This window comes from Gavia stellata, chromosome 11 (genome assembly GCF_030936135.1).
Source record: "Gavia stellata isolate bGavSte3 chromosome 11, bGavSte3.hap2, whole genome shotgun sequence".
Lineage (NCBI taxonomy): Eukaryota > Metazoa > Chordata > Aves > Gaviiformes > Gaviidae > Gavia > Gavia stellata.
Genome location: NC_082604.1, coordinates 7,554,969 through 7,627,057, shown reverse-complemented (window position 1 = coordinate 7,627,057; position 72,089 = coordinate 7,554,969). Strand labels below are relative to the sequence as shown.

At 38.0% G+C, this 72,089-nt stretch overlaps 2 protein-coding genes across 4 annotated transcripts; both read left to right on the top strand.

Annotated features, from left to right (window-relative positions):
* The first annotated feature begins 24,145 nt into the window (after positions 1–24,145).
* On the top strand, positions 24,146–53,042 carry NMNAT3 (nicotinamide nucleotide adenylyltransferase 3). Of its 3 annotated transcripts, none has more exons than XM_059822378.1 (6): positions 24,146–24,186; positions 34,049–34,158; positions 36,585–36,721; positions 43,705–43,888; positions 47,576–47,685; positions 52,174–53,042. In XM_059822378.1, the coding sequence occupies exons 3-6, from the start codon at positions 36,613–36,615 to the stop codon at positions 52,581–52,583; spliced, it is 813 nt and encodes a 270-aa protein (XP_059678361.1). In that variant the 5' UTR covers positions 24,146–24,186; positions 34,049–34,158; positions 36,585–36,612; the 3' UTR covers positions 52,584–53,042. The 3 variants fall into 3 exon arrangements, with proteins under 3 accessions (XP_059678361.1, XP_059678362.1, XP_059678360.1); XM_059822379.1 differs by having other exon boundaries at positions 24,157–24,186; positions 34,052–34,158; XM_059822377.1 differs by lacking the exon at positions 24,146–24,186 and adding an exon at positions 31,701–31,785.
* A 1,008-nt stretch (positions 53,043–54,050) lies between these two features.
* RBP1 (retinol binding protein 1) lies at positions 54,051–69,157 on the top strand. Its single transcript, XM_009813497.2, has 4 exons — positions 54,051–54,236; positions 54,860–55,038; positions 65,273–65,374; positions 68,933–69,157. The coding sequence occupies exons 1-4, from the start codon at positions 54,164–54,166 to the stop codon at positions 68,984–68,986; spliced, it is 408 nt and encodes a 135-aa protein (XP_009811799.1). The 5' UTR covers positions 54,051–54,163; the 3' UTR covers positions 68,987–69,157.
* The last annotated feature ends 2,932 nt before the right edge of the window (positions 69,158–72,089 follow it).

The following is a 72,089-nucleotide window of genomic DNA, read 5'->3' as shown; positions in this document are numbered from 1 at the left end:
TACCACCTGTGCATACTGCTTTTAAGAAGTTGTTCTTATGGAGATGTGTAAGAGCATAATGTTCTCGCTGAACTTCAGTGTACCAGAAAGTTCAGTATTGTAAAGGTAGAAGCTTTGTTCACTTGAAGAATTGTCTAAAGATGTGAAGAACAGTGAGGGTGGTGAATCTCACCACAGACGGGATCTGTGCAGCATGCCATCATCAATGTGAAGGGTCTCATCCAATATTGCATACACCAGGGTTTCTAGTATCAGAAGGGACGTACAATTGCAATCATCTTTTCTACTTGTTCACACAGTGAATCAGTTAACCAACCATGAATGACCATGCCTTTCTTACTGAGATGCCAAAAGAACCAGGACCACCCTTAGTACAAAACAGTATATTAGGCTTCCCGTACTTTGAAAACAGTAGTGCTACAGTAGCATAAATCTGGAGTAACAGTATCCTGAATAGACTTTTGCACTTTTACAAAAATCATCCTACAATTTCTATTCACCCTCACAACGATTTGCCTGCAGACATTCTCGAAACTATAGAATGACCATGGAAATATTTGTAAGATCACTCAAATAGGCTTTGTTATGATTTATTTTTATACCATCACACATATTGTGGTTAAGTTTTATTATCCAAATTGTTTTCTAATAAACAACAGGGACCCGCTTAATCTGAGTTTTTGAATACCATTAAATTTTTTTCTTCAGTAATTTTTTTTGCCTTTCTTCCAAGATATTTAACTGATACTACACATAGCTAGACATAACAGTTTTCTCAACAATGGAAATAAAACTTTGCTGTAGGAAGTGCTCTGTGTTAAAGTGACTTAAAAGGAACAACCACCACCCCTTCCTCTGCTTAACTTGAAATGCAATCACTTTCTGTAGGCACTATAATATCCAGAGCTACATGGGAAAGTCTAACCACTATAAAACATATAATGAGTAGTTTCTATCCAGGAAAAATTCTACAAGCTCAGGCCAGAGCTTCTTTATGAACTACAGATTGTTAAGAACAAGTCACCAAGAATAAAACAGATTTTGTCATAGCCTGCATGAGCTCAAGACCTCAACAGGTTATTGGCATTCAAAAGAACACTACCCTAACTTTTTCAAGAGAACCTAACTCAGCAAAAAACACAGTAGCACTATTTAACTTGGGGTTGGAACAGTATAATAATGGCAGACTTCAAGCTATTTCAACTCCTGCCATTGTCAGCTTGAAGCATTAATCATACAGACAGATAAGTGAGGAGGAAGAGATATTTTTGAAAGATGGGAAGACTAGAATTACTTCTGGATTTCAGCCTATTCATTATTAATTGGCCTTTGACACACTTAAAAGGTAAAATTGAACCAATGACAAATTCAAAGCCAATGTGTATTGATAATGGTAGTATCCTGGCCCAAAACCATTTGAGAAAAGATTGGAAGACAAAGTGGACGCAAGAGAATGAATTAATCCCCATGGTGACATGCTTAATTCATCTGTATTCCCACATGTGTATGGGTAATCAGAGATATCATAGACAAAGATACTGTAATAAGGCCACGCTCACTTTTATCTGTATTTTCTTTTAATTTTTCGTCATTTATATTTTTAAAAGCATGCATCAGAATTGCCCTAACAAAACAAAAAATAACATGCTTTCTGCAAAGTTATTCAGGATGCCTTGCCTCAGTTACTTACATGATGATTATGCATATACGACGACAACTAACATTGTGCTCAGAAGATAAGCCCTTGACAGCATTAAGAAATGTTTTTTCCCCCCTTTGTCCTTATATAGATGTTGTGAAATATTGTACAAAACCAGGAAGAACATAGATCTCCTTCTCTTCCCTAATGCTTGTCAAGGGTAGAAAGCAACACACGTACAACGCCAATTGTAGAAGACAAAAAATACTTTCATTTCAAAGGAAACCTTAACTTTCAATTATGGTACATCAAGACAATACAAGAGAATATTCTTTAGGAACAGAATTTACTCACTCTCAGACATCGAAATACTTAGGCCAGAGGTGGTGATGTATGCCATAATGAAATAAAGGGAAGAAAAAAGACATCTGTTATGACAAGGAAAGGCACGTATTTCCCCGATTCTTGAGCCTCAAAGCAGTGCAATGGGGTCCACAAAGGCCAAAGAAACCTCTGCTGAGCAGCCAGTGTGCATGAACTAGAGAAGTTCGCACAGGATCTGTTGACCATAGTACAGCCACAACTGCCTAAAGCCCCTGTCATAGGCATATAGAAGGAGGGAGGGTTATGAATTACTATTCCAGTCCCACGTAAAAACATGTTCTTTTTTATTTTCTTCCAAGTCCATTCAGGCACAAATATCTCCTTTGTCTCCTTGGATGCATCTTCCAATACCACATCAGCCTCAGTACCGTCTAGTTTCCCCCCATCTATCCAAATGTAATCTCTGCCTAGAAATTTCAAGAGTGACATGATTTGTGTTTGCTGTATAGTATGACTCAAGTCAAAGATGGGCATAGGGAACAGTCATTGAGACATAGCCAACAGCATGTCATAAATTTGCTTTGAGTATCTGAACTTTTGAGTACTTTGGATCTACAAAATAAGGTGGTAAAATCCTCTCTCAGTAATCTAATGACATTATTTTATATCCTTGCACAGATATGCAAGACAGACCACTAAAACTGCAACAATATTCCTTTCTTTGTACCTGGTATATCCTTGTTCCTGTATTTCTACCTGAATTTACTCCAAAAAGAGGGAAGGTAGGAACTATAGACTGACACAGCAGTATCTTATTGCTGCCACAGTCAGATGGGTAGCAATTAAAACCTCTAAGACACAGAGAGCACTAAGGTGGGCTCTGCCCTCCCCTTATCATATGCCAGCCTACACAGCGAGCCAAAGGGCTGATAAGGTATGGGACAATGTCACAGGTCTGACTACGCTTCCTCCTGCTGACCCTGCAAAACACTGAAGTTCCGCGTCTTACAAGATGAATTCTTAACTGTTAGCTTTACTTGGATTGGATTGACTACAGATTGATTCTTTTCTCAGACTCTCCAACATTTCCTTGGCATGGGCTTTTTACCAGTTACACCTTCACAGCAATAGGACTCATAGGCTAGTTGCTCGAGGAGCCTACAGGCACTCCCATTCCCGAGGCTTACACCTACCAGTGCACACTTGATAGGCATTCTTTACATTCACATTTTTGAGACACAAAAGAGTGGAAACGGACTTTTCTTTTTTTAAGTCTAGAGCTGATCCCTTCTTCATTAAAGGCACACACATGCATGAAAGAAAACTACAACTATACGCATTTTTTAACTTCGGTTTCCTCAATACTCTTGAGAATTCTTTGGGTTTAGATCTGAAGGCCAGATATGCTTGTGCTCTAGATGTAGAAACTGAGCAACTGCACCTGCCTTATGTGACTGGAAAAGTCTCAGTCATCTAGGTAGAGGCAAATACAGGAGCTACAGACTGATTATCACTTCTTCCACTCAAGTCTTATTTTCTAGAAATCTTTACTCCTACTGCTCCATATACAGATTCTTCCAAAAAATCAGTGTCCCTGTATTTTCTCCATCTCTCTTCTCCAACAATTTTTTCCACTTTATTTGAATTCGGAGTGAAAGAAACCAAAATCCTACAGCTTCTTTTCCTTCGAGACTCCCTCCACTGAAGGCATAGTTTCATGTTGCGAGCCAATTGCCTAAAATAGCTGTCCATTTCCATCCCGACATCCTTCCGTGCACATATTGCCATCTGCAGCTTCCCATTTCCTCCCTTGCACTGGTCTCACAAATGGGCAGTCAGGGTTCAGTGAATCACATCATTTCATTGATCTGATGGAAATCACTTCATTTTTTTTTTTTCCCCTACATTTTTTTTACTTGGGAGCAACTAAGTGATCAACCTCACCAAGTGATCACACAACCACTAGACCTGAAGGGGAACAGAGCTACACCCTTTCAGTAGCTGTTTTAAGTGTAATATGAAACTGTACATGGTGACCTTCACATCTTCTCATTTTCAATTCCCTGTATTAACACCCAATGGTTTTTTGTTCTGCCTCCAAAGAAATTACATTCCTTAAAATAGCAGTTGTCTGAAAGGAAGCTAAAAAAATAGATCTATCCAGTTTGCAGTTATTCTATTGTTCTTTTCATACAAAAATTTACCTGGATGCTGACAGATTTAACAACCAACCTAATCTTACACAAACATTTCTGTGACACTCTTCTGTCCCCTTAACACACGTAGTATGAGACAACACAAAATACAGCTACACAACACAAAGACAGCTATAAGGCACAAGGATACTAGTTCTTTATAAATAAACATTCACATAAAATGTAAATATATTATTTCCTCGAGGAATTGATGTTAAATATGCTGCATCATTTCAAGGATTTAACAGCACTTTTATTTCCACCATCACTTCCACTCATTTTTCATGTGCCTAAATAACAAGGCTTAAATTATAATGATAATCTATTCAGGCTGTTGATATTCTAACAAAAAGCTTCCCCTATGGCTGCACCTGAACCCAACAAAAGCTATACATCTCATAGGCTCAAAGGCAAGAAATTTTAAAGCAAGGCTTTTAGAGACTTCATTTGTGGTGCAGGTTCTGGTCACTTTTTAATTTATTTTATTTCTCTGAAAGTTATAACATAAGTGTACTAGCAATTTGAGAGTGTACATTATGAGCGTAAGACCTTTCATGCTGCTGTTTCATAGAAAACCCACAACTTCTACTAAAAAAGCTTTTAAATGTTTTACCAGTGTATATAGTATTTTCCATACTGGTTCAGATAAGTTGTGCTACTACCAACTTGGCAAACGTACACAGCGGAATTTGAAATCTGAGAGCACTTCCAAATTAAAACTTAATTGGTTGCACTTCAGATTGGGGTGGTTGGGGAGGGGGAGAAGCTAGTATTCCTACCAAGAAGCATACTTATATTCATTAGTTGCAAGAAGGACTGCTCCACAAGCACCTGAAAAAAGCAAACCTTTCCAGTAAAATAATGAGGAGTTTTGAACAGTTATCTCCTCTCTAATGAGAACAATTTGACCTTTATGAACACACCAGCCACAGATCCTTTAGTCCTGTCTGACATATTTCCAGTTAGAAAATCATGCCATATATGTAGCCTGTAAAGCGGTGACTTGATCAAAGCAATGAAACATGATTGTGCCAGGGGAAGGCCTACAAATCCATGTAGAGAGTGCCCTTCTCTTGTTAAGCCTCTGCAGCATTAAAACAGATTGCCTTTTTATTAACCATTGTCTCAGGTCTCTATGGGAAGTCAACATCTGAAATCAGAAGATTATCCTTTCTGATCAGCTCACTAACATAAACTCATATAAAGCATCAAAAAGAAACATTTTGCTACCTGTTTCATGCCATAAATGTACTGAAAAAGACAGAAAATAGAATTTTTATCTCTGTAGTCCTCTGTATCATGGTGAGAGACAGGTTAACTTTGGTTCTACTTGCTGGGCTCCCTCTCCTGGTGTATACAAGGTAGTTTCAACACTTCAATAATGAGGAGGAGTTTGGTTGACCTGAACTTCAAGCTGTATTTCTGACATTCTTTCATTCACTTCCTGCCATGAAATCCAAATTCCCTTGTTCTTAAACTCCCTTATATCAAAAGGAGCTTAGATAAATCTAAGCAATTAGTGATGAAGTAAATTCTCTGCTTTTCTAATTAATATACAAAAGGTAGTGTTTGCAGAAGACTTTCTTGTAGACATTTTTATTGCCATGGATGTCTAACTGCAGTTCATTTGTGCTTATTTTTAGATTTCTTCAAATGGGAAACAAGTGGGGATTTTCTTGAGGTAAGGGGAAAGGCTGGCATGGTGAAAAGAATATGTACATTTTGGGGAGAATTCCAAGCCAGGCCAGGATAAGAAGTTGAAATACATACTGCTGGACAGTGGAGGAGTCCCCTTAGGATCCTTAGAGCCACGAAGATTTGGGGCATGACTCATCTTACTGTATCCCATACTCAGGGAATATAGATGACAACAGTAATCAAACAGTTATTTGAAGTCTCTTTTACTCACCCTTATTAAACGCAGCTATATGAAATTCAGTGATCTGTCCTGCCAGCTTTTCATGTTACCTTCCCCCACTTTCATATTTTTAAAAAACCACCAAAAAATCTAGAGTGCAAATGGATTAATTTTTAAGTATTATCCAGCAAAGATAGGTATTGTGAAATCACTGTTTTCCAGTTGACACAAACCACCTACTTATGGGCTATCACTATTTGGGTCCTGTTGGTGAATTACACTGTGACTAGCAACAGGGATCCAGTTCCCTGCCTTAAGGAGTGAAAATTTCATAGTCAACTCCACAGCAGTCCCTCAGATCTGGTGGGGACGAGGACCCTGACAGATGCCTTTAGCCTCTTTAGGCGGCACAATTTAAGCTCTGAAGTACTCCGCCATCCTACCCAGCCATAGGTTTATTATATGAGTAGCTGTTACAGCTCAGCATTGCAGTCTCTCTGGTAATATGTTCCTTATCTCATCATTATGCAAAAGCATTAAATAATTAATAACATCATATAAAAACAAGTTTTAATGTTATAATTAAAGAAAATCATACTAGTGAGGGAAACTCCAGCACACATAATGATTTAAAGGAAAGACAGAAAGTAATGTAGGATTTCATTATGTGGGTGAAACATAGAATGCAAAGATAATTCCTAACATAACCTAAAAGCAGATCTGAATCTGAGACAGCGATCATCCATCACAGCAAAATAAATATTCTTCCATTCCACCTGCCACACCTTGTACAGCTCATATTTCTGCTTGTAGCATACCCCTCTTCCTCTCGTGTTTAGCTAACCAAGCTAAGCAGAAGGCCTGAGGAAATACCCTATTCCTAGGTACCTGTTTCATTCAAAGTATTTTGACACAACATAGTGAAAAGCAGCAAAGGAATGCTTGATCTCACGTTAAGTGGAGCTCTGTTCTCTACCACCAGCTGTTCAGAGGGAAAAATTCTTTCTGGCATAGCACAGGTGGTACGTACAAAGTGCAAATTAAAGCTGGGGCTTCTACACAGCAAGGGTGGAAGACACAGTGGTTGTGCTGGCCTAGTGATCTGTGCCGCTGACCCGCATACACAAGAGTGATGAGATGGGATGGAAGGACAGGCAACAACAAGGCCACAGAGCAAGTGTGGGCTGCAGGGTGTGCTGCAGTGGCTACGGAGGCTGTAAACAGCACCCGGGCTCTAATTTGGAAGCGAGTTTCACTTCTGAACACATAACCTGTTTGAGTGAAATTTCTTTAACCTTTTAAAATTTAAATGCTGTAGTTTTTGATTAGCAGTATTGTAATATCTGTAAGAGATGTGTACATTAAACTACACAGCTTATTGTTAATATTTATTATTCCCCTAAAAAAGCAGAAGCTATACAGATAGCTCTGTAGAGTCAATACTAATGATAACCAACCAACAGCCAAACAAATAACAGCTTCTGGTTTCAGTTGTACCTGGACAACTTCACATAGGTGAGATTATGCCAGATTCGTTCTGACATAAGAGGCATGAAAGATCACATTTGCTGACATATTCCAATGGTCTGGGCCACTGCAGCAATGCAAATCAGCCACATCAAATAAAAAAACACAGTATTTTTAAGTTTGGTGGTATCTTAGGAGCTTTCTCTACTTTCAGGGCAGATTAAACTTGTCCTCTCACTTTACCACCCTTTTCCATAATGTTACCATTGTAATGCAATAAGATCAGCTCTGGCACTTACACTGAACTGCACCAGCATCATACACAAAATGACAAAACCCAGGATCACTATGCTTGTCTTGCCCACTTGGGCAACACTAGTTTTACCTAACTTGTAATATCACATACTTCCACATGCAAACACTAGAACTGGGTCAGGAAACAGCACATGAACGTCCCATGTGGGACTTAATTTTGGAGAACCAAAGCGCATCCATAATGGGCAAAGCCCCACAAAAGCTAACACAGCAAACCACAACGGGAAGGTTAGCTGTGTGCTCTTCCATTTTGTGTTGAACTGGAGGCTGAATGCCATATACAAGAATCACCTCCTTACAAAGTAAATGCACTTTTTCAGAGCTGCTTTTCTCATTAATTCAGTCTTCTCTCTGAAGCAGCTTATTATTGTTCTGTTCTCCAGTGCATGAAATCTAGCTTTACCCCACTTCATATTTTCTTTAGTTATGGGCTTTTTGTAACAATTGTATGGATTTCTTATTAGTGGTGCCAATGTTTCATTTAAAATATTGCTAAAGAAAATTCTATTCCAAATGTATCAAAATCAAACTATATAGTACTTTCCATGCTAATCCAGTAAGTGTATCTGAGGAGCAAATGATCACTCACTGGACCTTCTGTATAAATTGCACTACTGCCACGATTTCAATGCTAACAAGGATTTTACTGCATGTATAATTTTAAGCAAGTTAGACATATATTCCATTACAGACTCTACAAAGAGGCATTCATAATATTCTGATTTTTTTTGGTGGGTTTTCTTTCATTCTCACTTGCAGATACACGAAGCAAATTACATTTCTTAGACAACTCTGTCTGCTAGGCAGTATATAAAGTTGCAGAAGGGTACATGTGCAGAAAGAAGCTACCAATAAACTTCATCCTACAAGTGTTTTGTACCATTTCCTTCTAATTTTGATATCAATTGCTTTAAGTTTTCATAGTTTATCTACTTTTTCAGTATTAATTTTAGGTGTTTCACACTGCACAGCTTAGGAATGAATACGAATGATATCAACCAAGATTTCATTGCCTGTTATTACTGCTAAAAGGAATGACATGACTTAGTTACTCTTTATTGAGCTACATACTTGGCTTCTGTAACTTCTAGTCAAAAAACTATTTTAACCCTTCCTTTGGCAAGACAGGGACAGCCACTTTTTAAAATAGTTGCATTGTATTTTCCTAGATTCCTTCTTGCTTCTAAGCCCATACTGACATAGCCTCTTTTACAGATGGAATTAACAAAAATCATTCTTCACTACTAGTGCAAGAAATTCTAGTTATGTTGTTCAAAAATATTTATACTGTTTACTAAATAAGTATCTCTGAAGAAAGTGTGAAAAAAAGTATTTCTTACTGACACTGGTGGCACCAGAAGGTCATCTTCACACAGAGAAGTCTGTTATTTGATAGCCATAGAGGTTCAGCAGGGTAAGGATGGTTCATTGCCCAGAGCATTGGCCTGAGATCCAAATTTGGATTTCTATTATTTCACAAATTTCCTATTTTACCTTGCCCAAATTACACAAACCCAGGCCTTCAAAAGTTATCCAGCTGCTATAGATTACTTTGGGGTTATCTACCTGAACAGTTTTAAGAATCTGAGTCCGTTTTTTCCTCTCTAAAATGTAGACAATATATCCTTACCTGATACGGATGTTAAGCTAATAAAGGTTTTAAAGATCATCAGTTCCCCTGTAACAAGTGCCAATGATTGATTGAGGAGAAGTTACCTAGGTTTTTTGAAGCACGTCTTCTGAAGAATTCTTATTCTAACTTAAGGGCAAATTCTTTTGACAGTACCACTGTCATTAAGCTGACTGAATTGCAAGCTTTGGCAAAAAACCCCACCTTTCCTACTATTTGCTTTGATTCAAATTATTCATGTTTAAAGAAAGCCAAATTAGTAAGAAATGCAAATTCAGTTCCATAAAGCAATTTCAGAGATAATGAGCACCTGCATCCTCACTGCAGAAAACTTGACAAGAGGAGCCTTTTATTGCCTAGCTCACAATTCAGCATTACTATGTATGGGCTCAGGAAACTCTGGAGGAGAATAATTTAAACATTAATTATGTTTCCTTTAACCTAGCCCTCCTTTAATATACTTGTTTCTAGGAATATCATAGCCATAGATGGTTGAACTGTTCTTAGGTTAAGATGCTTTATTTCAGATTTGAAAAGATTTAAATCGGGTCATTCTCTAACTATTAATGCTGTATTTTTTTTTTCCTGGGTATTTTGTTGGAGTTTTTTTTAAGACTTCTCTTAAGGAAAGTCCATTATCTTTTAAGAATATCAGGCATACTTTTTTCCTTCAATCCTGTTCATCTTGCTGTACCATTGCTTGAAAATTGCAAAGAAATGGAGTTGTTCTAAATATGGCACTATTGAACTCACTGCATTTCAATGTCAACATACATTGAAGTTTTGAGGTTTCTTTTCCCTCCTCTTTGCTACTGTTTTACTCTGATTTTCTTTCCTTTCTGAAAGAGACCAGCCCTTTCTGTAGTTGTTTGACTGGCTGTATTGTATACATAAACAAAAAATGGAGGTTAAAGACACAAATGTTTTAACCTTTTTGCATAAGTAATTTTCTCCAAAGAGACTCTGCTCCTCTCACGCATAATTGCAATTTTATTTTTAACTAGTTCTTTATTCAATGCCATGCTTTACCTTGAAGGTTCATACCTTTTATCTTACAAAGGAATCTGTCATTGTTTCCACTGGGGGTTACAGTATTAGATTCCAAAAGACTAATAGTCCTGCAGCTGACACTGAAGTTGTGCTCTTAGGCAACTCTAAGGGCATCATACTCTGCTACCAACAAACACTATTACCAGGAGGAACGCAGAGAAACTGAAAACAGGAAGGAATGAAATCCCAAATTTCAGCAGTACATGGGGGGTGCAGACTTACCATAGTTGTAACAAAAATCAAAATCTATTTGTTATACTCATGAGTCTCAAACAAATGTTTACTGAAAAGTCTGGATAGGACAGAAGAAAGATGAAGAGCTGGTTTAGTACATTCTTGTCTTCTCTCTCTCTGTAACATTAGCAGCGTGAAGAAATGACACTACTGTAATGTTACATCACTCTGCGTTATGCAGTTACGCAATCTTTGACCATGCAGGCACCAGGATCCAGACAGGCAGACGTGGCCCTCATGTAAAAGGGTTAGTCATGTGGAACCAACAACAGGATTGAAGCTCTCCTAAGGCAAAGATACTGCAGCCTGGAAAATCTCAGAGGATGCTGGGACAAATGGAATTGCTGGTTTGGTTTTTTAGCTTGTTATTTTTATTACCGATGTCTAAGGGGGAGAAAGAAGCAAGCTACCTAATCTGCTCTGCACATCATGAATATTTTCAGCAGAATTGTTGTTTCCTTTTCCCTTCTCTCCTTTTCTAATCTAAGCAGCACTTCGGAAATATCTTATAAAAACAGGATGAATTTCCCTTCTCCTGCTGCTGAAACAGCTACTAGTTTACACAAGCCTTAGCTTATAATTTTGACAAACTAAGTATGCAAATCCTGATTTTTGTGTCTGTCTTGCTACATTAAAAAACCCACACGTCATTATGATTGCATGTTTGGAGGAGTTTTCTTATTATAAACATTTCATAGATTAGCATAAACAGTCATTAGAGGAAACAGTAAAATTGCTCAGTGGAGCAGGAGGAAAGTGAACCTGAAAAGAACAACACAGGCAATGCGGACAGGCAAAAACCTAAAGCTAAGTGAAAAAGACTTGGGCAAGTTGCAAGCAAAATGAGAATTGAGCTAAGGAGGAAGAATAGTAGTCCTTAGTCACTGGAGCCACGCCATTGGAATATTGCACTGTTTAAACAGGGGATACCGAGATATCTTTTCAGACTCTCTTGGTGTCCTGGAAACAAGGCTTTGTTCAGGGGCAGAACTCAAATAACCACCTTCACCAAGACCCAAATAGGTAATAAAAAATTACGCAGATTTCACATTAAGGTGGAAAGTAGTAACTGGTCACATCTTCCTCTGCCCTCTAAATAGGGCCAACATGAGAACACATTGTTCCCAAACATCTGAGCTACCTCAGGACTTCATGAATTTGTGAGTAGAACTGTATCCTTTCTTTCAGAAGACATGATAGAATATCTGTAAGAAAGCTTTTGGAACACATCCCCCTCTTCAATGGCTTTTAATATAAAAGACAATCATTGCCTGAAGTATGGCTAGGCAGATGTGGACTTACTGTGAGGTTTGTAACTCCAGCTACAAAACTATGAGCTAAAAATCTCATTGACATAAAGGAGCCCCTCCTTCATAACAAGATACTTTCATATTCCAGACAGTTCTCACCGTACTTTGATCACATCATTAATCATAAAGGCCCCATAGCTAACAAAATACCCTCTTCTTTGGGAAGAACAAAACAATACTGAAAGGTCAATAGAAGTAACAGCATGAATCATAATAGCAGGCAATTACATCTGCTGTGGTATCAACAAGGTACTCAAAAAATGGCATCAGAAGTTGCTTGATCAATGACTGGAGCAGGAGGATAAATGAGCTCATCAGCGAAAGCCTAGTTGACTGACAGCTATAGCAAATGCTTTGACTACAGGTGCTTGAAGTTCATTACTTTTAATGGCGGTTTCCCACTTGGAGGCCTCAGTTACAGAATCCCCAGTGGAGCAAATGGTTAGCAACAAAGGTATTTCTTCTCAGAGCTTTGTTAGAACATTGATGCGTCGGGGGTTAGGATTTAACGGCACATTATATGTTGGGGATTTGGACTGGTAATTTTAACTGCAGTCATTTGCTAAGTTTTTGTTGAAGTCTACTCCATTTGAGTTGACTTCAAGAAGTCAACACAAGATATCATGCTCTCTCAGATAGCTGTTTAAACAGTTAAGTGTGACTGCAGTATTTCATATCATGAAGAGAAACACGATACACCAGCTTTTACACATCATGGCATGTTCTGTGTGTGTTTTACCACAGTAAAAGCTCTCATCTGCATTATCCACTTGGAGACGCATTTAAACATCTTATGCAGAAATTGAGAAATGTTATCTCACCTCTTTTGCAAACTTTCCTTCTGGTTCTTACGTATCAAGTAACTCAGCTAAGAATTTTTTTTGCACATAACCATATAAATCATCCTTGTTTTAAGCGTCTTTCACAAAACAACAATCATGCAGTGAGCATCAGCATGTTTACAAGAACACCCATATGAATTACAGATTGCAGAATGAAGAATTAATTTTTGCATTCCAATTCCAGCAGAAATTTCTAGAAGAAAAGGTAATCTCAGAAAGCAAAGTATGGACAGTCTTCACTTCTGCCTCTGAATTCCTCTACTGTCATATAGATAAATTAACTTGCCTTTGTAATCTCATTAGCCAAGCAACTCTTGCAATATCTTACAAACAGTTTCTGCTTTTTTCTTTTTGTTGGATAAACCGATTTTATACATATAAAGACCTCCATCACACATTTCCTGTTTAATATACACAAAATCTCACATACTGTCCATGTCTTTTTGGAAAATAAACTAACAGCAACCGGTTGAATCTCACTAAGGAGAGATTTTGCAATTTTCATTGGAGCATGCAAATAAATATAATTACTTATGCTGCAAAAAACGTTAGTAAAAAGTGTTGTTGGGAGTCACAGATCAGGAATTTTTTTTTTATAACCATGAAAATATATACAGTAATATCTCAATTAACTATACCCATAATTACATTTAATGCAACTGAGAATAAAGTTCTACTATAACCCACTTGAAGTGACACAGCCAGCCTGACACACCTCTTTGTTGATTTAAATGGTGCCTTTAAACATACTGCAGTAAATCTGCAGCTTGCCTGCTGTTAATCGAAAATACACACTAGACCAGTGATCCAATGCATTAACCATGGTACATAATCACAGTAAAATAATAACCAGCCACAGCCTGAATAATGTTTATAGTTTGTTGACAATGCTTTTCCAGTCAATTGTCAAACACTTTTTTCCTGACTAAAATCTTCACTACAGATTTAGGGGAATGAGCAATATTTAAAACCTCATGCAGGTGACATTCATGAGATATTTTTCTCATCATTCAGCAGTAATTTACTCACTTTTTTTATTCCTTTTATTCAAGGAAATTGCTACAAGAACAGTTGCCAGGACAGTTACGTTGTAATATTTACCTTCATGCGTGGTTCTCAAAAACATTATTTCTCCACAAAATGGAACATTGAAAATTAGATAGATTATTTTCATTGCCCTCAAGAAATAATGTTGTTTACTGCTATTTTTCTAAGACTCTGAAATTAGCTCCCTGGGAGGGTAAATGAGGTAAAGTAAGCCCATTCATTGTACAGCAGAAGCAATAACTCATTTTAATCCCACGTTAATATAATTTTGCCTGGATTTTTTAGTAATAGACTGATTCTGTTCCATTCTGGTGCAAATTATGCACCCTGTGCACATTCTGAGCATGTCTTGATAACCACAGATTCCATTATGTGTTTAATAATTGACTATTCAATAGAGCATTGATGCATTTTTGTCTGGAACTAATTCACCTTTGTCTGCGTATCAGCATGAATGTACAGTGAATTACAGATACGGTCTTGAAATGTAAAGGCCATATGCTTTATTCGTCTCAGGTTTTCTAAACTACATATTCATGACAGGCACTACTTGTAAATTAATATCCTAACTTGTATATGCTAGTATATATAGAAAATGATTTATTAGAGCAATGTTTCATTGAAAAACACCTTGTACCTTTATCTGGAAAACAGCACCTTCTGTAACAGGCCTGACCTCGAAACGGAATTACTCATTGCTGTATTTGCAGAGATGTGTTTGACATGGCGTATTAACAAATAAAAGCAGTGTTTAGAGTATTTAAAACATCAAGTTAAGAAAAAGCCACAGAGACTATATTAATCATACATGTGAGTATCTCTGTAGCAGAAAAGCAAGCATAAGAAAGTCTATAGTGCTCCGTGCAGACCTGGTGCCCCATCATCGCCAACTCAGAGAAACAAAAAAAGGGTTTTGTAACAAAGTGCTTGTTCACAAATATAGGATAATCTGTCTCACCAAAAAATAAGCATCTCCATCACCTCGTTCTCGCTGAACAATCCTAACCACAGTCAATCAGCCTTGGTACTTTCGAGCACAAACTTACTGATTTAGGCCACACAACCCCACTGAATTCAGTCAGTATTAGGTGAGAATGAAAAAATAAGACTGGAGAAAACAATCTCTAAAATTTTCAACAAATGACATTTAATCTCAAGGAGAAAGGAGCAGTAGTTTTTCTCCATTGGGAAAAATTATCTTTTAGCTGTAGAGTAACAAAACTACTTTTTCATCTTTGGAACCTGTACGCGTCTAAAGGTGAAATTGGTCTATTATATGTCAGTCAAGCCAGCACCTTTAAGAGCAATAAATTCACATAAAAACTATTCATGTCACTTTGCCATAACTGCATTATTGGCCCAATGGTGCCTTTGAATTTTCTCTAACTATAACCAATACCTAATGCTTCAGAAGCAAACCAGCAATGCCCTGAAGTAAAGTATCAATTAGTTACTTTTATTCTGATTTGTAAGTTCAGAAATGTTAAATTTATTTCCCGGTTCTCGTAAGACACCCCCCGTTCCCCTGAACACAGTGATATCTTATGGATAATTAGGGACTATAGGCAGTCTTACTGATTTCACTCACTTACTCCAAATTTGCTTATCTTCACTTTCGGCTGATGCTGGTCACTGAGGTAGAGAACGATTAAGAAGTAATTAGTGAACCCTTCATAGTTTTGATTCCATCAGTCAAATCTGGTGAAAGCTTGCTTCTATCTAATAATTTTATCTGTTACGCTACCTTATAACACATACAGGCTGACATAAATCATGTTATAACATATACTAAACAAATTATAATATTCAATTTAGCATTTTAAAGATATTTCATTTACAGAATGTGCTATTACTTTATCATTATTATTAACAAGTATTTATTCTCAGAGAACTGCAGAGAATACTACCATTTCAAATATCTCTTGGCAAGCTTACCTTAATTGTTGCTGTCTTCCAAGCTATCCATCCCAATTCTTCGTTTTTAACTTCTTAACGTGTTCACTTCAAACCATAACAGACTTAATTCCCTTAGTTTGCAGTCATTTATTCTGCCTCAGAGGGTTTAAGGAACGCTTTAGACTACAAAGTACCCCTTATTTTGCAAGATGACAAAGGGTACTGCAATCATTTTTATCCACCAATATACAGCCATATCTTGAGAGGCATTTCATTAAAGTGGAGCACAGTTTTGCCAAAGCTACGACAGAAACCACTATGATGAACTCTCCGAAGCTCCTATGCAAGTGCACTGTTTCAGAAGTCCCCCTCAGAAGGGGATACTATCACAGCAATAACTCACACTTGCAAGTTCAAGTCATACCCAAACTGATACATTTGCTAAATTCTATTTTAAGGCTACCTACAGACACCCTGTTCAGTAGAACATACAACCTTTCCCCACTGCTATCAAACCAACAAAACAGAGCTGCTGCGTTCTGTTAAATAAGTGCTTTATCACCCACCTGTGGTTGCTGATGAGCAAGGTAATTCCTTCACATATATGGTAAGGATTTAAAGTCTTGTCAGCTGGAAGCTATTGGCTCACCTGTAGCTGTGGGCCCACTAGCAAACACCCCATTATCTTTTAAGTCTGGATCCCACATAGAGAAAAAAAACCACACTGAAAAGACCGACCCAGTATTTTTAGGAATCTACATTAATTGACTTCTAACACATTTACAATGTCTAAATTTCACTTCCCTGAGGACTGCTAGTTTGACCATGCACCTATTCAAGTGTTAAACAGCTTCATTCTTGATTGGATGCTTGTCTGTGATTGTGTCTCATCTGTTACTGGTGGAGCACTCAACAAGAAAAGCCAATTTAGCAATTTTCTGAAGCACACAATAACTTACAAGATGCAGACTTGACTCAGTCCAGTTAAAGTGTTGGGAATCTCCCCAACGATTTTTCTAGATGTTTAATGTGGTCCTGTTGTACTTAAGAATATTTCTACTCTTTCACAACTTTCTTTGTTGAGAATACCTTTGAGAAGTACCATTGATTCCCAGTGATTTATTTTACTCCATGTTTATTTAACAAGATATGCTCTTTACCTATTTATACGGCATTACGGCCCTGATATGTTGCACTTTCACACCTATACTTCCGGTTTTATTGGGACTGGGATTACAGACGCATGGACAACAAAGATACTGAACATTAAGATCTGAATTACATAGCCTGTTTTTCCTTGATTTTTTTTCAGGACAACTAATATTCATTTACAACACGGAAAGCTTTTTTTTATCTGTTTGTACATAACTCTGTTGTCGCTGCATTTAGCAAAATGTATCTACGGAAAATGATAAAAGGGAAAATGCTTTCAATTGGAGACTTTGGGAGATAATGAAGGTTCCGCATTAGCTCGAAAATTACTGACATTTCATTGCATGAGGGATGCTGTTTTCGAAGTGGATACTTCACCTTTTAAAGGGCTTATTACAAGGTTGGCTATACACTGCACCATTACACACAGATTTTGTCTTTCATCAACAACAATGGCAAGCAACAACACTGTTCCAAAGCTCTAGAGACATTTCAGCTGCTGATGGCTTCTAAGCAGTGAAAATAAACCAGCAGTTTCTCATTCCTGAGTTATTTTATGCTCTTCATAGCTGGCTGTCTTGGTTCTCTGTATGCTAAGTTGTCACATACCCCACCCAGGACTAAAATGAAAATGCACTCAGAAGTTTATGGGAAAGGAAGACCGCTATTAAAACATTCATATCTTTAATGAAAAATAGACCAAGCCTTACTTATCATAGTTTTCTGTCTCTTTTTTAATATGCATATATTGTCAATTGAATGTTAGCACATCATAGTCAGCTACTTTATTTTGCAATAATAACTAACAATGACAGTTACGCAAGATTTTATGGCTCTCCTGAAGGAAAAAATCTTGACACAGCAGTAATGAAAAGAAAAAAAACCCTTAGGTCTGCTTTTCACAGAGCTTCATATAAAATATTCTTCTGTGCAAGGGTTTATTTCACCAGTGATCTCTGCAGGAAGAACAGAGCTGCAGATAAAGTCAGGCACTGCCATCAGATTCTGAATTGCCTGTGTATGGACAAGCCAATTAGTGACTAGCAATAAGTCATCAGGTGCAATTGAAAGGAATATGCAATCTGGCTTTTCCTTTCTCAAGAGGCACTTATCTTCTCATCTACTGCAGCTATAACTTGAAGCTCCTCTGCAGTTGCCATCTGGCATGTAAGCGTGGATCTGGGCCTAAATGAGAAACAATAAAGATGGATGAAAGCATTGATGCTTTGCGTTGCACTGTACTGCTTTGTAAAAGATCCTTTATATTAAATTATACTGAAATCAAGATTTTGAGCATTATATTTATGCCTCAGCATATCATTTTAAAGTTTATATAAAACAGATTAAATAATCTTCTAGCCAAGTCATTAAAAACTAGACTGGTGAGGGCTGAGAGAGAGAAATCCCCTAGCTGACACAGAGAACTATGCTAAAAAATGGGTAAAATGTGATATTTGTATCACATTTAATTTTCACAATTTAAAGTACTATACTGCATATTTTTAAAAAGCCTATAAATATGAACAATTTATATTTTTTTTTTAATTAAAACTATGTTGTGCATCAATAGCCCTTGAGGAGGATGGCAATATTAGTACACAGGAAAGGCAGGCATCTGACTGACATTAAGGTGCTGCAGCTGACCACTGCTTGAGTAACACCTTCCACTACCTGGTGAAATTGTACGCCTTTCTAAGAGCGTGTGCACACCACGTGTGCACAGAGGGAATTCTCTTGTGGGAAGAGTGACACTGCAATGCCTACTTCAAAACACAGAAACCACACCACTGATCACTTTGTTTGTCCACAAAAATCCTGGTGTGCTAACCGTAAGACCGGTTATGAGCAGGCAAAAACTCCCTCAATTTCCTCCTGGCATCAGTAGGAGTGGAGAAGAAAAGGAGATCACATGGGGAAAAACCCCTCTAACTATAGTTTGCTCTCAGCAAATAGCAACAAACTTGAGCATTTCAGCAAACCTGTGTGGGTATGGCAGCAGGAATCGAAGCCTGGATTGCCTCCATTACTGAGAGTGGAGAAATGGTGAGACTTTACAGCAGTTCCTCTCAGATAAGCAATAATGAAATCCACAGACTATACCCATTTTTCTACATTACACAACTCCGTGTTATGGAGAAGCTATTCTAAAAATTACAGAGCTCCCCAAAAGATGACAGCCCTGTTTCAAATCAAACCTTCAAGGTTTTGAAATTAGTCTTTGTTCTGCATTGAAAGAACACAAAATCCTCTCGGTATCTTTGTAGAAAATGGAATTGTGTCAGATACCCAATTTTATGAAAATTCATAAGTTTTCCAGTATTAGACTTGTTTTCTTTTCTCTCTGCCCTATCTGTGCAAGAGATCAGCAAGTACCATGCAGTCAAAACTTTATCAAGAAATATGCCACCATGATACATTTCAATTTTGACCAGTGATATATTTTAACCAAATGTAATTTAATTTAAATTAGTCCAATCATTACAGGACTGTTCCCTGCACTTTAAACAGAATCTTAATGCCCAAAGCTTTGCTGTTCTTCTCACATGTACCAGTGTAAAGTTAGAAAGGTTCTGTTTGGGCTAAGGCAGCAAAGCAGTAAGTTACTGTCAGTTATCATTATAGAAGCGAATGATTCTTTTTGGTCCAATTTCATTCTTAGTAAACAGATGTAAAGTTTATACTGGGTTCTCATTACAACCTTTTTTACTACTGGAGTTTCTGCTCTAGAGACTCTGCTGATGTGGCCCTCCCCAGGTACTGCTCTGCTCACAGCAGTGCTCCTACCGCCTCTTTCTCTCCTGAGGCCACTGCCCCTCTCAGCACGGGGACATCTGTCCGGCCGCACCAACATGCAGAGATCCAGCAAGTGCCAATATTGGATCGCGTCGCTGAGAGGAGTTTTTCCTTTGCTGGTTTATCCATGTGCCACAGGGGGGACATTACAGCACCTTTGCTGTACAGAAACTTATTAAAGTACCAGTATTGTCTCAGTCCTTTCTGAATTAGAACAGAACCATACCAGTAAAATAGGAATGGTTTCCTTTTGATAACTGTATTCCCACTTACAGCTCAGCAGAACTATTAACTCTCAAGCTTCCACTGATGCAGAGGCTTTAGGCATAGGAAAGCTGACATTTGACAAAAATGATGCTGTGGTTTCCAGCACAATTATTAAAAGTACCTGCAGGTAAAATTCTGTAGATTACAGGGGAAGAATACAGTAGCATGCTAACATCCATCAACAGACATGCCAAAGAGTTTAAGAATGAAAAGCAAGGTGCCAAGTACTTTTATAAAATCCACTTGAAAGAAACGCCACCAAGTTTCTTTTATCAAAAAATTGATTTTTAAATGATCTTACAAAAATTCTCTCAGACTGCGTATATGTTGTTATTACTTCCAGATACAACCCTGTACAATTTTTCTAAGAGTCATTGAGTTACCAAACATAACCCTAATGCTGAAATTCTATCAACCACTAACACCACTATGCTGGAAAGACAATATGGAATGTTATCTGAAACATTATGCAAACAAAACAAGCTATTTTAATTTCACTAAAATTCAAAATATAAGCAAGTAAAATCAATGACCAAAAGGAAAAGACAAAACCAATGGAAGACAATGCCTACCAAGATTCAATTGAGATATATTGACAGAATTTTACAAACAGTGGAGGATTAAGGAGACAGAAACAAAACAATTAAAAATGTATGCATGACAGGCTCTCTACTAAAAGAGAGAAAGAAGGAAATGAACCAAACATTCCATTCTGTTCACCTGTGACAAAAAAAATGCTTTCATCATCATGGAGCCTAAAACAAGTGAGAAATTTTTATTTATCTGCCTTTCAGTGTCTGTATTTTATCTTCTAGATAAGTCTTCCTTGCAGCCAAGTTAAAAAGTTTTATGATTGGTATTTGAGCCCCTTTAAGTTGGGTGGTTTTATTCTTAGCTTTCAAATAAAGCTTTGTATTCTTCCCTGTCTACCCCTGCTCATTCATCTTCGGCAGCTTCAGAGGAATATAGCGCACTGGAGCCTGCTTTGCTTCGTTTCCGTACTGCATTTTAGCCTTTTGATTTCTACTGCTCAGCTCAGTAATAACGGATTTGCTAATGTTTGCCTTTAATTCTAGTAGCAATCAAGCAACCGAATGATTTTCGTTTACAGGAAGTTAACATTTTCTTGTCCACCCGTATTTGTAAGATTTGATTTAATCTTCAAACTAACCGTAACTGCAGTATTTAAGGAATTTAAAAATAAAAGCTTGTGTATTTACTTCATAGGTTAAGCTGAGTGAATGATCTCCTCGTTGTCCAAGCCAAGACTTCAAGCTAATGCTTTCCAATTCTGTTATGGAGGGTAAAGGTTAATGAACACTCATCTCATGTTTCTCTTCTCCATCTCCTCCCAACAGAATTTTTTTCAGACCTGAACTATGCATCAGTAAAGGCCAGATGCCAAGAACTAAAAGATTATGCTGACTTGCCGTGCTGCTGTTTTGGCAGATTTTACAATTACAAGGCCTAATTCTACAGCTGTGATGTGCGTAACTTCTGTAAGACCCTGGGAGCTTTGTGTCTCAAGAACTGCAGCGAATGCCAAATTTTCATACAGCTACCGATTCACAGCATCTGGAACAACTTTGGCTCGGAATTTCATACTCATAGTTTTACACCTTAACATGGGCATTCTAACTCATGTGTTACTTAATAGTCATAGAAGAGTAACAGAATAGTATTGTTGCTCCAAACTCCCACTGGAACTAGGCCAGAATTTAAACCCATAAAAATAAGACTACTGTGATAAAGAGCAGAAGCTGGTCCAGGAATTGCCATTATCTTTAGGTAACTGTCAGAACATTACATGATTTTGTAGTGGTAAGTTTGTCTTAATTTAATTGCCGGAAGGCAGGTTTTAATTAGTTCATCTTTCATAATCATCTTAGAACTTTCTGTGGTCATTTGTTCTTCCCTTGCAGTGTGACATCTCAGTTCTTCAGCTCTTGCACACTTTCTTGTCCAACACTCATCTTTTCCCATATCATCTCTTTCACATCACTGCACTGCAGGCACGATTCGCAATTTCATCCTCTTCAAAAGGGCTCAATGGCAAACACAGTTTAGGATCAGACCTACTGCTCCATTTGTTTACCATTAGCAAATCATTCTAGATACAACTCAGTTCAAAAAGCATTTTACTTATTGAACAGTTTCTCTAAAACTCTAATTTGAAATGGAAAGCTTATGTTTAAAGGCAACAAGCAAGAAATGCTCATTACTACAACTGTGATTCAGTTTACAACAAAAATGGTGAAGGACAGAACCTCAGCTAGCACAGAACAGTTCCCATTGAGATCAGTGGAGCCATATTAACTTGTGTTACTCAGATGCTCACCCTTAGTTTTCAAGCTTGATGCACAAGATTTCATCTTTGGATTGGTTTTCCTTTTTGTAAATGAAGCACAATGTTTCCTTTTATAGGGAATCTTATTTATTCCCGAAACACATAACAGTAATTCCAAATCTACAAAGAGGAGGTTTTAATTCTAGCTACTCCTTTTCAGAATAAGCTTTATATGTTTAGTAAGCCTGGTCTGCAAAAATAAATGATCCATTATGCACTGGGATGTCAGCTTCAAAAAGTTTTTTAAAATGGACTTCCCTCTCTCAAAGGGAGTTGGGGGAATTACTGTTTCTATAACGCTGTAGATCCCTTGATTAGAAAGATTATTTACACATACACATTAGTTAATTTCAAAACTGCCTATCTGGCTTTTCATCATTATATAATCCCATAGGATTTTAAAGCCTGAGCACCTATAGTCTAGGCTGCTTATATGTAAGAAATTGTTTGTGTAGTCTTTTTGTCCAACATTTTTCCTGTATTAAACAATGAAAAAAATCACTCCACCACTAACAATAGTATTTCCCTAACATCTTAAATTACAAGTTGTGTTCTAAAATAAAACTTCGTGGGAACAGGGTAGGACCAGAGAAGAGCAAGGAAATGTCATGGAGAAATACATAGCCACACACAGGCAAACAACAATTTCAGCACTGCCCACACTGCCACTTTCATCATCCTGAAGTATCAGCTCCAGGGATCATCTGCTCGTGTGAGAAATTTAGCCGTTAGGGAGAAAGACCCAAACCCACATTTATATATGCTTAAAAGCAGAAGACGCGATACTTTATATACTTACCTGGATCTTTTTTTTTTTATTTTTTAAATTGAAGCTTGTGCCTTGTCTTGGGAGTCTAATTTATGACTTCAGATGTTCTGAAGTTATGCCTAAGAACTATATACCCTGCTTGCAGACACGAGCCAAAGACCCAAATGCTGAAACCATCCCTCCGCCAGCCTTTGGCAAGACCAACCAAAGGTCTGAAGTACAGCTCATGGCCTCCATGCAGCAGTGAAGTTTTATTGTTTGCATGTGCATTTCACGCAGTTAAGCTTAAAAATGCAATCCACGATCTTATTGATATTTTGCCACAGATGTCAGACACGAGGAATAGTTGTGCTTCCCTTTAACATTAGAAAAAACAGGAGGGTATGGGTGGATTCTAAAACTAACTGGTGACATTGTGACACCTCAAGAAATTGGATTTTACATGCCTAAGAATTAAAGAGAATAAGCAAATGACCTCAAACTCTCTGGACTTCACTTTTTGCTAGAATCTACTTAACACACATTTTATGACATTTGTGTATTTTGCAAAATATTCAATAGCTGATGGAGAAGAAGATGACTCTATGAGGCTATTCATCAGAGGAAGCTGAGCTTCCTTATTCCAAGCCTCTGAGAAAGCCACAAGAACTCACAAACTCTTCTCGGTCACAAATCGACCTCGCCACTCCGAAAGCACAATCCCGGAGCCGCAGAGCCCAGCCTTAAATACAGAACTAACAGCAGGAAGCCGAAAGTTTGGAAGGTCACCTTCAGGCGAACCAAGGAGCTAAAACATCAACTTCCCCGCTCTCTAAGAAGAGGAGGACGCCTAACACTGCCTGCTGAAGGACAAACCGCGATGTCCCAGGCGCAGGGCTGGCAGGAGCAGGTGGCAGTGCGGAGCCAGCCCCGAGGGCGAGCGGCACTGCGCCGGGGAAGGGGGAGGCAGCGGCCGCAACCGCAGCGCTACCCCCGCTTGTCCCGCACGGCCGCAGCGGGCCCGGCGGAGGCTGACCCGGCCCGGCCCAGCCCCGGCGCCCCGCCAGCTGCGGTAAGGAAGGAAGGAGGGGCGGAGGCGGCGGCGGGAAGGCGCCGGGTTGCCCGAGCGGCGCTCCCCGCCCGCCCGCCGCAGGGCGCTTCCCTCGGTGTCCCGGCGCGGAGCTGGGGCGGCGCCGTGCCCCGCGGGGCCGGCTGTCCCAGCGGCGGGGCCGGCTGAGGCCCTCGGGCAGCCGCCGCGCCGCTTGCGCTCGGGCTTCCTCCCTCCGCAGGCGGCTGGGGCTGGCGGGGAGCCCGGAGCGCAGCGGGATGGCGGCGGCTCCCGGCCGGCGGCTCCGCGCAGCCTCCCCGCAGGGGCCTGAGCCTCGCGGAGCCCTGCAGGGCGAGGGCCGGGCCCGGGGCTTCGCGGGTGTGCCCGCCCGCCTGCCCGGAGGAGAGGGAAAGGGAGAACGCCGGCGTGGCGCAGGCCGAGCGCAGAGGCGGGCGCGCGGTGCGGGCACGGGCGTTCCCCGGGCGCGCACGGCGCGGCTCGCGGGCTTCCAGCGGCGGGAGCGGGGCGGCGGGGCGGGGAGGGCCTCGGGGGGGTCTGGCAGCAGCGCCAGCTGATCCCTGCAACGCGATGGAAAAGCGTGTGGGCCTCCAAATTCGGGGGCTGAAGTCTGTCATACTCTCCACGTCAAATACACGAGAAACATATATCCGGGACCATGTATATATATTTAAAATAGCAAATTAAAGCGCTTTTTTCCCCCAGAACACCTACTCAAGGGCCAGTGAGAGTTAAAGAAGACAAGAGGATATATGTTGTTTTTTTTTTTTAATCTATCTGGCTTTTACTGTGTAGCTTACCCATCGTTCTCCTCTTTAAGAGGTTGTTACCCCCTTGTGCAACAGCTGCTGTTTGGTTTTATAAATGATCCCTGATGTTTGTTTTCTTTAGGCTTTGTAGCAATACAATATGTGCTAGGAGTTCATTTTTCAGGCATTATTATTTGCTACTTCAGTCTAGTTACATTGTGTCATTCTAGCAGTAAATTAGCTTCATGCCTTTAACTTCAGAAATGCAAATTTTAGAATTTAGCGTAGCTATGATAAGCTAATTAGTGTTCAGATGATCTAAAAGACCTTACAGAAGCCCAGAGATGTCTGGGGGGGGCACTGAGGACACAACAGGTGACAGTCCTGTCAAAGGGGAATTTGAGCTATTTGAGGTTCTGCCTTTTAAAATAATTTAATGAGACAAATCGGATTTCGTTGCAGTGATGATTTCGAAGGTCTTAATTCATAAAATGTGTCAGTAGCTACGGCTGCACCCGGCGTAGCAGATGAAATCGGCTGGGGGAAGCTGGTCACCCCGGGCTGTCAGCCCTGTCCACAGCAGGGTGCTGTCGCCCTGAAGGAGGGCCGCCTCAATCGCGAAAGCCAACTTCACAACTCCTTTTTTTTCCCCCATATTGTTAGTTTAGTGCAATGCACCACTGAAAAATGCTGTAGAAGACCCTTTGCTCACCGAGCATTGTGTATTTTTCTTAACAGTAACAAGAAGAAACTAAGAAATTAGCCATGAGGCTTACTAAGTATAACGGAGACCTTCAAAAACATAAGAGATGCCGTACCGTGTCGGACCAACGGCCTGTCCAGCCCAGCGATCTGTCTCAGGCAGTGGAGAGAGGAGATGCAATTTAGGGAAGCTAACCTGGCCGCTTGCTTCCCCTTGTGCTCCCTGCCACCAGCCTCAGCTGCCTCATTAGGGACACCATACACGCGTGTATCCTCCGCAGTGTACACTTTTGCCTGTTGTAAAACGTTTGTTGCTTTCACTGGCTGCCCCCTAGATCTGATACTGCAGGGAGAAGGTTTGCATTCAGTTTATCTAGAGTCTTCATCATTTTGTAAATCTCAGTTGTAGCCTCCCCCAAGCTGCTCCTCTCCAAACCACACAGTCCCACACATTTTTCTGCCTCTCTTGAATAGTGGCAGCTCCATTCACTTGACCATTTGAACTGTCCTTCTTGAGCTGAGACTGGAACTGCTCATAGTAGTCAAGACGTGGGCCATGACAGGTTTTATGTAGTGCTAAAACAATACCCTGTGTGATGGGCTCAGTACTTTTCCTCATGATGCCCAACATTTTGATCGTTTTTTGGCTGCCACCAAAAACCAGAGGAGGTGCAGTCAAAGTTTTGAAGATGGTATAACTGTATTGTTGTTTATGATTAGTTCAATTATTACAAGAACTTATAAACATTTAGGGTGATAGTTGCAATGTGATTGCAGTGGTAATTAGGTACCTAATTTCATTTTAGTTGTTTCAGAATCTCACTTCTTTTTCTTTGGATAGATAGAAATCCCTGTATAGGTGAGATATTCTTAAAGAGCAAGCAAAACATTTTGGACAATCGGCAGGGCACATACACGTTTGTATAATTTCCTTGAATTCTTTGGTTGTACAGGATGAAGCAAGTAGAAATTCTAAATTGATCATTTAATTAAAATATAAGGACAACAAGCAATGTGAACTCTTGAGCCTAGGAGACATTTACTTAAACTGCCTCATTGCTATGCAAAATCCTCAGTGTTAGTAGGCAAATTCATATATTAGTGTAAGAAATCCATGTAATGCTTTTCATTTAGGTGGCTTAAAAATTTAATTGCAAATAGTCTTCTCACTGTCAAGTGTGCTACACTTGGGGACACTGGGATGCTACTGAATTGGTGCAGGAGGGCATGTTGTCTCAAACAGCAGCTTTATAGATTCATTATTAACCTCAGCTGTTTAGTTGGGCTTGTTGCCTCTGGCAGTAACTAATAGATGACTTTTCAGAGGAAAATGAGAAAACCTATCACTTAACAAACTGCGCAGTTCTATATATTGCAGAATAATTTTTTCTTGCTTCCTGGAGGTGGTCAGGTAAACCTCGAAGCATAGAAAGATAGCCTTCTTAGTCAAGTTTTTAATTTTATTTTAATTTTTTACTTCGCTAGAAGTCCTCTTCCATATAACTGTAGAGCCAGTGAGATGTTCTTTCCTAGCTGCACAAACAGTGTCAGGAGTTAGTTGCTCCTAACACAGTAGACAGCAGATAGTTATCCCTTTTTTGAAACAGAAATGTAAGCAGTGGGATTATGGATGTTGATGTTTTAATTTTGGTCTTGCTGGATGATGTTCTGGAAATCTTGCACTACCCTGTGGTTGCTATATATGATTATTTTGTATCTGAGTGTTCTGTGATAGTACTTTTAGGGGTTTCATTAGTTTGCTACTTTTTAAAGCCAGGTTTTTTTTATTTTAGTGAGTGTAGATGCTTTCTTTACCACTTAAATATCTACCATTTGTGTGCAAGTTGTATTTCTGTTGCTAGATTTGGCTTAGGTTCTTCTAAATGTAATTTGCTGATCGTAAGAAAATTGCAGAATATGTTGATAGAAAAAAAATCACTCTGAATGGCTTCTCAAAAGGAACTAATGAAGGTTTAGTAAGAGTTTGTTTTGACAAACAAGTCAGTGCTTTCACTAAATCAGCAGTTTGTTTGCTTAAAACTGGCCCCCCTAGGTTGCAGTTCTGCATGTATTCTCTTTTTCTAGAAATCAATATATTGTTCTTTCTGGATGACTGACTCAAACATGCAAATAGAAGGATGACTATTGGTTACTTAAAATAGTTTATACAACTGCAGAAGAAGAAAAAGCTTATTCATTAGTGTGATAAGGGCACAAGGAATAGGAAAGGAGTTGAGTGTTAGATGTTGAGACATCACTAGGGATTATTGGGTAAGTAATTATAAAGATTCTACTGCAGTGAATACAAGAAGATGCCAGGAGCTGATTCAATTTTCTTGACCTTGTTGAAATGCTACTAAAAGGTGCAGGGACTGCTGTTGTGTAATGCATGCTGAGATCCTGCATTACCCAGCAAACACTGAATGAGTGTACTTTGCCAAGCTGGCCTTTTTTAATTTATTTTCTGCATAGTTCTGGGTTAGTGTAGTGTCATTGGCTTTGTCAAGTGATTATGTAAACAGATGAAACTGCTACAGAGCTCCGTGTCTAAGCATTGCTGAACGTTTTATGGGCAGTTAAGATGAAATGCCGTTTTTACAAAATGGGGAGTATTCCGTGATTTTCCCAGAGAATACAGGGAAAGAACATAAGACCATTATGCTGTGGTTTGTCTTTACATTTCTACTGGTTAAAGGCAACAGATAAATCTGACAACTTCAAAATATTTAGTAAATGCACATATACGTGCATGTTAACAATATGCGAGTTCGCTGTTGAAGTACATGAATGGTGTTTTTTGAATTCCATGTTGCTGAGTTGTTGAATTCCATATTGCTGTTCAGGCAACAGGCAGCCTGTAAGCATGATTATGTTGCAGGATGAGGGTCCAGACTAAGAATATTAAGTAAAATATATCCTACAGAATACTATCGTGGGAGTATCTGTGGACATTTTATCAGCTAGACTCTCAGGACCGGGCACTTTTGTGTCCCACTGTGTAATTCTGGTTATAAACCTGCAAGAACTCACAGGCTTAAAAAATTATTTAGTAGTTGGCTTGATTTTGTGTGTGTTGGCACTGTTTTGTGTGTGTTGAGAATACCATTTTTTTAAGGTTGTGCTAAGGAATTATTCTGCTCAAATTTTTTGTGCTTGAAAATCGTGTAAGGTGATACCATGTTCATTATTAACTGGAGATTCAATTTTAGCCTGTATTTCAGACTGTATGAGTCCTCTGCTTATTTTATTATTTATATTTTTCATGCTTTCTCCATGTGCACTTTTTATGGTGAATTTTCTTGTTTAGTGCCTTTCAACCATAGTTTCTTTCTAGTGATGGAGCAGAAGTGGTTGGGAATGGCGATTAAAAACAGGGAACTAGTGTTTATTTGGAAGAAAAAAATCATTTCAAGGACAGAATAAGTGTAAGTCATGTTTAAATTGATTTCAGAGCTGTAACTGATCAAGAGGTCTTGTTGGCTCTTCTGTGAAAGGGGATTTCCCCACTGATACAGCCTGAAATAAGGAAAATGCAAGAATGAAGTATCGTACTGTGATTTGAAGGATTCTAATCTCAGGAGAGGAAGAGACAATTCTGCTGAGGCTGCTTTCTCTGGTAGCCACCCAGGCACTTGGAATTTGGGCCACAGACATATTGCAGTTTTCTGTCAGGTAACTTGTCCGTTTGGTCACTACCATTTGCTGGGAAATTTGCTATCTGGACAAAGCTGAAGAAAAAATGGTGAGTACCCCCAAATTAAGCTGATCTTATATCTTAAGCAAAAAAATCCTACACATTACTAAAGACGATATTTGTTGTCCTTTGGGCCATCTTCACAGATGCATGTAAAAAAGCCCAGATGATTTTTATAAGATTGTATAAACTGCTGCTCTAGTGAAGACTGCAACAAGCTTCGGGGTGATTAGGTTTGGGGGTTTCTTTGAAGCTGATTTAGAAACTGCGATGGGACTTGCATTTTTCTGACTAAGAGTCTGGTGTGGGGATTGGAAGGGGCAGCTTCATACTTCTGATATGCTGAATCTGATAGAAAACCATGTATCCTATCACATACTGTGTTAATGGCTTTCCAATGAAAGTCAAAGAAATGAAATGCACCTGAGTCACTGGAATTTAACAGTAATATGATCCATCATGTGGCCCTGAAAAAGCTATTTTAGAGGATTAGAGTGTCATATTAGGCTATGTGTAATATTTATGTGCGCCTTGTAAAATTCTTCTTGGCTGGGTGAGTAACTTGCTGACAAGGAAATAAAGTATCACCCTAGATTATACATTTTTCAGTTTTCTCTCACCCAGATATTTATGTTATGTTTATTTTTAGAGTGGAAGGTGGGGATATACAGGTAAATATTTGTCACTGTTGTGGAGGATTGATTTCAGTGACAGCACATGCTGGGAACTTACTGACTGGAGTAACTTTTGTTATGGCAGTGACTCCCATTAGTGACAGCATGAGAAAATCTGATATCCAGTCATATTTTAAAGGGATATTTGTGTACTGTGGTTTGCTATGATTTGGGTCAGCTACTAAAATGTACTTTTTATTTTCCGACTTTGAAAAATGTGTTTTGCAACCATAACATCCTTAATGTCACCTGGTGTAACTCAGCTGGGCTCAGTGCAGCTGCATGAATTTATAGGAGGTAATGATGTGGCCCAGTAAAAAATGGGTGTGGGCAGCTTTGAACTTGTTCAAATCTGCATTTCATCTAAATTAGTCTAGATTCACCCTCACAGTAGGAGAGAACACTTTTATCCTGTGCTAGGATTCAGTTTATTTCTGTTCTTTGCAGTCATTTTACCTCAAGGGTGAGTCTGCCTCGTAGCGTGCACATATCAGTGTCTTGTCCTCCAGTTTACTAATTTAACAGCTCATGAATCAGACTGCACTGCTCAGCACTCCATTGTGCTTCTGATAATTAATCAGATGCGGCTCTAATTACTGACTTTCAGCAGAACTTAACTGTGGTCATCTGTAACGTCATATATTATTGACATATAGTAGGAATATAGGCAACGGAAAAAGAACTTGCAGGAATTTTCTAATGAAAATTATAATGATTTTTCCACCATAAAACCTTTTTTATATAGCTTAAGTGTGGCCTTCTCATTTGAAGGTATCTGCCCTTGTATGTATAGCCCCATGATGTACCAGTTTGTTGAAAGCTTTCTAAACTGCAGACACTCACATGTAAGGTAACTGGCATTTATAAGACGACACCTGCTTGGCTAAGGCTGGTGGTACGTGTGCCCAGAGCAGAGCACACAGACTCAGAAGCACTCACCAGAAGGAGCCATAAACAGTTATTGCATGAAATGGGAACATACTGTAACTTGTCTCCTTCAAACATTATTCTTTAAGTCATCTCTTTCATCATTAAAAACAATACCTACAATGTTCCAAAGCAGCAAACCTTCACCATCCCGGGTCAGAGCTGTGCTTTCTCTTACTTCCATTATTTATGAATTTTGAAGAGAGACAGCAAAGATGACAAAAGATGTGTTACCTTTTACTGATTAGAAGTACAACAAAAGGCAGTGTCTGTCATGTCAGGAAGGAAAGCTGAACTAACAGACGTATTTACAGAGTTTACTGACTTTTCTTCACGCAAAAATCAAACGTGGTTGTTTCTTTTAAAAACCAGAATTACATTTAAAAAATTAAGTCAATTATTATACTCTTAAAATAAACATACAAATCTTACTAATACTACTTGTTAATAGTGATGTTAACTGACTTATTCCCAAGGTTTCTGTCAAATGCTTTTCAACTAGTTGTAAGTAGAAGGTGCGGTCTTGCTGTAGAAATATCATAGCAATTAGAATATTAAAAATATTAATCACAACAATCAAAAAATGTTTTCATAGCTCAGTTGGCATCTGTGTCTCTAGCTTTAACAAACTGTTTTCACTAACACACTGTAAATATTTTCTTTAGAATTTTGAAATACAGTTTGGTTTTTTTCTAGTGGGATTTCAGCTGCCTGGAATCTGATTTGATCCTTTGAGGTGCACACATAGCCATGGTACTGATGCAGCAAACACTTGAATAGCAGAGCAGACTGCTAAAATCTTGCTGTTTTTAAGCAAGGCAGCAGCAAATTGCTTCAATCGTATGAAGATAGTTCAGAGGTACAGTAGTTATGGGAGGGGTGGGAGAACCTCAGTACAAATGTAACTTTTCAATGATTTTCTGCCCCTTCTCTCAAGGAACTGAGGATTTGAAACTGGTTTGCCAGGTAGTGAATACCTAATCAATATAAAATGTTACTGTACAGTTTACTATTCCTGCTTCTTGAATAAGAGTTTGGCAGTTGCAGTAAATGAAGAATTGTGGGGGTCTGTCTCTTTTAGCACCAACATCTAAAAATTATTGATTAGTACTAACAAGAGAGAGAGACTGTAAAAGAAAAAGATTGGTTTTTTTTCTATAACAAATTTGATTTGTTTACAATACCGCTTTATAAACTCAGTAAGGGAATGCTGAGAAAATGATGTGAAACAAAGCACCTGTTCTTGGAAGTTTTGGTTGCATTCCTCCTCTGGAGCCTATGCTTAATTAATGTCTAAATATACTGGGCAGGTACACAGTGCTGTTGGGTAGGACAGAAGAGGTCCTAAAATTGCATGTGCATAACAATGCATTTTTCCTTGTAATGCATATAGCATGTTTATTAAAATACCAGTATTGGAATTTCTTCAAAATAAATACTGCCTGTTTATGTCTAGATTTTTCTCTTCCTTTCAATTCTTGGGTAGGTGGGACATTTTGATGCAAGAGTGATTGTAAGTACCAAAGTGATTCCTTTATAGAATTAATCACCCTCAAAGGATTCTTGAGATGGTCATTTAATGATTATGGAGCCCTTGTATGTATGTAGCTTATACTTAAAAGCAGTAGTTTGTTACAGATGTAATAGGGAGAATTAGGGAAAAGAAGACATGAAGAAGGTATCTACGGGTCCAGTCACGTCAGTTAAGGTATGTGTGAAGCCATGTCCAGCCTCTGAAATAGCTGAACACTAGTTCTGATTTCACAGTTATGGAAGTAGAAGCACAGAGATAAAGACCTGAATTCTAGCAGGGCTGAATAATTGCCATTTCTGCTGATTGATAATATCATTACATTGCAGCACTCCTAAAAGTTGGGTACCAAGGAAATCCCAGAGACAAAGTTTGCTTTCTTGATTGCAGCCCTCTTATAGATGTCATGCTCTGTCCTTTCTTCCCCTCCCAATCTATGTGCATTTTTCATTCTCCTTTCCTGTTGGAGATCAGGGTACATGTTTGACTTAATTGGAATTTCTTTTTACAGCCTTGCAACAAGACTGGATTAGCAGTTGAATTATCCATGCACAACTTCTTTGGAAGTACTTCATATTTTAGCTAGACTTGGAAGCAGCGATAGGAGGAAACATGTCTATGTTTTCTGGGGTGCCATTAACGGAATATGCATTGTGTAGGGACAGCTGCTGGGGAACAAATTAATCACAGATTATTTATTTAACAAAGTACATTATTGATGTTACATTTGGGTGACTTTTTGCAAACATATAGCAACTAATGGGTGCAAATTGGTATTAGCATATTTAAATTTATGCAGAAACTAGTGCTTTCTTGGTCTGTAGGCCATTTGGCAAGAGAGGCAACTTACTGAAGTATTCAGGACTGGCTTAATGGCTTCTTTTTATGGAACACATGAAATAGAAATGTATTCCTCTGGCACAGTGTGCACACTCAGTAAATGCCTGATAACAGCACGGTCACCTACTTGTTTGTAGTTTGTATTCAGCTGGTGAAACTAGTTAAGGACTGTCTGCTTCACGTGTGTAGGTAAAATGCATATGACTTTGAACTGAATGTTTGTAGAAGCCTGTAATTGTAGGAACACTGGGATGTTGTAGCACTTCCCTAAGGAAGTGTGACCAACTGCCACTGCATCACATAAGGTCAAGAGGCTTTCTCCTCTGTTTAAAGTTTTCTCCTCTGATTTCTCTAGAAAGCTTAGCTGAAAAATCAGTTAACTCTCTTTTTTTCTGTTATTTTGGGTGGTGTTCTAATGATTTTAAACCCTTAGTTAATTAATAACAGCCAAGATAGCGGCTGAATCAGAAAGTTCTGTTTGAAATCTTAAAAGTTGTACTATACCTGTTGAATAAGTTTAGGATACACTATATAGGGGATAGTAGGAATAAAACACTGCTGTTTTGTTTTTTATTTATATATATAGATATTTTATATATATGGTGTGGGAGGATATATATATGTATAAAAACATCTTTTGAAATGCCTCTTTGCTACATGTTTACTATTAGTACATTCTTCATTTGAAATGCTTCTTTTTATCTTTTTCTTTTTGTTGTTGTGTTGGTTTGTTTTTTGATTTTTCCATTAGCAGTCCCGTCTGGTTATCATTAAGAATTACAGGTTGAAGTCTTTCCCTAGAGTCTCTGAGGTATAAATGAGGAAAAGCTGCAATCAAACCATCCAACACATCTGTTTCAGGTGAGAAATAGAGAAGTCTATAGAATTAAAAGCTTCTTTTAAAAAACAAAAGCATTCAGTTTATAACTTTTAAAATGGCAAAGAACAGCAAATGTAAACTACGCTTCATCAGAACAGAAGGGAGGATATCAGAGCCAACAACTAGTAGATGTAAGAGCCAGAGCTGCTGTAGATACATGTAATAGGGAAGAATGGATATTTGTTTTTCCCCCTGAACACATATTCGTTTGAGTGAGGTGCTGACTGATCCTGCTTGGCAATTGGGTAAGGTTATGACCATGTCATTGATTTTAAGTTGTCAGATAAGATTGTATAAGCCTGTTTGCAGGCTGGATGCTGAGCAACGTCACTGTAGTTATTACTGTAAAAAGTTTCTGCTTCTAGGAAATTCTTAGTCCGGAATTAATTATTTATCATTGAGAGTTCAGCATTGACTAATCTGTGGCAACAGAATCTAACTAGCAAAAAGCTGGGACTATAGGAGAACACTGACATGTTCTAGCAATTATGTCTTTTTCAGTTAATCACAGATACTAATGTTTTGCTACCTGTTTCAAGGCAAAAAGACCTTTCCCCATACAATGAAGATACATTTACAGAATTGCTGATATTGAACAAACGAACACTTTGAGTTTGATTTTTCTGAATTAAGAACCTGTAAAGTTTGCATATAATTTTCACATATGAGTTTGTTAGTGTCTATACAGGGATAGTAAATAAGAATAAAGAGAGAGTGTGCTGTGAAATGTGCTTCCTACAGCTGCTACAATTGTAGACCATAAAATTGTTGCTAACCTTCAATGGCTCTACAGCCGGTGAGTCTTTTCTCCCCAGTATATCTCCCTTAGTATGATAGGAGATATAAGAAATGAGTAAAGTAAAATGCAAACAGTATAAAAGAATCTTACTATGTATATTCAGTACTAGCTGGTCAAGGTACAGATAGCACATATGCTTCAAAGAATTTTCTTTATAAAAAGTTTGCGAACTTCCAACCTGTCACAATTGAAAATATTAAAACTTGTTGCTAGGTGCAATGAATGCTGTTAAATGGTATAGTCCTAGTCTTCAGAGCTGTAAATCCTCTGTAAATGAACTGATAGAGTTGGCAGCTATAAAATATCAACATGATATTGATTTAACCATTATTGTTAAATTTTTCTAAGTAAGAAAAGGGAAAAAGAATATAAGGGAATATAAAGACTTGGGACAGTGAGAGGTAGGCTCTGAGCTACAGTGCTTTGGTACACTGCAGATGGAGAATAGCATTTGGCTAAACAGAGCACAGAATCTGTACCGGATTCAGTCTGTTAACCCAAGACTGGCTTCTGAAGTTTGGGATGCAAGTGACTTCTGCAGGAAGACTGTTACACTTGATGTAGAGGGCTGGAGGCCAGGGGAAGGGAAGAGAATGGTGCATGTATGATATATGGGTGTGAGCATTGTAGAGATTTCAAATCCTAGGAAAAGAAGAGAGCCCCATCTAAATATCGGATTCACAGATATGTATGTGGGACACAAATGGTTTTATCATGCTGGGTATATTCTGGATCAGTTGTAAAAAGAGCTATGCAAATAAGTAGCTCCAAGCAGAGTGACTAACTTAAACTGACTTCCGCTGCATTTTTATTGAGATGAATGACATTTATAACTAAATTATGTAAGGGTTGTTTGTAAATGCACCTGCGAGGCTCCTAACAGCATTGCTCCCTGCCCATTCACCCTATCCATAGCTTTTTAATGTCCCTGGTGTTCTCCTGTAACAGCTATAGTTTCACCCCCCTGCTGTTCCCTGTCGTTGATCCACCATCACTTGCTGTGCCATCCAACAAAGAAACTATACAGGCAATTGCTGATAATCTGGCTAGAAGTACGTGCCGGCTGGCTGGCTGGCCACCAGCTGCTGCCTGCCCACCTAGGGAAGTGTAGGTGTGGGTTTGGGTGTTGCATGTGGGGTTTTGTCATATGTTGCAAAGGTCCTTTGTAAGAACTTACTTAAAAAAAAAAAAAAATCTGCTTTTGTAGCAGGCCTACAGGTTCCAAAGTTATTAATAGGGGATTGACAGAAAGACAGAACAAAACCTTGGTTTTGGACAAAAGCAGCTTAAAAATAAAAAACATGTAAAAAATCTGACAGTTTTTAATAATAGTGACAATATGAATTTCTAGAAATACTTTCTAGCCATCTCTATACGTGGGGAAATAGAATTTGTTGATGCTCTCCTAATTAATATGAAAGAACACATGTGTTTCTGAGCTAGTACTGCCTGTGTGTTGTGATGATACAGAGGACTGATCTTCTAATACTTTTCTAATGCCCCAGGAATACACAGTTCTGAAAACAGTGCTCCTTTTAGTTTGAGGAACAATGGGCAGACTGGTCTTTGTCAAGTTTGTCTTTTATTTTAATATTTTTTTTTCTTTAGGGTGGAGTTTTAATGTTTTGATGTCAGAATGAAGAGCAGGATACCTCTCATTCTTCTAGCTTGTGGCTCCTTTAACCCCATCACAAACATGCATATGCGTTTATTTGAGCTGGCTAGAGATCACCTGCACCAAACAGGTCAGTAAGGTATTGTGAGGGTCACCCACACATGGTGGTTTACTGTGAAAAGGAAGAGGATTTTTAACAACACTCACTATAGATAAGCTGTCACTTTACAGCTGGCTTAATTTTAATATTCTTTATTGATCATTCAATATGAGGCTTGCACGGCATATCCAATATAGGAAGTCTAGCATTACCTCTTCCTTTGGCTCAGTACATGAACCAGTATCATAATGAGTATTCATGCAAATAAAGTGAAAGTTTTATCAGCAGTTTTAGGATCATATTCATGGAACAGGCTGAGCCTTGTGAAAGAGTATGCTTAACAATTTTGAAACTGAGAAGAAACATTTATGTTCAAATTTCATGATTTTATGATACATTGTGTTTTAATATGAAGAAGCGTTACACTTGGCAGTTTTGACAGCCGGGTGAAACTGGGGAGAAAGTGAAATGTTACTTATTCATTATCCATCTTCCCTAAGAGGTACAAGTTATCTCCCCTAGCAAAATAATTTCCTCATGAAGGAGATCAGACAAGCTACATGTCAGCAGGCTAGAATGTTTTGGCAACAAAGGAGAAAGGTGGGTAACAACAGGAACTTAAGCAAGAATCAGAAGAGCTACTGAGAAGCATTGAACTCTAAGCTTGATCAGCTACTTAGTTGCTGAGGAATTTATTTTTTTTTCCATCCAGCAGCTAAAATATACACATATGTTTCTGGAAGAGGTTGGAAGAGAATCGTAGTTTATTGGAACCTGACAGAGAAGTTCCTAGGGAGGTGGTTCAGTAGAAACCTGAACAGAAAATAATAGTAAAAGGAATTTGGCTGTCAAATTGTAGGAATGGGGGGAGAGAATCTGGTAACCCACTGATACCGTTGTGCAGTAAAAGCAGCAGCTATGTGCTCGCCATATACTGTGAGAATACTTTGAGTTTCATGATGAAGAAGTACACAACTGGCTCTGAGGGCTGCCTCTACAAATCTTTATTGTCCTGTAACTGTAAAATTATTTTGTTGCCCCCAAAGGACTAGAAATAAAGGGTTAAAAAGGGATTTGAATTGGCTTTTCTCACTGTAATTTTATAACTGCTTCTGCTGCCCAGCTGTGCGAGGAGTAGAAAGGTAATCTAAGACCAATTGGTAATTCTGTTTAAGTCATGTGTTATAGTCCAGTAACTTATTTCTTTACCTTGAAAGAAGGATCGAACTGGGAAATGAATTATGATTGTCTGAATCACAATTCATTGTCTGGTGTGCTCCAGGGTCTGTGTAACAAGATTCCACCCCTTACTCAGAGCAATTTACTTAAACAAGTCTAATGAAAATCATATTAAAAATGAAATTTTGAAAGGCTGAAATGAAAGTTGTGCATTACATCATTGCACCTCTCTAACGTCAGTGCTTGGTTCTGGATAGGATGTGACTTGCCTTTTGACTTCTTAGTTTAATGTGTGGAGTTTTACTAGTCTAAGTACTTCATGCATTAAAGAAGGGGACTTCATTTGTGTCTGGGTTGCCTACAGTGTCGTCATTGCACTTTCTGAATGCTAAACCCAGGATGTCTGCAAAGCAAGAATCCTCAATTAGCTTGTGGAAGCTTTACCCATCCCAAGTAGAGGTAGCTTTATTTGAAGTAACTGTGATTGTAGATATATGTGTTTATATGTATGGATACACAAATCCGGTGTATGGTCTTCCTTGCTACGGCGAAGACAATTTCTCAACCAGAAGCAGTTGGCAACATGTTATAAAAATGATCGATTCTGGATGCCTGTTTTATGGCAGAACCGTTCCCACCCAGGAAATTAATTGGTCATTCTCTCATGTTTTTAGTCCTGTTTCCACTTCTGCGGCTACCCAGGGAAGGAGAGGAGAAATTGGAGCTTATTTGCTGAGAAGAAGCACTAGTTGCAGACTGGGAGCTGATAGTGGGACTGGAGGACAATTGTTATACATGACTGAAGCTTGTGTGAAGTGAGGCAGTGGTCTGCTATATTCACACTGATTCCCTTCTCAGTGAGAATAATGCACTTCTGAGCTAACATACACAGTGAATGCCTGAGAAGGTAACTAGCATGAATGAAGAATTAACTAGTATGAGGGGTGATGTTTCCTAGGCTGTGAGAATTACTTACTTCTGGTGCTACTTCACTATTTCTACTCAATCACACATCAGGCAGAAACGATGAGTTGTGCAATAGCTTGGCTGGAGTTGACTTCACATCAGGTTTTACTGTTATGAATGACATGACTATCTCTGATGTGCATCCTGACTGACATCTCCAGTAATTCTGTCCGCCAGCTTTTTGCACATTACTTCAGTTTCAAATGCTGTCTAATCTTATTTTTCATACATCCCTATTTTAAGTAGGGAATTTTATTGAGTTTCTGATACTTCTAGCAGTATCTGCAGTTTCACTGTGCATGTCAAGTAATTCATCCTTTTTCTGTTAATATCAGTTGACAAATCTTGTCATGCTGCTTTTTAAATACAACAGACACAGCTACGTGTGGCTGAATAATGATTCTATTTATCTGGACTTTGTCTCTACTCAAGTGAATTTGACTCTTTACACATCCTCGCACATAGCTAGAATTTTCTCAGATTCAATCCCTTGTTTTAAAATCGTTCCTTGAAACTTGTACTGACTGTCGCAAATGCCTTTCCAGTCTATTAACACCTAATGCCAGATGTTTTTCTTTCTCTTTGACTGTATTTCTCATTTGACCATAGAGTCCAAAGAAATAGTACTAGAATCAGTCTATGTAAGATGTTTAAAACCTTGTTTCCCATGTATTGCCAGTGGAGGATACTTACATCGCCAATTTCCAGATAAGACCAAAAGGGATAGAGGGCAAAGGAAGGGGGTATGAAAGACAAGCTGTTTCTATCTGTGGCAAGACAAATGCAAGGGGGAGGTGAAGGACAATGAGTTATTATCTTATGAAAACTTGGGAAAAACGTGACATGATCAATATGAGTTGTGTCAGCACTGGGCAGCAGAGCTGAGAAGTCCAAGGAGTCACTAACCAGACTTGGGAATTTGAACGTTCATGTTGTTCAAGGGCTGCATCTGATTAAAATGGAATGATATTTTCAAGAAAGGGATATGAACAGATTGTAACAGCAGCAAGTCAGCATAAATGGAGACTTCAATTTGTTTTCCTGCAACAATTTTGATAACTGGAATTCGAAAACAACACAAAAACCCCAGGTTTGATCCTGTTTTGATAGTGTCTATAACAATACAGGTACATGATTGGAATAGGATCTGATCAGCAGTAGTTACTCAGTACGTATACAATAAATATGGACAGACATTAGTTAAAATTAGCTGAACTTAAAAGATGAAAAGGAAACATCTTCGTATTTTTTTCATTACAAGATTTACAGCAGTGCTTGCTTAAATAGAGCAGTACGTGGTTAATTGTATTAGGCTTTACCCTTGAAAGATGCATGAATAGGGATGCATGTGTGGCTTAGCATTCAGAAATAATTAAAGCTATAGAGTGCAGTTTGCAGAGGTGCAAATCAAAGCAGCAAAAGCATAAATCTTAAGACATCTCAGGACATACCACATCCCTAAAGAAAACGCTTCTGTTACATAAAATTCAGATTTCTAAATACTGTTATCAGTTTAGATCCTAACCTTTTTCTGAATTTAAGGAATACTTGTCTAAGTGGAAGAAGTGTAAGTGTCTTTCTAAAACCCAGTGGAATAAGGGATGGGCATCCCCTGCTTGCAGTGGTATTTGGGTTATGCCCTTTATTTGGCTTTGGAATCCCAGTCATCTGTTTTGTAGCATCTCTGAAGAGAACCATTGCTTCCCAGTCATGTTACATGGCAAAAGTCAGCTTGGATGAGGGCATTTCAGAATAAGGTGTCCTGTGAGTAGAGCTACAATACTTTATTATTCACATTGTTACTCTCAAGATGGTGATTTTATCCTTCCTTTCTGGAGAAAATACTCATTTTCATAGCAGTCAAGATACTGTCTTTCCTTCTTTTTGTCCAAATCCAGTGAACTCTATAGTAGTGAAGTTGTATTTTGAGGTCTTGATACGAAATGTTTAATATAGATGTGATGCATGGAGATCATTCAGCGTGTATTTGAGGACTGATCATTGTGCATGCTCAGTTACTCAGCTGTTGGAGGAGTTCCTGAAGTCGCAGTGTATTTGAGTGGCTGTCTGACTACAGGGGTAAATCTGCATCTTCAGGCTCTGTAGTTCACTCAACCAGGTGGATATGATTTATGTTTGTCTAGGGACTCATATGGCATCTGTCACTACAATTTTTGCACACTTCATCTAATTCAGTGAATGCATCTTTCAAGCACTCTGAAGTGGTGAAGGTAAAGTCATCCATCCTATGGAGAGCTATCCTAAGAGGTTGTCCATTACTGCTCTGATGTATTTGTTGTTTATGTTGACTTTCAATGCAATGATTGCTGAATTGTTTACCCCTTTGATTTTCCTTCTGTTGAATTCCCTTCACAGAAGGTGACTGAACATGAAGTAAACAAAGTCTTGTCTATTTTCCTTTTTCATGCTTGGCAATCTCTACGTACATGTCATGGGAAAGTAAGCATAGGATGGTATCCTTTTGATATTTAATCTGAACAAAGATGATAGATATGCCTCCCTCCACCACAGTTAACTATAACCTATAAATAAAATTAATATTTTGGTTTAAATGGAACAATGAAAAATCCTTGTATTTGTTTTCCTAGCATTAGTAGACTGAGAGTTCTGGGAGGATAACTGTTGATTTCTTGTGGGTTCAAGGGAAACCATTACTATTACTTCAGTACAGAGTTTTATCATGTGATTTTAATGTAAGTGTAGTCACACATAGAAGGCTGATAAAAGAAATTAAATAATCCAGTTAACTAACCATATTCGTAAAAGCAAGCGTGCCAGTGGTTGTTTCAGTGAAGAAATGAAAACTTACATTAATGTAAGCTCTTGTTACATCTCAGATGATTAGAACATGGGATTGTATTGTAACTATTTCCAACGTTGTTCACTTCTGATAAAAAATTTTACGTAATTTTATGTTTTGAAATAGCTGCTGCTTTCCTCACAAAGGAGGACTGACTCCTCGGCAATCAAAGTGGTTTTTGTTATTTATGTATTGGATGTTGTGGAAGTACCATGCAGTAAAATTCAAACTGTTCATCAGACTCATTTTGTTAAATCTTAGATGTGTAGGTAACTTTATGCCCTTAGAATAGGCTTAATGAAGCAGAAAAAATGCTTATTCGTGGAAAAACCTTCCAAAACCCAAACCAAAAATTTGCAATTCGGTGTCCTGAAATTGTTTGCATTAATGCACTAATATATAGAAGTTAGTCTCTTGTCCCATGCTGAAAAGGAAATTGGGGCAGTCTCCAGAAAAAAACATAAAGCCCAGGGAATTTTCTTTGGCTCATGCTTACAGTCTTTAGACACATAGGACAGAAACCTTAGATAGGTGATGAGTTAAAAACTGTGATCTTGATTAAGGTGTGTGTGGGTTGGGCGGAGGTCTTCTGGTGTTTGGTTTTCAGTGGGTTGTTGGGTTTTTTTGGTGTTTAGGTTAGTGGGGGGTTTTGGTGTTTGGGTTTTGGGGTTTTTTTTTCTTTTTGGTGTTTGAGCTTTGGGGTTGTTTTGGGTTTTGGTTTTGATTGTGTTTGGGGTTTTTTGGTTTGGTGGGTTTGGTTTTGGGGTTTTTTTGGTGTTTGGGTTTGGATGTAATTTTTTCCCCTTAAATGAGAATTTATTATAGCATTGTATATTATCGAAGTACCAGAGAATAATTGTTGGTCATAAGTCAAGTGAAATTATTTCCAATTTCAGATCAAGAGATGGACTTAATTATATACACATCTTTGCACATTTCTGGAAAATTTTATGTTGCTCTGTTGACCATTTTGCCTATAATGAGAATGTTTTAAAACAGAGGATAGTTTGGACTGACATTTTAAATCGAGGCAGGCCTGTAAATCTCATTGAATCTTAATGCTATTTTTTAAATCCAACTCGCTTAAGTCCTTTTGAAAATTTTATCCTATTACATCAAAGTAAATATGAAGTTACTAAATTGTCATTTTACAATATTAAATTGTCATGTGCCCGTATCAGAAATTATGAGTGCAGGGGTATCATTTTCATTACAAAGCAGTAGAGGGAACTTGCTGCATTTTAAGTTTCTTTGTTGAAACAATTTCCCCCCCCTTCAGTACCATATTTATCGTAGTTATTTAAAATGCACATTAGAAATAATTTTGTTTAATTTCTGTTTATTTGAAACACCCTTTCTCTCCTCTCCATTTCTTGAGGGATGTAGCTCGTATCAGTGCTTTATTTCCCTGTTGATTTATTAAAATGAGAGCTACATTTTTGTTTCCAGATTTGAGGCCAGAACCGCAAAGTCTAACAAAAAGAGCTTGTTGTGTTAATGATTAGATTATGTTACAGGAGCAGAAAAATATGGACATATTTTCAAATTTAATTAACATGATCAGCCAGATAGAAAGGGTCTTTAATGGCTGCTAAGCTGATGTTTGGACCATAATGCTGTAAGTCTCATTTTAGACTCCATTAGCCCCATCTTTGTTCTTGAATCTTCTTATTTGTCTGAATCACATTAATCACAGCTGCAGTAATATGCTATAATTCTTGCTTTAACGCAATGAAAAGGCACAATGATTTTGATAAATAACAAGCATCAGATGCTTAAGAACAAAGCAGTGGTCAGTTATGTCATCCATTGCTCTGGCTATATAAAAGCTGTATTTATTAGAATATAAAACTTAATTATATCTAGCAATTTTGATAGTTTACATCATAAATTATAAATGTCTCTACTTGCTTGAAACTTTATAACTTTGAAGTTAACCACGGTTTGAAGAGGGTGGACTAGATGAGCTCCCAAGGTCCTGTCCACCCTAAATTTTCAAGATTCTGTGAAGATGACTTTTTTTTTCCTTTTCTTTTTTTTTCAAAAGGAAGGTATCAGGTGATTGAAGGCATAATGTCTCCTGTTAATGATGGCTACGGAAAGAAAGGCTTGGTTTCAGCAAGGCACCGGATAGCAATGGCTAAACTAGCATTGGAGACATCTGACTGGATTCGAGTTGATCCATGGGAGAGTGAGCAGCAGACGTGGACAGAGACAGTAAAAGTATTAAGGTAATTACATTTTTTTTCCTTTCTTTATGAAGTTACTGATTGCCAAAAATCTGTCAGGCAACCAGGTCAATGCACAGAACTCACTCCTGTAAAACACCCAAGCAAAGCAGAACATGTCTGTTTATGACATCATCTGCTATGAGATAAAGTATTATATCTGTGAGCAATGAAAATTCACATCACTTTCCTTCAGAAAGGCTGTGTAGTCAGTATTCTCCATGTGGAGTCTTTCCTTTCCTAGCAGATAGGCTTTCCTCAGATCCATGCAATACTCCACAGTACTGCACTTGTGCCATTTAAGTAGTTGGATGCATGTGGAAAGCCTCTGCCAAGAAAGGGTCTTGCAAAATTATAGTCACTGAAAGAGTTCTGCAGAACAATTCTTGGCTCTCATGTTATTTCTCTTGGGTTTAAGTCTCTAAGCAGGTAATATGGAGCCCTTAATCAGAAAGTGAGGGAGTTTACAAACTTACTCTTCAGGAGCATCCCTATTCCAGATTAGCGATGTTGGCATTATTATGCCTGCAGGTTTACCTATTCACACATCCTTGAAAAGTTTTCCTATTAACTCTAATGGCAAGTTAAACCCAAGCCCATAACTGCTGATGTTTTCTTCAAAATCACTGAGTTTGCTGTGGTTTTGTGCTGGAAGAAAAAATTAAACAATTTGTCCAAAACCTCTTAACTCGATGTAAGGACCTTGAAACGTGCCTTTTTCCCATATGGTTGGTCTTGGTAATAAATGCATTATGGGGCAAGGTATGAACACACAAACTTCTTGTGCTAGCCACTTTTTGGAAACGTAGATGCTACAGAAGTCAACAGATCTTGTTAAAGTGAAAGACTTCATGAATGTCTTTCAAGAACGCAAGTGTGCTGTAAGAACTATCAATGATTCTTCATTTCTATCCACATTTTCTAGGTTACTTTCTAACTGGAAACAGTTGTTTGTATAGCTTAAGGCTCTAAAATGTGCCTTCCAACAACTGTCTAGAAAGCTCCTATGGCTCTATGTAAAAGCAATTAAAAACCAGACCTGTTACTTTACAAAAGCATGCATAAGAACACCCTACATACGTAAAAAAAAAAAAACTAGAGGACACTTTTAGTTCTGCTTTTATTTGCTTTGCTGAGTGAACATAGACATCCAGTTGCTGGTTTTGCCCCTTCCCTCCAGCCAGCAGAAGAGGATCAGGGCTACCCTGTCTTTGCAGGAAACTTCTCTGTTCTTTTCTCTAATCACAATTGTATATGCCAGTGTGAGAAATCACCAAAAGGTCTGTCCTGCAGTATTGGTTGGGTATGGGATTTTTCTCCTAAACTTCAGTTTTGTAAAACTGTTTTCCTCCAGAGAAGCAGCCACAAATCTTACAGATCAGGTGATCCTACTTACAAAGGCTTGAGTGAGTACTACTTGCAAGATTCGGTTTGTAATTTGTAAATCCACTTCAGAGTCCTGAACAAGAACCAATAGCTGCCTTCACTATAAGCTCCCTCAGGTAGGAAATTTTAGTATCAATAGAAAGAGATTTTGCTATTGCAAGGCAAAGGCAGAAAAACATTATTGTACCTAAATGTCTCTCCTTATCAGTATTTGGAATTGTACGCTTAACTGCAGTAGAACATTGTGTCCTGAGACACATGAATGGCCTTTTCCTACAGTACTTGTTTTACCTGAGTGCGATGAAAATGTCATATTTCATCAAAATTTGTGGATTTTGCAGAGGCTTCCAAATACCTACAGCATAAAACAATTTTAAGCAGCAAAGCTCATATCCCACTTGTGGCATTGCTGTTACTTGCCCGTTACATTAAGTGAGTATGGAAATTTTGGAGACTATCCCAAGTATTTTTTTAGAGAGGAGGAGGGAACATGATAGAGCTATTTCCTCCTTAGCTGCTGTTCCTGAATATTATTCCTAGACAAGAAAACAGTATTGTCAATAACCAAAGAACTACATTAATTCGTCTTGTAATGTAGATTTGATTGTGGTGCAGATATACTATGAATTAGTTTAGAATTGGCAAAGATCTATCTTACCCAACTTCTGTTGAATTATGCTTGTGATTTAATTATATAGTTACTCAAATCTTCATACACAGTTCAGAAAATGCTTGATAAACTGACAGATCGGTTTGTCTTTTTTGGTGTATCTTTAAATCAACATAACCCTCCCTGCCCCAGCACTTGAAACGCCTGCTGAACAGACCTTTTGGCAGTTAAATTTCTGCAGTACTTGTAATGTTAGTCCTGCAGTGAGCTCTTTGCCAAGAGTTCTTATTTTTGAATCATGGCCCAAGAATGTCAGTCCATGATACGAAGTTAGTGTACTTGACTATACATAGCATCAGCCTGTTTATAACAAGGCAGGATTAAAAATAGCAGTGTAGGAAGGCACAGGCCAAGCTACTGCTACTTACTTTCTGTTACCATATGTCCCTCACCTCTTGTCTGTGCAGTTTCTTTAGCCAATGGCCAAGCATCAAAAATTACTGGAGATGGTTATACAGCCTGTCCAGGTGTAGGTTCTTGACGCTTGTGCCACTTACTCCCGTGGCTAAAAGTATTTGCATGATTTGAAGAGTGTACATTTAAATCACTAAACTATAAATTCATTCCTTAGGCCAAACATTCAAAGGGTTATCTATGGCTTTGTACATGTACTGAATTCAGACTGTACCTTGTAACTCATAATCTTTGCTTTGGTATAGTTATATAAAACCTGATGGTCACTTTGGCTATATATGTACTAGACAGAGAAGGGACGCTGGCTTGAGTCTGTGTCTACCTGTCCTGTTTTAACTGTGAGCTGCTTGTTTCCTGAAACTATTTTGGTTTGTGCCAATATGAGCAGTGCCTAAGCATGGCTCAGGATGGTCGAAGTCAGGGACTATTCTAAACAGGCAAGGCCATGCTGATTTGAAAGGAAGGGAGTTTAGGTATTTGGATCTAAGATTGGCACTTGCCCTCATGATCAAAGAAGGGGCCACTACCATGAGGTAATAGTACCAGTATTGCAGTGGGGCACCAGTGATCCAGAGCAGCAAAAGAATAAAGTAATAGAAACCTGGAGAAACTGACAAAAGGATCCTTTGCCTGCCTTCACAGGTCTGAACTTAGTGACATTAGAAGCATAGCAGATGTCAAAAATCTTATGTGAATTGTATATTTTGAATTCCTCAGGATTGTGATTCTTTTAATTAAAATGAAAGGGAAAACCACAAGGTGAAAATTCAGGGAACATATTTTTGTGAAGAGGAGGAGAAAGAACAAGAATGTCTCTTCCTGAAAACTGAGCACACATTATAGAAACATCATTGTGAGGGGTTGTATTTAATCAAGAAATTAAATCTAGTGATTGAAGTGTGATTTAATCCTGCTTCAAGCAGAAACTTCCACAATGTTTTAAATGTAACGTTGCTACCAAAATTGCCATAATGGTACAATTTCAAAAAGGAATTGAAAACCAGAATGCCATTACGGAGATTGCTTGTGAATTCTGCAAAATGTTAACTACACTGATACTAATCTCATGGTAGAATGAATATGCTAAATTCTTAACAAACTGTGTTCAGATCCAAAGTGCATAAAAGCAGACTGTGTTCTTGAGTCTGAAAGTGCCAGGTAATCGCTTTGTGCATCTCTGAGAGGATTACCTCACACAGAAGCCTTTATTTTAAATGCAGGCACCATTACAATGAATCACTCAGATTGCTCCAGTCCAAGAAGGAATTCATGAAAAACAAATGGCCCATAGAAAGATCTACAGAGGATTCCCTTTCTTACCAGCACTCAGGTTGGTTCATAACTGTAAACACAACTCTTTGGTTAGCATTAAAAACAATAGAGCTTTACCAGACTAGACTAATTGATGAAAAAGTTGAACATAGTAGCTGGTAAGTTTTGAAGGTTGGAGCTGCCTGCCAAAAACAAGGCATGCCAAATGCCACCATGACTGCTGGTGCAGTTATTTTGTAGTAACTCCCACAGAGACACAGGACACTTATTTTGGAGTTGTATTAATTCTTGGTTTTATAAGCATCTCTTTAGCTGTGTTAGAGATGCATGCTGTGGCCCTGCTGGTTTTGCAAAGCATAGAATATATGAATAAAAAATACCAAAAAGTATAGGGATTACTTAGAATTGTAATTCTAGTGTTAGACAATGGATGAAGTATATGGATACCATACCAGTGATGTTGATGCATTTGTGTTTACTGCATTTCTGGACAGAAAAGCTTCTGTTGACATTAGAAGTATGGCAGGTTCTGGAAACACTGTCAGTTTTGGTTTTCCTATTCTATCATATTCCCTAGCCCTACGACTTGCGAGGATGCTGCTAGGTTTTTGATACATTACATTTTTCCTGTAGTATTTCAGCACTTCTTGTACATGAATAATACATTTAAGTTGCTCATGGTTATACAAAAGTTTCCAAAAGATGAGTTGTTGTTGTATCTTTATAGATGTTAGAGGAGAAGAAGTCTCAAGGCATTTGGACTGCAGTGGAATCTTGTGTCTGATGGGGTTAATGATTGTTGGCAAGTGTCAAGTCAGTTTATTCCACATTGCCACACTAAGGAAAATTAGTGTGAAAGTAGTAAAAATTATTTTAATTTTCCATTACAAAAAATTATTTTGCCTATTATTTTCTGTAGTCATTTCAAGCTCTATAGCATTTTATGTAAAAATGGTCAAGAAAACAAACATTAAAACTAGTCTTTCTTGCCCAGTAAAGATTCTCAGTTTAGAATTCATCAGTCATCATCACAGGATTCCTCTACAGTCAAAAACAAAAGGCATAGCAAAAACTGGATGAGAAGGAGGACTGGCGAGAAATAGGTTTCTCTGTCTAGTACTTAGTGGCTGGATTGATTTTTTTTTATTATTTTTTAATTATTTTTATATTTTTTTATTATTATTCTATCTGGCAGCTATCCGCAAGGAACAATCTGTTAGTTTGAACAGAGAAAGGCTAACATCCTATTCTGTCTTCAGTGCTTTGACTGACTGGGCAGTGATATGGATCTGGCTATATTAAACACTTGGCCCACCAAGAAGGAACGGAATGGTTTCCTCCCACTTCCTTTCGTCACTGCCATGGTATGGCATGGCACATGGAGAATGATCAAGAGCTACTGAGAACTTCAGAGCAGAATAGAGTTCCTCCCCTTTCTCATAAATAAATGTTGGTTAGCACAGACTTTCTAATGGCAGGCAACTGTTATGCAATTCCTTCTCCCTCCCCCCCAAAACCACGCCCCCCCCCACCCCCCCCCCAACAATGAAATCTGTTGAATTGGGGTTTTCTGTGAAGTTCGTGGAAAGGCTTAGTCACCTAATGGAAGCTTTCACAAAGATCAGCTTGATGGCTGAATTTAGCAGTGGCAAAATTCCATAGTGTACTATTTTTCTACTAAATGTATGCCTACTAAACTGTAAGACTTCTTTGCATTAGTGCTGAACCTCATGGTTTTGTTCCACATGAAATAATCAGGTCACTTTAATATGCATTGCATTGCAAATAAAAAGGTTCACTGAGGACAGGTATAGAAAAATGATGGCAGTTTTAGTAAACTTAGAATAGCTTGTTGGTGCTAGTCATTCAGGATGAAGATTAAAACGAACAAGACTACAGAGTTCTTTTTCTCTGTTTTTCAGTGTCCAGGGATTTGCCATCCCTCCTTGATTCACCAAATACAGCTTCACATGCAGTATTTCTTATCCTACTTACAAGAGATGGTTGATGGTCTTAATTTCATTTTTAATTGAATCCCCTGCACTTCAAGTCTCTCAGTTGCCTTATATGAACAACTTTGTTGTCACCTCTGGAATGCTTTTCCCTGGTATATTCCAACAGCAGTCTCCCTTAATTAGACCTTAAATCCAGCTACTTCCGTTGTGTTAATAGTTATTTCTCCTTTACTTTACTCTCTCATTTTCCCTGAAAGACACTTCAAAGAATGGTAATTCATTTCTGTCCACCATCATTGACTAAGCTGCGCCAATCTAAAACAAGCAAAAATTTCCCTGATCCATATATACTATGGGCTGAAATAAAGGCTATTGTACTTATCAAAAAATGGAGCATTGCAGCAGCCATTTGGCATCTATGGTGGAAGCTGCAGATCATCATTTAGCAAAGTGCCCTTGAAAGACCAAAGACACCTTTTTCTCATTGGCACAGAAGAAGTGGGGATACGCAGAGATGTATTTGTAAAATTGACAGCCTTTTTGTAAAGCCTACAGTCTGTTAATTTAGCTTCTAGTAACCTAGAACTGCAATGCATGTACATTCAGAGAAAACCCATCAACACTCTAAAAGCTCTGGTGTAATATTAGCTCTAATACAGCTTGGGACAGACTGTTTTACTGTGGAGGTTGCTGTTAAGCAAGCTGTGAAATAAAACCCAGGTAAGGATCTGGAAAGCAGGGGACTGGAAACAGTCTAAACATGGAACTGAGGACAGGGAACTGGAAGGAAAGAGTAGAATCTGTGAATGGAAGGACAAGAAGATTGGAATTGGCATGAGGAAATAGATGGGCAGGGGACAGCTTGGAAGGGATGAAGCAGGAAGGATCAGCTTTATCATGATAGAGCTGCCAGGGTTGTGTGAATCCTAAGGTTCTTGGTGTCTCATCGTTCATGAGCTGTCAAAAGTATCTGGGACATTCTTTCAGAGTTTCATACTCTTGTAGCCATGGTCCACACAGGGATCACAGACAACTTCTGCAGGTACTTCTGCACTAGCTCAAGTGTTAGAGATGAGAGCATTCAATCTAAAGGTGCCAACCTTGCAGATATGGGTATCAAAATAAAATATACTGGGTGGTTTGTGGGGGATGGGGCTGTTGTTACAAAAATTTCACATTCCTACCAAATACACTAATTATAAACTCTAAAACAACCAGAATTCTATTTTATGTATGTAGACAGTCTATGGTGATTCTGTCAGGCATGAACATTTCAAGATAGCCTTGTCCTATACAGTCCTCCTCCATAGTAATGCTGCATTCAGAGCACAGGAAGGTGCAGTGCAGTACCCCTGCCTTCTCTGTTGTAGGGGTTGGAAGGTATGTAGTGAGGGGCATAAGAAGAGAAGAAATGCTTGCTGTAGTTAATTCAACAGCATATACTAAACCTCTGCAAAACTGAGTGTATCTTCAGGCACTTAAGGTGTGCTTTTCATGCATCATCACTGGTATGTTTCTTATTTTTCAAACTGCTGATTTAAGATGTTTGTGTAAGGCTTAGCAGATGTGCTAACCATCTACAGCCACAAATAAATGTAAAATGGAGACAATGCCTGCATCCTTCCCCTTCATTTCACATGAATGTAAGGCTGTGAAAATACCTAGTCAATGTTTGTAAAATACTCAGAGCGTATAATGATGGGTGTTGTAGAATAGACTTTGAGGAAAGAGATAGTTCTGTACTGGGGCTTAGGCAGTGGGTAGCAAATAAGAAATGGAGAGAAAACAAAAAAAATTGTACTAGTAAAGTATCATTCTTGGTCATTATTAAAGGTACAGCAAATTTGGCTTTAGATCTCTGTGTACTAGAACAAAAATGCCATGGCCACATGATGCAAAATATTACCTTTATAATATTCTGCTGGTTCAAATTTCTCTAAAAATAAAATAAAACTTAGTAGGTCAACTAACTAGCTTATTGTACCAGTAAGGGGAGTTAGATTAGGTACAGTCCCTCATGTTTTAGATGACATAGGTGCACAAACCCAGGCGAAATTCGAGGTTGTTCACTGGCTAATGTGACAGTATGCAAACATTGCGTCTGTGCTCCAGAGTGCAGTAGGGCAGCCGCTCCCTAAGGGATGGGGGAGCATATGCGGTAACGCAGTGGCAGGCAAGGGCCTCACTAGCTGGGGTTGCTCCCACAGTACCTAGGCAAAGCGAGCAGGGCAGGCTGGGGTGTAGCAGCCAGGTTCAACCAAGTCTAGTCTTCATGCTAAAATAATTCTCTTCTTTATTTGCTTCTTCCCTTTTTGGCTTGCTTGAGTGGAGGAGTAATTCTCCTTTAACGTTGATAATATTTTATATGCTGTGAGTGATGATGAAGTAGGTGATAAAGTAATTGTGACCAGACACATAAAATCCAAGCGGAATTTTTCTTGCAGCCTTTTGAAAGAAAACTGGAGTAAAGGTAAATTATTTCTTTAAAAAAAGAAAAAAAAAAAAGTGATGCGTTAAAACCAATTTTAAGAATAAACTTCCTAAAAAACCAAGCAAGTATAGAAATCTCTCATTTCCTTTTGTCTTTCTAGTTCTACCAGAATTAAAGCTGCTCTGTGGGGCTGATTTTCTGCAGACATTTAAGACACCCAATCTCTGGAAGGAAGAACACATCAAAGAAATAGTGGAAAAGTTTGGTTTGGTCTGTATTAGCCGTGCTGGCTCTGATCCTGCTCAGTATATCAATGAATCAGACCTTTTAACTAAATTTCAGCACAATATCTTTCTGGTGAAAGAATGGATTCAGAATGAAATCAGTGCAACACAGGTACGCTATGCCTTGTGCCGAGGATTAAGTGTAAAATACCTTGTACCAGATTCTGTTATATCCTACATTGCACACCATAATATCTACACAGAAGAGAGTGAGCGGAAGAATGAAGGTGACTTGCTTCAGCCTCTTAAGTTGCATAACACAATAGTAAATCCATTAAATGACTGATGTCTATAGTGTGTGAAGTGGACAGACCTGACATTTTTTCATATAAAGTTCTTGATAAAGTTGTTTCTTGTTAATGAGGGGAAAGTACATCAGTACAAAATTTCTTGAATTTGTGTGGTGTTTTAAATTCATGTTTTTGTGTGTGGTAGTGCTTAAGCAAATTGGAATGCTCAGCTGCATAGCTTAAAATATATAAAGAACAGCTTCCTTGTGAAAATAAAAGAAATAAGATCTTAACAATAAACATTAATCTCCAGTAATTCTTAAGGGTAAAACATAGTACTTTCCTGAATTGTCATTCTGTAATCCTACAGACAGTTTTAGCATGAAGATGCATTACTGTTCTGAAGCAGCAAAATAAAATGAACCATAACTTTTCTTTATATATATATTTAAATATATATTACTGCTAAACTTTGACTTTTTAGGACCCTGAATAACTTTTTGTGTTTTGGCAGTTCGGACAAGAGATGGAAATAAACCTTTCTTTCATGGAAACACTTAAAAATGCATGCACCATTCATGTCACTTTTAAGCCTCTAGATTTACAAGTGACAGACAGTCCTCATCCCCAGATTTAAAGTGGGATTCTTTGCTTGTCTGATCCAGAGCCTTCTATAAGAGTAAGTAATTGCCAAAGCCTTGGAGTAGATAACATATCCAAGAGGAACTTCAGCTGTACCATTTGGAAATACACAGTGGAAAATAAATGAAAATAGCTAAGAGGCTGTCTCAGTATTTGAGCCCCAATGTTAGCCAGAAAAATCCATTCTTTTGTATGTTGGTTGCCTATTCTGCTGATTCAGTCTATCCCATTTTTGACAGAAGACACCTTCAAAGAATACACAATGTCTATAAAGTGCTAGTTCTGTGTTTCAGTGTTTTTTAAATTAACTGAAAGCATGCATTCAGTAGTGATGTAGCGTTTATCAATATACAGAATTAACCACTGCTTCTTAATACAAGTTTCCAGCTAACTGGCGCTTTTTGAGCCCTCAGTTGGCCAAACAGCTTCCACTGGTAGTTCTCCAGAATTAAGGAGCTTGTGGAACAAGTTAAAAGTAATGCCAGACACAAATTGCTTTCACTGAAAGAGTCTGTATGATCGTTTTCTGAAAAGAAGACAGCATAAAGTAGCTGGAACATACTCACGGAAGAAGGATTCGCCTCAAAAACCACACAAGATAAGCACTTGTGTAGCTTTGGCTAATATCCTAAACTAAAGCTATTTAAAGGGGTTTTTTCTGAGCGGCATGAAAAATGAAGAGCAATATGGTTAAAATGGATCTCCAGATAATCAGTACCCTTACAGAAGTTATATGGAAGGTGAATGTTTCTTTCTGTTTAAATCAAGTCATCCTGCTGTCGTTAGAAATCTCAGAGGTTCAGCCTTGTGGAAGGATTTAAAGGCAACACTTCAACAATAATCGGATTAGAAGGACTTGCATAGCTACATGGTCTAAAAAAGAGATAAAAGAAACCAGAGTTCGAACTCACAACAAAGAAAGGCAGTGAGCTGTGTGGTATAGAATCAACACACTGTTCTGAGACTTTCATTCTGACAATTACCTGAAGTTGGGATGCCTGCAGATTTCAATGGCTACTGGAAAATGGTCAGCAATGACAATTTTGAGGAGTATCTGAAAGCACTGGGTAAGGTTCCCTTCAATGTTTCTTTAATAAATAACTAATAAATGCAACCTGTCTTAGTCTTTACATAAATCTATTTTTTCCTGTACAGTAATAAATCGTTTTTGTGAGAAATATTTTTTTCAGGAATGCACTTTAAGAATTGCCATATGCAAAATTTTTGTCTTAAGCAGCCTCTACTTTTTACCATCTTGAAGCTTACATTAACAGAGATTAAACTACATAGCTTGAAGAGGTAAGTAAGTGGCAGATTTCAAACATAAAAAAACAACCGTAATTTGAAACAGAGAAAAAATTTTATGTGTAATAAAGAGACAATAATGTACTTACTGCAATTTTGTGTGTTTGCATTTGATGTAAAGTACTAGTATTTCTATAGAAATATTGAAGGCCTTATTAACTGTCAAATACAAATTGTATTTTTTAGCATTCCATGTAATCAGAAAATCAAAACATTAACTTATTTAAGTTAAAAGAATTAGGTTATGAATTTTTTTCCTGATGAGAATGCTGGCCTGAAAGATCTGAACATCTATTTATCTTTGTTCATTCTAGTTCTCCCAAGAGCTACAGCTTCTTTTTGTGGTAGACTTTTCTGGATTAAAATAATTCTTTTTCTTTTTCAGATGTAAATGTTGCTGTAAGAAAAATAGCAAACTTGCTAAAACCTGACAAAGAAATCCTTCAGAATGGGGATCATATGATCATTAAAACGCTAAGCACTTTTAGAAACTACATCATGGAATTTGATGTAGGAAAGGAGTTTGAGGAGGATTTAGCTGGGGTCGATGATCGCAAATGCATGGTAAGAATTAGAACTCTAACAACGGACAAAAATAAGAATACTAATAACCTAAGGCCTTTCACAGACCACATCTGTTAACCATTTTGTGTGGCTAGTCCTAAAATTATTTCTGTACTTCTCAGTTTGCCAAGATGCGCACACAGTTTTTAGCATGCCTTTACATTAAAGGAATGCTAATTTTAATCAGGAACACAAAACAATTTTATCAGTGAATAAATAGTAACTTCAATGAAATGTTACTCAATTATACTGGGACATTTGTTAGTCAAATGGCATTTAGGTTCAGACTTTCAGAATCTCTTCACTGAGTAACATTTTACGGTAAAGGAAATCCACTGATTGCATGGTCAGGCACTATTCCCCATGTGTAAGAACAGCCAAGTGCTTAGAAATTGCAGCTTTTCTTTCTTGTTCTTGTTCCTGTGCTCCTTCATTCCTGGGTGTATTTATTAGAGCAGATGCATTAATTAACCTACTGGAAGAAATCTTATTACAATCAATAAGCAAACACTGAGGACTCTGCCTTATGAGCTCTTTCTGCTTGCCAGAGAGAAAATATTTTCTAACTTATGACTGATAAATACCAATTAACACGGGAAAAACTGGAGAATATCAAGTTCTTTCCTGTTTGAAAACATGACACCTGCAATATCCTGCAGTGAAGAAGTTGATAAGCAAAAGAAAAATATCTCAGGAGGGACTATAGAGGAGAAATCACATAAAAGAGAATTAATAGGTTTCCATTCTTAGAAAGATAGTGCCATTTAAAACCGATAGTATTCTCTAACACTAGGATATGCAAATTCGCTTTTGCTCTGGTGATGGCAGGAAAGGGACATATCATGAAGATCAGAATAAAAGAAAGGATAGCTAGCAAGTTCCTCAACTAATCCTTCTGTACTCCTTGTTACAGAGGGTAGAAGCATGATAGAGTGCAGAACGCAAAATTCACAGAAGGCAGAAGCAGTGTGTATTTGTGTATAGGAAAATGCCCCCATGTCATAATGCATTTTTGACTGCTGAAAGGCTCTTAATCAGGATAATGAGGTCCAGATCCACTGAACAGTTATAAGCCCAAAGAAAGATTTAGACTTAGGTGGCTAAATTACTGTCAAAGATAGCAATGTTCAAAACATCTGCTCAAGCGCTAAAAATGTCTGAAGTCCTCAATGTTTGAGTTAGTGTGTACAGAACTGTCTCCATCTAAGCATTATCTGTACTTAAATACCATTAAACTCCATCTAGAGGAGGACTAAACCATCCTCTACATGGCGGAAAGAAGTAACTGCTCAGAGACTGTCTAGCACGTACCTACAATGAGTTCTTACAAAATGTGTCAGACAACCACTGTGCTGAAAAATCAGATTCAGAAGACATGGAAATGTTGCCCTTGCCTAGTCCTGCTTTTGAAATGCTGAATAGATTTAACACACAACTCTTAATTTCCTGATAAATACCCTAAATATTTCATTATTTGTAACAGGCCAAAATTCTCTACCCTGTTTTGCCAAATTGAGCGGTGGGGAAGAATTCAAAATGTTGAACGAGAAAGAAGAAATTAGAGAAAGATTATTCTAGTCACAACAGCTATTTGATTTGGAGTAGAACCTAGTTCATCCTACTTCCAAGGGTTGCTTAAATATTTTACCTCTTGGCTGTTTAGTGCAAAATGCTTACTCAGCCTTGGAAGCAGAAGGTACGAGCATCTTCTTGCCTTTTCCAAAAACACCCAAGGGGTAGTCACTAACCCTGACTGTTTGCTTTGTTAAGAGTGACTTAGGCGCGTAACTCCACAAAAACTTTCAGAAATCCTCCATGTCCCTTTATGGCCTCCAACAACAGATATCAGCTGCAGCAGTACAGTTAAGGTCACTGATCACTGGTTCTCTATTTGCCTTGTAGCAAAGTATCATACTTCATAGTTCAATTTTCTTATTAAAGATTTCTTTTCTGCATGAGACCTCAGTTTTCTCAAAGGCAAAACAGTACAAGAAGCTGTCTTTCTGAAGCCACCTCAGCCCAAATCTGATAATGTCAGGCAAAACTTGCCCTTGTTAAGCAACAAAGTAACTCCAACAGTCCAGAAAGAGTCTTGTGAGGCAAGGGTCATGGAGGTGATATAAACTGGACCACTCCCTGAGTGGTGTTACAAATAAAACCACCATAAAGGCAAAGGTTGAATATCGTTCTTGGTGCTTCCTTTTCTCATCTACAGCTTGTGAAACTGCATGCCATAAATGGCTTAATCATTAATAGTCAACCTGTGTAATGGGAGAGATTGTGACTCAATTATTGTTATTTATATTGTGGACTGAGCAGCCCACTGGGTAAGTTTTATCCAAGTAGCTCAATGTATAAGAAGTACAAAGTAACATGGATAAGACAAATTACACATTAAACATTAATCTATATGGCAGAGCAATCATCAGGGGACTAGCAAAAATAACCTTAGAAGTCATTAATCCAATAGGTATAGATCATTTTTTCTTTTAATGAAGAATATATCATCTAACTAGAGGTAACATCAGTAAAAATAATATTAGCATGGTGAACAGGTTAGATCCTGGGTATAATTCACTGAAATTGTGTTCACTTTTCAGCTGTAAAACGTGTCTTTGAGTCAGTCAGGGTAGAGTGTAACTACAATAATTCCAAATTGATGCTGTCTGTGATAAGTAAAGGCTAAAAAGTTTTGCTGATACTTATTTTAGAAGTAAGTTGAAGGTTTGACAGTAGGAATTGATACTCCTGTGATAGTATAGGCCCCCTCCTTCATTGCAGGTAGGATTTTTTCATTTTTATAGTTGGTCACTCCTGGAAGCCTGTCTGAACTTCCTGGAACAGTTTGTTACTTGAGCTGGATAAACCCTAGCAGTTTCAGTTTGTCCTTTTTTTGACCTTTAACAGTCGCTTTCTTGTATGCACCATGTTTTTAGGTGATTCTGTTTTCTTACAAATCCTCTGCCACACAAACCAGTGCTAGTTACATGTGCCCTATCCTAGTGAGAGGAGGTAAGTTGTTTGAAACTGATCATGGCTCTGTTTTAAATAACAAGCGTGCCTAATGTGAAACTGATTCCTCTCTAGTTTGTATTCAGGAAAAATGCAATGAAGTTTAGTTGTTCTGGACATAATTTGATTTGTACTGCTGCAAGGTCAGAATAAAGCCCTGTTATAAAATCACATGGCTCATGAGGCTTATTTAACTATTTAGGCAGGATTCCTCTGTTCCGCAAATGGAATTCACAGCTGTTAATCTAGTTTAGAGTAGGTATGGGAATGAAGACTTCGCTGCCAGAAAAACAACAACCAACAAACAACATTCCAATACTTGGAATTTCAGTAGAGATCCCCCACAAGGTGAGAAGACTCAAAATAAATTGTGCCTGTCTAGTAAGATACAAGATCAGCAATATGTTTTTACTTGATTTCTCTGATTCAACTATTTTGGACTTTTACCTCTTCAAATGCTGTCCTTTTTGGCTTGTAAGTATTTTCTCGTATACTTTGTTGGAAAAAGCATTGTTCTAGAATGACTGTTGCTGGGAGGTGTTTTTATGTCATTGCCTGTGTGTATATACTAGTCTTCTCTCACATTTAGTGCCCTCTCTCTCTGCAGTTCTGTAAATTTCCCACCTCCTCATTGGAATAATCTCTGACGTTTGGGGGGCAGTTAATTGAAAGGAGGTAGTCTTCACGTAGTCTTCTGTTGATGCTTCTGACCTTTTACAAACTGCTGTCCACATGTGAGGAAGAACAGTCCTCCAGCCCACCCCTCTGCTTCAGAGAACAGAGGTCCACTCTTGGATCTGTCTCAGGCTCTCTAAAACTCTGGCTCTTTCAGTCTCTGTGCCTCAGTAAAGAGGAGCTGTATCCTTTTTTCTGCCTTGTTTCACCCTGCATGCTCTTTTGGCATTACTGCTTATTACCTGTAAGTGATACGCTCAGCAGATTTGCGCAGTGTTATCAAATGAGATCTCCAGAATCTTTTGCCATCTAATTTAAGATGTCATTAACTTCAAATTTTGCAGTGCTGGATTCATGTCTAAAACCCGAGACTGATCTAGCTTTGAGCTAGTTATTCACTGGTAACATACTGAAGCTTTGTAAGGGGGGGTGGTTTTCAATGGGCTTAGCAGTTCAGCTTTTTGTGAATCCTAAAAAGCTCAGAGAGTTATGAATGCAGAAAGTGCAATCAGAAAGAATCAGCTGAAAACCTGATAACCAGACTTACCCAATTCAATTTTGAATGACAAACCATTAGAGTTATGTACAATTGCATCTTGCTAAAATTACACAGAGGATAAATCAATTATACACATTAGTTTAAACAGTAACTGTCTTAGAATTTATTCTGATCCTTGCACAACGTGAATTGGATGTGCTGTTTTGTACTTTTTTTTCTGGCATAGGATATATACAAGTCTTCCTATTTTTGTATTATTTGTATACAATTTTATTTCAGTAAGAAAAAAAAATTCACCATTCCTAAGAAATAAAACATTATGCACTGTCCAAAATATTGATTCTACTCCTCCTCCCACATATTGTCACCTGCATAGCCTGGAGCTTTGGTACATTTACTCTCCTACTCCTTGGAACACGTCTCTGGTCATTGCTTTCCTTCATTACTCTTATGAGCAAGGGTTCAAAATAAGGAATTTGAACATTTAAGATCTGATCCAATCTGACAGCAGCTTACCCTTTGATCTAAAATTTGTCAATCCAATTCTAAGCCCCTTTGCTAGCAATGGAGATGCTGACAATCATAGAAGCAAAATACTGCTTCTAGAAATGTCTCATCTTTTGCTTACAGCAAACTTCAGTAAGCTTATCAGTCAGGTACAGAATGCCCACGTTATAACCAGCTTGTCTTTCAATAACAATCTGAGCAAGTTTGTAATGGCATTAACACATTTCAGAGTCCTGTAGCTATAGATACCTAATAGAGATGTCACATCTGCCAATCCCACAAACAGCTGAGAAATGAGTTGTATTGTACTACCAACCATTTCCTATGAGTTAACTTTGGGAGTTCTATTGCTGCATGGATAAAAACAGGAATGATGAAATGGGAGGTTAGATTTGTAAGTGCTTCTACAGGGTTGAAGTGAAGTTAGAAAGGGAAGGAAAGGTTGGTATAGACTTTATCATTCGAACTAGCTACAGGATGGCTGAATAGGTATAGCCTTTGTCCAGCAGCAGGATCTTGAGATAAAGTCCAGGAATCCTACCACTAATTTTTCTGTTGGGTTTGTTGCTGTTTTCTCAGTAGTTTATCTGTCACCAACCTGCCAGATGCAGATTTGACGAGATAAAAGGAGTTACAGAATGGAGAGATGACAAACCCTGAACATGGTTGTAGCCCTCCTGTTCGCAGTGTGCAGCATGCCTCCTACACAGGTCATAGGCAGTGACTACAACATTACAGAATGCCCCTTCACAGTTACATTAGATTTTGTCTGTTACCAACATTAGTTTATTCCATCAGCACTTCATTTGATGAAAATTTCCCCTGCAGACTGCTTACCAGAGGTTTTTATATCACTTTAATACTTAGTACAGATGAAAATGCTTTATCTTGAGAAGCTATTAAATATCTTGTTGCATATATTGCCATGTTTGACCAAAAATTCTAGGATATTTTCTTTGGTGTTATTTGTAAACACAATCAGGACACAGCTCAAATTGGATTTTCCTGTGTCATCTGACCTAAACAATTACTTTCCATTGTTTAATCCATCTTAAATCATAATTACAGTTGTAAAATAACTGGTCATTCTCATAAGCAGAGAATTTCTGGATTGAGATGGAGCACTGAGTGTGTCATGCAGTTTTAGAGCATTGCAGTCATTTGCTGCACCATAATATAGAGACAACACTTTGAAGAGAAGTAGAAGAAAAATAGAACTGGTACTTCTGTGTTTCTCCTACAGATGGGAAATCAATAACATATTTTTGATGAAAGGTGGTAGCTGCAATTCATATTTGTAAATGCAATGTGTGGAAAATTTATGTAGCATTAACAAAAAATGTTCATGGACTACTTTAAAATAAATGTTATTTTCTTTCATTCACCTGTAAAATACATTATGTATCTTCAACTGCAGAGCACATGACACAAGCAAGCACACTAGGAATAGCCAACATGGGAATGAGAAACATTGTGCAGAGCCAGCATCAAATGTTTTTGCACTTAGACCTCACTGAGAAATGCAAAGTTCTCTGATAAAATAGTTTGATGACCATTTCAGTAAATTACAGAAGTCAGTATCTCTGGCTGTGGTTCAATATGTCTTGCCACTAGAAGCTGGAAGTAATATCTATTGTAATTCTACAAGACTTCACTACTGTTACTGCTACTAGAGAAAATGCAAATACATAATTAATAGATTTGCTTTGTTTTTACTAAATATTTCATTTAATAAATCTACCTTGTCTCATAACTGAAAATAGTAACGAGAATACTTTAATTATCACTTCTTCTGGCTTTAATTTTCAGGAAGATGGTGTTGCTATGCACATGTATTTAAATCTTCATAACACAAAGAGATTAAATGACTAACAAAAGTATGTGAATGGCTAAGTAATAAAAGAACAATATCTAAGTACACAAAAAAAGTGTAAGACTGCAGAAATCATATCATAAAACTGAAGAAAATTTGAACATTTTTTGTGTTCTCAGGCTTCAAAGGCTTCTTCACCTCCCAGAGGGGCTCTATTCTGTTATTACACCTCAAGAACAAAGAGTATATAATCCAAAAAATGTGCAGTGTTGGTGGTTAGACTTTTTGAGAAAAGCTAAACTGAGGCAAGACTCACTCTTATTTATCTCACTCCATTAATTTTTCTTGTGCCCCTTCAGTATTTTTAATCACACTAGAGACTAATCGCATTAATCACTATTTTCTATTGAAGTTTCCTACGTAATTATATGCATTTGACCTAAGAAGTATTTATCTTAGGTTTAAGTATGATCAGGTAGTAAGTAAGCAGAACTTAAGCTTGCTTATGATGAACTAGATTATGTACTATCTAGTTGAAAGGAATAAATGAAGTCTTCCATTTATCCTAAAGGTAGTACAAGATGCTCAAAAAGGCAGGAGCCTTCATTTTTAGAGAAATATCGTCTTCATTTTCATCTAGTTGGTTCTGTTACCATCACAAAACTACAACTTTCCAGTGTCTTCAAAATTTGTCTACTTCTTCTCCTCTTGCTTGTGGAGGAAGATGAAGAATAGGAACTGTCTGCCTGGGGATGCTGTGCTCACCAAACCCCAGCAAAGATTTTCAGTCATTCCAGAGAGGAGACAGTAGCTCAGTCTCTGTAATCAGGCAAACCTTAGATAATGCTATTATCAAAATGGTGGCAAACAAGGTTAATTATAAAAGCCTACTTTTCTAAGAAAAGTTGCTTTACACAAAAGGTAAAACATTTCTTTATCTTGATAGTAAGTGTTGTGCCAAGAGAGGAAAACAACAGCAACTAAACGTTCATACAGAACTGCCTTCTAGTGCTTGACTTCTAATTATACAATGGCAATATCATGATCCAATCTTTAAAAATAAATATTTGCTCTTATATACAATGAAAGAGATTATATTTACCAACATTTGCCCTACAGTGGTATTTTTTGAATATTATTATTATGTTCTGACTCAAATATTTGGAAATGTTCTAAGGCAAGCATTGCTGTATCTTAGCTGTTGGTAAAGGGTGGACTATTAGCAGCAGCCAGTGCATATATAACAGCCATAGCAACTCCAACTTCAACTAATACTCAATGTGTGTCTCAATAGAGATAATTGGAATGGAAGAATTTACTTCAGTCTGAGATAAAAGAGAAGTTTCTGTCTTCTGTATTAGTTGTGTCTTTTATTATTACAGTTTGACATTACAGTTTGACCTAAAAAAAGAAAAGATAAAAATGCTACTGATTAATCTTACTGTCATAAAGTGGTTGATCCTGCTAACAAAGAAGAGGACATTACGTTCTCCTGCAATATATTCTGTCCTTTATAACCTTCATAGCAAAATAGCCACGTACAAAAATCAGAAACTGTATGGTTTACTCATATCCCTTCAGTATTTATATTTCTCGAAGGGAAGCAGAGGATGATAACCAAGAAAACTGGCTGATAAAACAGCTTGGTTAACGGTCTGTGGTATTATATTCTTTGTGGTTATCACCAAATTGCCAAAAGCAATATCTAATCTTGACTGGAAAAACAAGAAAGCCAGAGAAAAAAGTGTGTTGTTTTCTGAGATTAAACAATATCAATCACCCTTGGAGGCTGAAAAAGTTAACATTTCCTTGCACTGCTACAAACATTTCTCAACTGCCCTCAGGTGTACTAAGCTAGTGAATATTATCAAGACTAATAGCTTCCACAACTTACTTTGATTATTAGTAGTACTAATAAATTTGGATCTTACTTTATCATGGTATATTGCCTTTTAATTCACATATAAAGCCACAAAATTTAACTATTAAGCTAGTCTAATGATTAAACTATGCTGAGGTAATACTCAATGGATACAATTAAGTGCATTTATTAAGCAAAGCTGCATATACAAATGCTTCATTCCACAGTATCCCTCACATCTACAAGTCATCAGTAGAAATAATGTTAATTTTCTGATATATTCATTTTTTAGAATCATCAGAAATTCTTAGATCTATTAACTTATAAATTAAACATTTTTCACTTTGACTAGTGTTATTTGTTATCTTCTATCTCCAGCTGGATGTCTACAGATTCAAAACAGATAAGGAAGAGAATTTTATACATTAAAAGGATATGGCTTTTTTAAAATGTTATCTACTACTTGGTTTAAATACGTCATTTTATAAGAGTGAACAGAAGAACTTGTGAATGCATTTTCCAAATTGGAGAGATTTTTAGCAAGGACAGATGAGTTTGTCTTTCAGAGACCCCATGATTGCCTATGATTATCTATGCTGGCACTCTTTCTAGTGATTCATTTTCCATGCTTGTTTAGTGTAATGCTTCCCAGGGGTGGAGACTGCTGGCAGTACTCGTTTAAAGATAGTGGCTATCATGATTATCATTTAAGAATTAATTGTTTGTGGCATACACAAATTAAATAAATAGGGCTGCAGAGTTCTTGAATGTGGAACTGGTTTTAGTTCCCAGAATGACAAATGTAGGCTGACTTCTTTTCTTAGAAACTACACAGGATGAATGCAGTAAGTTTTCCTTTAATGATAGATCAGAATTCATCTTCTCTCCATATTTGACTACTCATACAGGCAGTGGCTGAAGACTTTTACCAAGTAGACAGTAATTCCATATTTAGTCCTCAGATTCAGTTCAAACAAGCTGGTTTAAAAGCCATGTGCTAATACTGATGCTAAATTGTCCTCATGGAGCACAAAATGTCACTGCTCTTCCCCTTCCCTCTTCAAATATTTTACAGAGTATTGCTTCTCTTTATCTTAGGGAGATGTGAAATGCAAATTGTCAGTAAAGGCTAACCAGAGTAACAAGCTGCAGGATGCACCCTCATACATTTAAGTAGTTTTATTAATCAAGTTCTACTGAACTACTCAGGACAGCCCCAATATTCACAAAAGTGCTATGTTGAATCCTGCAATGCCTTACTCTCACTCTTATTCTGCCAGTCCTGGCTCAAGTAGTTCTCCAGCTACAGTTACACAAAGCAGGATGCTGGCAAAGTTACTAATTTGCTGATACTTCCAAACCACTCTGCTCGATGATGGAAGGCAGATTAAGACATGGGGGAAAAAACAGCTTAGGATTTAAAAGCCTTGTTCATCCATAGCTGCCAGTAGGTGGGTACTTTTTTCAGGTACAGCAGCTGGGGAATCCTTCTCATGGTGGAAAGAACAAACTGAATCTCAAGTTTTCAGCTCCTTTTGCAAACACAGTGTTAGGCTGCACATCCCTTCTGCTGCTGTATTTGTCAGCAGGGAGAGAGGAGTGCACGTCTACATAATGATTTTTATGGTATCTTTTTCTTGCATTTAAATGGCTTTATCTCATCCTTCCAGGTTTTGACAGGCAGTTGGGCAGCAACTTTCTATTTAAGCTCATTTCTTCTGTAAATATCCTAAGTGTTACAACACTCTACAATTATTCTTCTTATGAGATACATTAATCATTCATTATATTAGAAGTTTTGTTTTAAGGAAACTAATCATAATATCAGAGAATACTACAGTAACACTGAACATGTTTATTTTGTTAGACCACTGTATCTTGGGATGGAGATAAGCTTCTTTGTGTACAGAATGGAGAAAAAGAAGGTCGTGGTTGGACCCAGTGGATTGAAGGAGATGAAATGCACCTGGTAAGATCATGCAACAGGTTTTGAATGCCACTCTATTAAAATGGCTAGATGCAATGCTGTTATAACACAGCTGTGTGTGCTGTGTTATCTTGCCTTACTTTGACATAATTATGTATTGGTGCAGCATTTGACTTGTTTCTAAAGCAACAATTTCATTTGGAGCCATTATGCTTTTATGTCCCTTACAAAGACTGCCTGATTTCAAAGCAGTACTCTTTCTGTGTTGACTGTCTGTCCAGACGTACCAGTTTGAAATGTTTACACTGAAGAAGACATTCAACAGAATGTCCTTCATACAGTCTGTGAAATACTCAGTATGGGAGCTGGTGAAATTATGCATCCAACAATAAGCCGTAAGGGGAAAATACACCATTGTTCTTTTAAAATAATTACAGACCAGACTGTGTTATAGCCTACAGAACTAAAACAGCAATTAAGTTTTTGAAATGTCATGTTCTTTCAGATCATCATTTTTATCTTTCTAAGTTAACAGGGCCTGAAAGAAGATGCCTATTCTTTTCTCACATAGCTCTTTATAGCATCCTCACTCTCTCATCAATGTGGGTAAAAGGCAGTCTTCCTGCTGAGATAATAAAATCCAGCCTCCATTTCTGTTCGCTGTTCAGTACTATTAGCATTCAACAGTCTAAATGGATGTTCTCTAAATATTCAAATCAGTAGCAGAGTTACGAAATCTTTGCAAAAGTACCCCAAACCCCTTATTGTTGGAGTGGCAGACGGACCCGGAGTAATGATGAAATCTCAATATGAGTATAGTCGTTCTCCCCTGTATTCAAGCTTACAGAGTATATATAGACAGATGCCAAGAAAATGCGTCCACAACAGTTGTATGATTGGCTTACAGCCTCTGTTCATACGCCAAGGCGGTGAGTGTGATTGGTACAGTGCTCTTGTGCACGCACAAGAGCACTTCTCCTCTTCTTGGATGTAGCTCCTTCTTCTTGTTTACCATTCCACTGTCTCTTATCACAACAGGCTTTCAAGGACAGTTAACGGTTTCCTCTGAGCCTTTCCCCTCATAAGAGACTGGGTTGCTCATGAGAATCAGATCGTGTCCCTCGTTACTAAGCCATTCCTCCACACCTTATTACTAAACACAATTTTCAGGAAGTATACTGGAAGTCCCAGAAACCAGTTCGGGAAAGGAATGTATATGACAGATCTTACCATCTGGACTACATACTTGATATAATGCACGTAGGGAGAAAGTTACTGTGTAAGTGATTATTTTATAGCTGAGATCATGGGCTTACTGAAAGTAGCGGGGAAGCAATAAAAAGGAGACACCAGAATTTTCTGTGTATACATATTCCCTCTATCTATACACAGACAACTACAGTATTTCTACACTACCTCCCAGCTTTACAACAGTTGGTGCCATGACACGAGGCATCAGCTCTTTCAGATTCTCTGCTGGCAAACAGGTTGCAATTCGCCATACAATGTCTGGCCTAGAAGTTCAACTTAAACCTTGCTGCACTCAATCATACACATATGTGCACTCATCTGTATATATATGAAGCAATAGCAGTAGTTGCTCTTGGATTTCTTTGTATTGGCATCCCGGTTTCTGTCCCTTGCCAGCTCCGCAGTCATTATCTCTTCCCATTTCCTGTCCCTGACACCAATTTCTTTAGCCCTGATTTCTGCTATCCTTACTCTGATTACACTCTAGCCATACAACCTAGCCATGGACCTCCAGGCCAGACCACTTTCTATACTTTACCCTGTCAAGAGTTTGATTTTAGAAGTCATAAATTCAGATTCATTTGCTCAAACATATGTTTCTAGTGCCACTTTAGGTACCCCAAGGTAACCTGACTGATCTGAGGCTGCTTTTTCAGAAGGCTCTGAAAAGTTCTGTATCATACCTGCCAGCTCATGCAGGCATCCATGCATTCATTGGCAATTGTACAATTTATCACAATCTGCCTCTCATGTACACAACAGTCAGTACAAAGTTACTTCATGCAAAGGAAGCAACCAAGTATTTTAGAGGCTAGTCCCCAATATTTCAATTTTACCACTTTTTGTATTTCATGAACTTCAAAAGATGTCCTCTTTATTTCTCTGAATCCTTGTTAATGTAACTCTCTCCATTAAACATATAGTAAAAGAGTCCCATTTAGTATCTTATTTTTGACCAGCTAAGATTACTAGGTCCCGTACTCTTGAGAGTCCTTTGAGACAATGGGCAGTTACCTCTAAAAAATTGATACTTCGATAGCTTTATGATCCTACTGAACTTTACACAATGAGTCAAGTGGTAATTTAATTCTTTCCACAGTTCTGTAGAGAGTAATACCACATCCTTCGGTAGTTTATCGCCTCCTATTTTCTCCATTTCATTCTACGGTCTGTACTTTGTAGTACTTTTTCCTCCTTGGATTCTATTTTATGTGAGTGACTTATTTGACCATTCTGCATTTCCTTTTGAGTTTTATTGCCCTTTTCTATTATATTGATTGCTTCCGCTCTCTAGGTTTTTGTCACTGTCAGCAGACCTCTTAGCCCTTATTGCACACTCCTTCTTCCAGGTTACCCATATAGAAGTGAACAAAACAGGTCCTAACTAAAATCACTGTATCAATCTGCTTGTTTCATCAGTTCATCATGAAGCACTTTCTCTTACTAGGAACTAGCAACATATGCCAATAAGGTTATTGACTCAGTGTAAGGTTTTTTTAATATGTCTTTTTATCAAAGTCCCTCATAAGAAAATGTGCATAACTTCCCAGGAAACTCTGCCTCCTGTTTCCTCGAAATATTCTGACAGCTTTATTAAAAGTCTTACCTTGAAATAGAAAGTACATCTCTTCTACTAGGTCATATGTAACCTTTGTTTTTATGTCCCTTAAGAAGTTCCACCCCTTTTTCTTCTTTCACCAAAACCAGTCAACACCTCCACACATCCCAACACATACTGTGTGTATTTCTCAGGTCTAACTTAAATAGTTTCAGTAATGGAGAAGATTAAATTGCATCTTTGGTGAGATTAGGTAAACCACAGTAGGCCTCACAAACCAGTGCCCAAGTTGTAAATGTCATTGCATCTGCTTATGCACAGTTCACGATGATCCAATGACTAGCAAGTAGGGATTTTTGAAAAGTTCTTATGGAACACAAAGGAACAGTAGACAGCATTAGGCCCCCAGTATGGTCAAGTTCAGTCAAAACTCACTGCTGTGCTGTGATTTATAGACCTAGATCAAATCTTCTGTACACAACTACCTGTCCTTTTCTAGCCATGATCATTGTGTTGCTAGAGTGGGCTTTCAGCTCATTTCTGGTTTGTAGGTTTGAACTACCAGTCATCAACATGCAGATTCATAACTTATCTTACTCCACCTTTCACCAGAAAACAAACCCAAACCAGCTGGTTTCTTTTAGGATTAAAAATAGGCTAAAATATGTACAAGCTACCCAATCTAATTTGATAGAAGATTGTGGATTCAAATTAAGCTGGACATACACATGAATGTGTAATGCATGTGTCCTATGTAAAAGTTGTATTTTTTAATTATTTTCTCTTCCTAGGAAATAAGAGTGTGTGGAGTCAAGTGTAAGCAGGTCTTTAAGAAGGTACAGTGAGCCTACTGCTGATACAGAAGTGAACAGTAGAATTTACAGACTTACCACCAAATCTCCAAATGCTGGTAATGAACATCATCAGTGACGAGAGCAAACACAGAAATGAAGATCACATTAGAACTGTATAGTTAGAGTAAAATATTTTTAACAAATCATTTTAAAGGAATAACTGCAAATAAAACTATTTTTAGAAATGCCAATTAAAGATATTAAACACTATAAATGTGTGCATACTATAATTCTTGACTACACCAAAATAGGACTGTTTGCTATAAAACAAGATATTGGAGTTTAAGACCTTGTAAGCTATTTTTTTACTTACAATGGAAATCACCCTTCCATGGCCTTAGCAAGGGGCCTTCAGGTAGTCTTGTTTTCAAATGTTGAGTTGTAGTTGTAGGGAAGCAAATGAGAGCTGTAGTATGTGGCTTACACTTAAATCCTGATTTCACTGAAGCCAGTATGAATTTTACCATCAGCTCCAATGGAGCAGTACTTCACTGAAAGTATTCCACCAAAAGTAAAAATCTTATTTCTATAAATAAGTAAAGGTATGGATCAATAGTCTGGAAAAACAGTACATACAGAAGCATGGCCAAGGGGCAATTCTTTTCTAAACACTTTAGGCAATATCTACCCGTTCATTTTTTTTCCTTATTCTGGAGAAACTAATAGTAAGATCACTGCTAGAAACTGTATACAGTTGTACACACACCACACAAAAGATATGGCTAGCATTGCTTTCTACAATATCATTTGCAGATCTTTTTACGACCCGTCATAGTCCTCATGTTCTCATGCAGACTGAGTGTGTAACAAAGCATTGGCCTAGCAGTTTCCAATGCTGATTTAATCACTAGTTATAGTAATAGTAATTTGCAAACCAAATTGACGTATTTTCAGTCTATCAACACACCAGATATACAATTAGCACCACCACTTCACATCAAGTTCAAAAAGACACAAGGATACAGGGTGCCTGGTTGGATCAGACCTTTAGCATGACACAGTATTACAAGTGTCTCCTGTAACAACTGTTATTAGCCATTTTCAGGAACTTAATCAGTGGGGCAGTTGCTATGGCAGAGTCTGAGGTGTTCTAAAGTGGGAACATAACTTTCCCTACTCTGCTGCAACTCCTGTGTGTAGCATTGCTTTTGCCTTCTTTGGGAATTCAGCGCTGAGACTTGAGAGAAATTTTAGCCATATAAATGGAAACAAATGCCACCATTCTCTACTAAGCAGAGACAGTTTTAAAATATGCACTATTATTAAGCCTGTTTAGAAAAGCTAGCAGCCTGATCTAACATGAAGAAATGGAGGTTCAGAAACAGTCATTGTAAACTATAAAGTTAGTACAGCTGGGATGACAAACCTTCTGAAGTACGGTATTTCAACTGTACTATATATATTGTGAGTGTAGCATCAGATGTGCTGTAATGGACATCTAATTCAATTTTGTAAAGTTTTGGTTTTTACTTTGCATCAGCAAGTACACAGAAAATATTATCCATGAAGACTTAAACATCCCCATGTGACAAACAGGTGAAAAATGCTCCCTCTCCATGTAAATTCTTGTGTTACTATTGCAACAGCTGTGGCTCATGCTACTTAGAATTACAGACATATGTAATACAATTGTTTACTTTAAGTTCCCTTGTAATTTTTTTCTTGGCAATAAGTAATACTCATGCCTACAGAAGACTCTGGGAATTATACTTGAGCCTAGTCAACCAGATGCATGCAGAAGCTGGTTTTCTCTCGTGGAAGACTGTGTTAGCCATCTAGCTATGTTTCCGTAGCTAAATGCATATCCCTCCTGACTGATATACAGACCAGCCGTTACTGGTGATTAAGTTTTCTTGTACTTGGAGTGGGACAGGTCAAAACTGATTACAGTTAAATAAGATAGAAGGGTTGGGGGGTGGGGGGAAAGGATCAGAAATCTGTGTATCTCAGGTTAAAAATACTGCTCTGCTTAAGTGAAATTGCAAACAGCTGTCTACTTAAAATGTTATTTATCACCTTACACAAGGTTGGGGATATCACAGTTGCCAAATTTCAGTGCATCAGTCATTTGTTTTTCTTGAAAGATTACTGGACACAGAAACTTCTTTCTTCAAGTTTCCCAATTATTGATTTCATAACAATGCACACCCTCCAAATATCTCTCCACTCTTCAGCCCCAAGAAAGCGAGAGAACAATGGAAAATAAGGAATGAACTCCAACTTCTCATTTATAACAGGTCTTAATTTTTTCAGACCACCTATATTTTTCCTCTCATGTGAAAACTGAAACTATACAATAAAGAGATCGTTCACACCACTATCCACAATTAAACTTTGCATAATTCTTTTTAATGTTCAGCACTGACTGAGGCCTTTTTTGAAACGTAGTTTTCCTTCAATAGAACTTGGCAGTTCATAACCCTTAATTCACCAGATGTCTTCCAATTTTTGCCTGCAGCTCCCTGCAGTCTTGTGTAATGTTCACAAACTCTTTTTGCAGAAGGTTGTAAGTGGATCAATTAACATCTAGCTAAGTAAATCCAATTGTTAAAAGCTATTATTATTGTAATCAAACAGACAGCTTTTCCCCTTTGGGTCATTTGGTACAAGGGCAAATTTAGCAACATACTAATAACTAATGGCTTATCAACCAGAAGCAATGCAACCTGCTTCTAATGATGGAGAAAAGGCAAGCTCAGGAAGTACTTCCACAGTTCACATACGTAAAATACAGAAACTTCAGAAATATTTAACTTTGAATACACTCTCTTCAAATCATTTCAATTGCTTGTCATTATAATTGTAATCTCTTTACTGCAGCAACCATTTCCCTTGGAAAAGGAAATTATGTTCATTCATTGCTTCCATGATGATGCTCTCCAAATAATGCGTATAAAATTAGCCATGCTGTTTCCATAAACCTTTAACAACTTGTTATCATAAAACGTAATTTAAAACTTCCTCCATAAAATAGCTGCTTACTGAATGCAAAACATTCAACAATTACTTGACAAACATCAGCCTCCCTGACTACTTTCAAAGCTACTTAGTAGCCAAGACCTTCACAGTGAATTCATATCCAGATTTGCTTACT

Bases quoted from the DNA above. Each gene is read 5' to 3' on its own strand.
- RBP1 (XM_009813497.2), top strand. From the start codon at position 54,164: ATGCCTGCAGATTTCAATGGCTACTGGAAAATGGTCAGCAATGACAAT. The intron at 54,237-54,859 runs GTAAGGTTCCCT...TTTCTTTTTCAG, and splicing joins GGAGTATCTGAAAGCACTGG to ATGTAAATGTTGCTGTAAGA. The intron at 55,039-65,272 runs GTAAGAATTAGA...TTATTTTGTTAG, and splicing joins TCGATGATCGCAAATGCATG to ACCACTGTATCTTGGGATGG.
- NMNAT3 (XM_059822378.1), top strand. From the start codon at position 36,613: ATGAAGAGCAGGATACCTCTCATTCTTCTAGCTTGTGGCTCCTTTAAC. The intron at 36,722-43,704 runs GTCAGTAAGGTA...TTTTTTCAAAAG, and splicing joins AGATCACCTGCACCAAACAG to GAAGGTATCAGGTGATTGAA. The intron at 43,889-47,575 runs GTAATTACATTT...TTTTAAATGCAG, and splicing joins GAGACAGTAAAAGTATTAAG to GCACCATTACAATGAATCAC.